General features: G+C 46.4%; 1 protein-coding gene and 1 non-coding gene across 2 annotated transcripts; both read right to left on the bottom strand.

The window, feature by feature from the left end:
* Positions 1-6,467: 6,467 nt before the first annotated feature.
* SELENOW (selenoprotein W) lies at positions 6,468-14,531 on the bottom strand. Its single transcript, XM_083159847.1, has 6 exons — positions 14,362-14,531; positions 10,457-10,481; positions 9,284-9,337; positions 9,112-9,186; positions 7,608-7,726; positions 6,468-6,624 (listed from the first exon to the last, which is right to left on the bottom strand). Exons 1-5 carry the CDS (start codon positions 14,400-14,402, stop codon positions 7,649-7,651), a joined length of 273 nt encoding a protein of 90 aa, XP_083015973.1. The 5' UTR covers positions 14,403-14,531; the 3' UTR covers positions 6,468-6,624; positions 7,608-7,648.
* A 9,907-nt stretch (positions 14,532-24,438) lies between these two features.
* LOC146039989 (U2 spliceosomal RNA) lies at positions 24,439-24,631 on the bottom strand. The gene has a single exon (XR_014463180.1). It is a non-coding gene; the product is annotated as a U2 spliceosomal RNA (small nuclear RNA).
* Positions 24,632-62,896: the final 38,265 nt, after the last annotated feature.

The following is a 62,896-nucleotide window of genomic DNA, read 5'->3' as shown; positions in this document are numbered from 1 at the left end:
TAGGGGAGAGCCCCCGCTTTTTGAATATACCCTCAGACAAGCTACTAGTGTCCAATAAAGGGGGAGAGCCCCAGCTTTTCAAATATATCCTCAGAAAAACTCTAAGTCAGACAGAACCTGAAATATCTGACTGGGTAGAGCAATTAACAGGCTTGGATGGGGACCACTGCTTTGAAGTCAGATATCTCCGGTTCCCAAGGGCCGATTTTTTTAATTCTTGTACCCATGGAAAGAGGGGACCCTCAGCTTTCAGCCTTTAGACTCCTGAGGGGGTTTTTGGGTACTCAGAAACCCCCCCTGCGTGCGCTACTGCGTGTGACATACTAGCAATTATACGGGAGTATGTTGGCAAATGACAGTACTCTGGACCTGCTCTCACCAAGGTAACCAATGGATGCTTCTATGCGTATTCTTCTCCTGCAAATCCTCTGAGGTACTGATCTCTCTTGGTTTACTGCCCTATTATTATTAACCTTTATCTATATGGCGCCACAAGGGATCCGCAGCGCCCAAGTACATCAAATGAATGAGCAGGAAGAGGACAGAGTGAAACAGCGACTTACAGCTGAATACAATAGAGGACAAGTACAGGCAACATTATTATAGCTGTATCAGCAGAGGACACAGATACATATCAGGGTGGCAGAAACCACAGGATTTGGTGCCACTGAAGATGGTCTAGGTAAAGCCTCACATACATTACTGTGACTTCTACGCTCTGAAAAGTCGCAGCCAATAGCCCTTGAGCTGCCCGGGAGCCAGGATTGCATTATTATATATCGCACGCTGTATTTTTGCATGTGATATATGGCATGCGACCCCATCGGATCAGATCAGATGTCAAACACATCCGATCCGGCCACTTTCCACATGATTTCTTGGCCTGATCTCTCAGAACCGACCAAATAGGATTAGTGTATAGGCAGCTTAAGAGAAGGAAATGCATCAGGCACACAGAGCTGATCACCCTGGCCCGGTCCCTGCACTCTTACTTTACCTAGGGGCAGAGAATGCTGTGCAAAAGCCAGGATTCGCAGTGAGCCCTGTGATTCGCCAGCTGAAGTTGATGTTATTATCGCTGGGCTCACTGCTTTCTGTATGGGAAATGTAATCTAGTTACATAATGGTTTATATATAATTATCCTCCTATGGATAGACGTACTGTCTATCCATAGGAGGATAATTGTATGTAAACTATTATGTAACTAGATCACATTTCCCATACAGAAATGCAACAAAGCAGTGAGCCCAGCGATAATAACATCAACTTCAGCTGGCGAAGTGCCCGTGCGATGGCATTTGGATACCTAATAAACACACGGTATCTGACAGTCAAGGTGTTGGTGATAATCATTGGTGCTTAACTCAAAATAACTGAGTATGAATTAAGTCACCCGTGCTGAAGTAGGGCTATCCTTAAAACCTGGACTGTTAGTGTACCTTGAGACCCGTGGTTGGGAAACCCTGCATTAGGCATTCCACCCATGGCACGTCACCACAATAAGCAGAGTTGGCCTATTCACCCAGCATATACCTGTTACAGTGCGCGGGGTGGAATCATCCATCTACTTCCTTGTCATACACACAGCTTAAAAGAATCTAGCATGTATATGAGGTGGAATGTGTGACCAGGGTTATTTAGAGTATGAGATTCCTGTGCGTGAACATTCACTGTCCACCACTGATCCTCCTAATCCCGCTGTCTGCTGTGTGTGAGTGTCACGACTGCTTACGTTCGCTTCTATCCCAGTGTCACCCCAGTACCTGTAGAACGTAAGATCTAACGGGCAGGGCCCTCTCTCCTCGTGTGCTTTTCTTAGAATATATCTCTGCCACGGTTATGATTGCATCAGTGTCCGCTGCTGCATCTATCTTCTTTAGTTACCATGTGCTTGTCCTAATTTGCATTTGTATTGTAAATAATAATCTTTCTTGTATTGTTCTTGGTTCATCTATGTATTGTCAGGCGCTGTGGAACCCTTGTGGCGCCATATAACAAAAATAACAATAATAATATGATATCTCTAGTCCACCTTGATCCCTTCCCTTATTCCATGTTAGTGGGGCACCCCATTCCCTCTCCAATTCAATTCAAATTTTTTAATTCTTTTTTTTTTTTTACTAGAATAAAAAAAAAAAAAAGATATCAGCGCTTTACAGAGAATAGTTGAACATTCACATCAGTCCCTGCCCCAGTGGAGCTTACAATCTATATTACCTACCACATGTACATGCACACACAGACATTCTAGGGTTAATTTTGTTGGAAGCCAATTAACCTACCAGTATATTTTTGGATTGTGGGAGGAAACCGGAGTACCCGGAGGAAACCCACGCAAGCACGGAGAGACTATACAAACTCCACACAGCTAGGGCCATGGTGGGAATTGAACCCATGACCTCAGTGCTGTAAAGCAGTAATGCTAACCATTACACCATTCATGCTGCCGAACTTGATTGTGTACATCTCCAATGTGGGGTGGACTCTGAAAGCACACAACGGGTGCTGTGTGATAGCACACAGCCTGAATGACAGGTGGGCGATTGCCAGTCAGGGAGCATTTGGGAGAGGTATCGGGGAGCGGTGGCATGTCATGTGCGACAGATAGTTGCTTGTGTGTTCGCAAGCGGAAATTTAGAGAGACTGATTTTGGGCGTCTGTATAAACACTGACAGCAGCAGCTACTTCAAAACATGCGAATGTCACCGTCACGGTGCACAAATTCCCAGCTGCAAATGCATTTGTATATATCTCCCTTCCTCTTGGGTAGCATTTCTCAAACTTGGTCCGCAGGACCCCACACAGGTCACCGGCAGGTGTGCCACCAGCACATTTTAAAAATTCCCAGGCGAGTTACCCTAGAGGATAAGCCCCCCTCTCAGCTCAAATGGGAAGCTGCACTGGAGTGTTCTTTCTCCCAACACCAATGGGAAAGAATTTATCTTACTTCACATAAAATATCTAAGTGTAGTAATCACCTCGAAATGCATTTTAAACTCCTACATGATTTATACTTCACCCCTGCTAAACTCCATAAAATCTGGCCTTCATCTTCGGACAAATGCTGGCGAGACTGTGGTGAGACTGGAGATATTTATCACATTTTCTGGGCATGCCCCAAACTAAGACGATTATGGGGAGAGGTATTTAATTTTGCCTCCATAGTCATGGGAGCTACGATTGAGGAGTCCCCTCTTTTAGCGCTGTTACATCTATACCCATCGACTCTACCAAAGACTAAATGCTATGTATTAGGACATTTATTTATAGCCTCAAGAGCAGCAATAGCCCAAGAGTGGAAAAAAACGTCTCCCCCGCCTATTAGTAAAATTATCAAGAAATTACATCACTCGTTCCAAATGGAAACTATGGGGTTATCCCCCTCATCTGAATCCTCCGCTCCCCTAGCGATATGGTCTTGTTGGCAAGAATATGTGGCCTCTCCAGATGGGGCAACAATACTGTATGACTTGGCCTAAATCATTACTATATTCAGAAAGCTTACTCCACCTTTATCGCCAGTCAATTCTTGGTATGGTACGACGCCTCTATACTAACATAGTATGGCTTGAATGTACTGTAATTTATCTTTGGAATGATATATATCGTCATATGTTGGAATGTACCCCCTCCCCCCCTTTCCCACCCTTCTTCTTTCTGTACCCCCCCTTCCCCTTCCGCATAATGCGGAACAAAATCTTTAATAAAAATCATATTGGAAAAAAAAAAATTCCCAGGCGACCTGGAAAACATGACCTGTGTGGGATTCAGAGAAGAGTGGGATAAGGTAGTGTTCCTTTCAGATCAAGATAAAGCATGTAACCTAGAGCACAGTAGGTCTGCTGGGTAGCACCTGCCCTACAGCTAGATTAATTTCTCAGAAAGAGACATTGGATATCCTGTGTGCACTTCCTGGCCATGGACAGTAATTACTGTGGATACTAACATTTACCCTGATGACAGCGGAGACCCCAGGGGACACATGGTCTATTCTAATTTCTAAACCAGCTAAAAGAATAGCACATACAGTACATCACTGTTAAATTAACATTTCAACCTCCAAAAGGAAACACTAGTGCTACTTCTCTGCATAATGAGCTCAGAAATTGTGAATAATTCTTTCATTATAAAGGAAATTAAAGTGTATTGCACACCAGTGGCCACTAGATGGCACCACGTCATGTATTGCTCAGTTTGGGTGCACACAGCCAACGGAGCAGACATCATGGTTTTGTTATTGCGTCATTTTGACGGGCTGGTAATTAGTCCATTAATAGTTGGTAAAACTACCAGTCAGTCAATGTCAGCAGATTGTAAATTGCTGACATTACTGTTAAAAGCCATCATGTGTCAATGTTGCTGTGGATAACGGTAAAAAAATATGGATGAGCAGAGTTCTGATTACATAATCACTAAACAGTTGAAATCTACAACTGCTATTTTGTAAAGTAGTTTAAGTGGAAGTTATAACGAACCTTCATTTAAATCTCTTCTTTCCTACTGTACAGCATATTATACATCATAACAAGCAGGTGTGTGACAATACATAAGAAGTTTAAATGCAATAGCGGGAAATGAAGCATTACACAGCATCACCAGTAAAGGTATGCAGGAGGCACAAGAACAGGGGAAAGATTATGATCAGGCAGGAGAGGTGGTCACTTTCCTGAAGAACTTAAACATTAGCAGAGATTACGGGAATAGCCCTCACAACACGTAGCCCCATTACGTTCCACCAATGGCACCCAAACATTACAAGGATTCCACTATCACATCAATACCGCATCATGATTCCCAGATGGGCCATTGCTGCAGCAGGTTTCACAAACGTTCCCAATTACCTATATTTGGAGCAGAAGAGCTGTGAACACACTGGGGAGATGTTGGGCCGATATGCAGTTTCTTAAAAAAAAAAAAAAATATTGCCTACATCGCTTAGTGTGCACGCATGACCGCGCTCTCCCGCTGACAACAGTGACTGGCCATCAGTGCAGCACAGCACACCCAGTGCTAGCTATTTTGTGCTCATCATGTATGGTGTAAGACGAAGGCTGGAGGGCAAATGTCATGTTGGACTCATCCGATGTCACCTTCATGCCACTCCATAGAACGTAGGGTCATGAAGGTTGTTCTAGAGCAGGCATGTCCAACGTTGGTCTTCCACATGTTTTGAAACTACACATCCCAGCATGCTTTGCAATAGTTTTAGCATTCTCTAATAGCAAAACTGTGGCAAAGCATGCTGGGATGTGTAGTTTCAAAACATCTGGAGGGCCAACGTTGGACATGCCTGTTCTAGAGTGTACGGGGGGGGGGGGGGGGGGGAAATCAACAATATATCACTGGTAATCATATGGTGGGTCATTGTTTAGGTGTTAACAAGATTGCAGTGTGGGTGCACTCAGTGTCGCTTGTTCTGGGATCTACATATGACCAGAAGTTGAGACAACTTTTGTAGACCTGGCTCTAAACTGCTCCAATAAGTCACAATATACCTGGAGAACTATATATAATATAATAGACCACTGTTATATTCTAACTGCTTGCATCCCTACCACAGGATACGGTCATTGGGTTACCAGCATGATGGTCGACAGAGTCATTAGGTCGACATGGGGTATTTTTCACAGATTTTTAAGCCAACATGCCCTACCATTTACTCGGGTGTGCCCAAAGCATGGCAAGCGTAGCGAGCCATGCGGTGGTACGTTTCAGTGTCCATGTCTGCACGACATGTGCCAACAGGCGGTACTTCATGCCCTACCATCCACTAGGGCTTGGTGGGAGAATACAGTAGTATGCAGAGAGTAGCGAGGCACCGTGCCCGAAGCATGGCGAGTGCAGCGAGGAGACGCGGTTCTACATTTTAGTGTTTATGTTGACATTCCAGAAAAAAAAACCATGTCGACTTTTTTCAATGTTGACCTTACCCATGTAACCCCTTAACTCATGTCGACCATAATGCTGGTGGCCTAATGATCCATACCCCCTACCACCATATGTATTCCTAAATAAGCACATTGTTAGATAATAAAGCCCAGTCACGCTCCATAGGGCAGACCATGTGGAAGTATGCAGCCACTCCTAGCGACTGGTAGGTCTGCATTCTCCATACTATTACTGCTGCTCAGTAACCCGCAGGGTGCAGCCATCATCACACAGAGCAATCCCAAACTAAATCAGACCAGTCCCAGCAACACTGACAAGTGGGCCAACGCCCACTCCTAAATGCGGTTATATATAGGCTGTAACCCTGTAGCAGCCGCAACGCTCCCTGCACTTGTCGCACTTTGTCAGAGCTGTGTATACAACAAGGCGCGGATGTGTCCCTCATGCCGTAGAACACAAAATCATACAGAGTGACTGAGATCTTGCACTGACTGCAGGAATTCCAGATACAGGAAATATAAAGAACTTTATTACTCAAGTATTGAACACAGTTTGGGTTTGGGGGGGGGGGGGGGGGTGTGTAGGTGTGAGCAGCAGGGGGTGGCGTCCCATCGTTTGGTTCATCTTAGCGTACTACACGACTGCATCTGGGAGCTGCCTCGCTCAGCAGCGTTTTGGCTTTTCCCGTCATTTAGTGCTCGGCTAAGATGAAAGAAGCAAAGAGTCCTCTCCACCTGGGGAATGGAAACACAGGACGTTAGCATCATGGATGGGAACTGCGACAGGCTAGACGCCTACGTACATTGCATTAACAACTATGCTGGAAAACCACAAAATACATTTACTGTACAGGACCCATGTAGAAAGGGCCACAGGACAGCCTCCGCCTATTGGGATGAGTGATCAGGGACTGCAGTATTACTGGACAATAGTCCCAGCACAGCATCAATTACCAATAACCCACTGCAATCAGAACGCGGTGAGCGGATGGCCGCCATAGGACCATGAACAACCGCACGGTTACCTGCAGAAGGACCCACTTCAGTGCTTGAGGGAAGTTACAGCTCCCTTCCACAAGGCCACGGAAGGGCAGGCAGCAGTCCTCAGTTCAACGCTCTGCGAGACCAAGGGCTGTGACTGGTTGGAGCCCAGCAAGCAAGTAAACATCACCCTGCTGAGCAAACAACCCCCACCCCCCTCCGCAGCCGTGTGCATGGGAAAAATAAAATACATCACTCACCATTAAAGCACTTTGGCCCTTTTTCTGGTTCACTTGCAAAGGCAAATTCCTTCTCAAATGGACAAAACCATGTGCACTGCAGGGAGGGGGCTGGGGGAGATGTAACATGTGCAGAGAGATTTAGATTTGGGTGAGTTATTTTGTTTCTGTGCAGGGTAAATACTGGTTGCTTTATTTTTACACTGCAATGTAGATCTCACTTTGAAGTAAAAACCCACCCAAATCTAATTCTCTCTGCACAGGTTACATCTGCCCCAACTGCAGCGCACATGGTTTTGTCCATTTGAGAAGGAATTTGCCTTTGCGAGTGAAACAGAATAAGGGCCATGATGTACACATGCACATCGCCACCAGACGGTTCACCTGCATGCACTACTGCAGCTACACACCCAACACCAGCAACAGCAGTATCCCTCTCTAAGCAAATCACTGCTTCCGTATCACTCCGCTACACCACCCACGGACCAGCACACTCACCTTCACTGCTGACACAGGACATCGTCACATCCCGAATTCCATTATTTTCCTAGGGCAGCTTCTATTGCAGCCACAATTTTCTGCAGCTTCGCTTCTCGGTCCACATATCCGTCTCCATTCTGGTGGGTAAATAGAGAGTCGCTGTACTACTTAAATCAACCATGCACACATTTCAGTGATCAGGGCTTTGGTCATAGCTCTTCTAACTAATGTTTAATACGTCTGGGTTCCTGGTATTGCATCTACTATAGCAACTTTTTCCATTACAAAGAGTCTTGTTTGCATAGCAGAGCTATTGGGACACACAAGCAACTTCTGCTGATTAAAGCAGTAAACACTAACAACATTTAGCTGCAGTCACACAGAACGTAGGTACGCTGCATATCATTTTAATCATCAGAAGCTGTTTTTTTTTTCACCCTATTCTCTCCATAAATCAATAAAACACTTTATAATGGAAAGAGCCACACCCTGATACACTGGTGCTAGTCACACGGAGCTTACATGTTACATGTGTAACGCAGCTTGTATGCAGACACATCTGTCCCAAGGTCAAACTGTAGGTTACTTACAGAGTAAGGACAATGGAGCAGAGAACAGGAGACTGCAGCAACAGTGATGCACACACACTAGGAGAGTGACATAGCAACTAGAGGGTCACTACGGGACTAACAAAGATAATAAGGAACAGGCTCTCCGCTTAGGACCTGCGGCAGGTTTGTGTCAGCTGAATGACCTAGCTTATGAGTGTGCAATATTCAGCAACTACCGATGCACCCTGAGGGTGTGTCATATACCGGTGTTTCCATAGAGACCAGCACTACTCATTGTTCTGGAACAGTGTATTATGAGGTCAGAGCTGACTTACCTGCAGAGGTCTCAAAGCCCATACACACCAGGCGATTTTTTAGCTGAAAGCCACTCAAAACACCAAGTTTGGGCAGGGGGAAAGCGGCTCAGTGTGTATGCACTGAGAGGCTTTCCCCCAGCCATCATCGCTGTCCATACACGCTGGGCATAGTCGCCTTAAGACTCAAATGTCAGGATAGCTCTGGTTAAGCAGAAGAACTGATGGCAGATGCAAAGTCCTTCACACAGGTGGGTGCCAGCGGTGCTTTACTGCTGGCACCCACACATCGTGGGTGCTAAAAAGCACTTGTGATGTGCAGCTGATGGGTCCAATCCGACAGATTGAACCTGCTGCGGGACTGTCGGAATCAGGCACCTTAACACAAGAAATCTAGGTTAGACGTGCAGGCTACCTTCTGCTGCAGTGCACTGGTGCTAGGGGGAATGTACACATCCAGTGGCCCAAACTGTGGCAGACTTACACTGCAAAGTGGTAGTTTACAGTGAGCAACTTCTGGATCATTTCATAGTACATGAACTTCCTTTGCAATATGTGGTGGATTACTGCGCACTATTGTACATCAGCCAAGGGTGGATGAGAGAGATATAGATTATCTATCGTTATGGTTACAGAAGAACAATCTGATCTCATTACCTTCTTACTGTGCACAAGCTGCCCATTTACCGTCACTTCGAACCACCCAGTTGATCCTGGGGTACCTTCTCCATCCTGAAACAGACAAGACCCCGGTATAACATTTACCTTCAAGCCACCAACAGATAAGAGTTAAAGAGCAGGACGGAGGTGGGGTGGATGGGACACTTACAATTTTCAGCAGGCCGGGGAAGCATTGCTCCAGCTCCCTCTTCAACTGCTGAAACTAGAAGAGATTGACATAGGTGATATCATTCCAGCATCAGGGAGGAACATTAGAGACAAGTCTATCATGTATCATCCGCTTACAACACAAGTAGAATTGTGCAGGTGAGCGAGGGCCACAAATTAAACACTTCAGCCAGTTTGCATATGATCATTGTGGGATTTCCATAATGCAACAGCCAAACAAGTCTCACCTATTAAGTGTAATAGGATTTTAAGCCTACAGTAGGTAGACCACTAAATCAGTTTGAAAAGGCTTTTCTAGGTGTGCAATATGCAGGTGTGAGTGGGAAGTCCAACCACAAGCTGCAATTTCGGGATTACGGATATCCTTAAGAATGTTTAAGTGTTTAAGGATCAGTTTGTGGACTCCTGGGGAAAATAAACTGCTTTGCAGAGTACCCCGGGGGTTTAGTGTGGGGGTAAGAGCATTAGTAATTATTCAGTAATGCAGGTAACTAAAGAGAGAAGCTAGGGGGGTTATTCAGACCGGACCTCACTGTTGAGAGAAACTACGATCAGATAGTTGTCACCTAGACAGAACGAGAACCTGCTCAGTACGAATATGAGAATGACTACTGAAAATCACCCACTGCCAGCCATCTGCAAATCCTTACACAACTCCCTATCCAATGATTGTTCCGGCCTGTGCGGGTGTGTATTACTCCAACCCTTACACAACTCCCTATCCAATGATTGTTCCAGCCTGTGCGAGTGTGTATTACTCCGACCCTTACACAACTCCCTATCCAATGATTGTTTAGCCTGTGCGGGTGTGTATTACTCCGACCCTTACACAACTCCCTATCCAATGATTGTTCCAGCCTGTGCGGGTGTGTATTACTCCGAGCCTTACACAACTCCCTATCCAATGATTGTTCCAGCCTGTGCGAGTGTGTATTACTCAGACCCTTACACAACTCCCTATCCAATGATTGTTCCAGCCTGTGCGAGTGTGTATTACTCCGACACTTACACAACTCTGCGGCAGACGGGCTGATCAAGGCCTGGGGACATTTTCATTTTTCCAGACACTCACAGAAAACATCCGATCAGATCTGAAAACCCCATAGGTCTGCTGGCATAGACAGTTAAATGAATAAATAGAGAAGTAACTTACCTTGGGGCGGTACCCTCAAGCACCACTAGAAGGAAAAAAAAAATACAATACCAGATTAGGGACAGCAAATATAAAAGGTTTATTTCCAATGCAACACTCACAACAATCGGACAGATTTCAGTAGAGCAAAAAAGCAAGTAATATTGTGTCTGGACCAAACTGGTTCCGGTTGAGAGATCTATAGACAGTCAATAGAGCGACATGAAAAAGGTTGACACAAATTTCTCACAATGTCTCTTTGAGAACCCGTTTCTTTGCAGAATTAGCTACAGCTTGATTACACTGAAGGTAAATGTGCGGAGCTATAACCTATGATCATCAAGGTAGAACATTTGTAAGAAAGAGCTACAGTAGCTATGGACTACATTAACTACAGTATCAGATTCCCAGAAACCAACAAAGCCACTTCATATCAATTACCACTGATGAGATATGTAGCACGAATTCTAAACGATCAGATTCTAGGATTCTCATTAACAGGTACAACATCTGAAAACAGGGGTCAGGGTACTTTTTTTTTTTTACCTTTTACCCCATTTGAAAGGAAGGAAATCATATCATTGTAATAAACACTGGTCCCCCAGAAATGGAGGATATATCCTGCTAGTACAGTACACAGCCTGGCAGCTATTGATGATGAGGATTACCATGTATGGCTGTTTGTGGTATAGCCATTGATTATGTGACGTCCAGGCAACTATTAGTGTCAGTATTAAAAAATGATATAGTGACAGTCTGGAAATGTTTTCCCTAGACTAGAGATGGGTATACCTTGCCAGGAGCCTAGAACCAGGCAAATAAACTTAGATCCACAGCAGCAGTACAGAGAATTGGTCGACTCTACTGAAGAGGCGTGTGGACTTGGAGGCGGGGCATTGCACAGGGAAGCGTGTTATACACAAGGGCCTGATGCACTGCGTCAGGTCCTTTTACACTACAGTAGTGCGACATGCATGTAGAATATATGTATAGACACACAGTATATATAAATCATATGCATGCCCGGCTGTGTCTCAGCAGCGCGACTGTCCATTACCCCAGGAATTCCATTTTAACCCCATTTGAGGTAATTTACCCGTTTCCTGACCACTGGCTTAAAAAGAACACAGAAGTTAGGTTGCTAGATAGAAACCTGCCAATAACTCCCACCATACATTATAGTTGTGCTACTTCAACTACAGACACGCAGGGGTCTAGTTTTGACAGTGGCCTCAAATTGCCGCAATTGTGACTTGAATCATAGGGAGCAACAACACAGACACTAAAATCCCCATTGAACAGACATGGGGCCTTATTTTGGTTCATTCTTTCTGACAAAATCCTTCATAGATGGACAAAACCATGTGCACTGCAGGGGGGCAGATGTAACATGTGCAGAGAGAATTAGATTTGGGTGAGTAATTTTGTTTCTGTGCAGGGAAAATACTGACTGCTTTATTTTTACACTGCAATATAGATCTCACTTTGAAGTAAAACCCCACCCAAATCTAATTCTCTCTGCACATGTTACATCTGCCCCACCTGCAGTGCACATGGTTTTGCCCATCTAAGAAGGATTTTGTCAGAAAGAATGAACCAAAATAAGGCCCATGGGGAGAAGTGAGTTAGCTTCAAATATTTTTGGAGAAGCAACAGAGCTGAATACAGGGAAGCACAAAATAGGAGAGAAAAGTTCACTACTCTCCAAAAAACATGCACACTCACCGTTATTTACGGCGACATAGAAGCATTGAATACATGCCAGTGACAATCAAGTGTTACCAATAGATTACATTTTGTATCAAAATCAGATGTTTCCTACTCTACAGGGATCTACTCAGGAAAATATTATTTTAGGTATTATGTCATCAAACTGCTTTACTGAATTCATTTGCTAGTCTGAATAAATACCAGGGCCGGCTTCTGTTGTCTCCTAGTGTGCTGCAGTATGCCAGCTAAGGGTTGGCCATCGATGCTATCCCCATCGATGGTTGCATACTATACGATGTATTACCAATGCTGGTTTTACCTATTAATGGAAAATCACTTTTGACTGACTGATCCTTTGGCCAATCAGAACCTGAGGGCAGGGTAAAAAAAAAAAAAAAAAAAACACACACACACACACACACACACACACACACACACACTAGTCAGTTATGCTGAGCCATCGATGGAGGTAAATCATCTGGTTCTCCCCCATCTATGGAAAAACTATTCTTCATCAGTCATAAGACTTTGATGATTACGCATAAACGGGGTATGGTTAACTGTGTCGACTCATATTAGGTCAACATGTGTTGGGTTGACCATTGAAGGTCGACATGGCTTGGAATGTTGACATTTTCCCATATGTCGATATACAGGACCCGACATGGACACCAACACAGTGTACTACGCGTCGGACACCGCAGCACTTGGCACACTATTTTATTCTCCACCGTGTTGTATTACATGGTAGGGCGTGAAATTCCGCCTGTCGGCACAAGAAAACTGTGAAAAACTCATGTCAAATTTTTGACTGTAGATCTTCCCATTGTTCACCTAATACTTGTGTCTACTTGACAACCCTGATGACCTTAGCCACGTCACCCGATTTGTTGTGTCGACCTAAACACCATATACCAATCATTGATGGCCATACCTAATGCTGGCCAACAGAATGATACCCTCAGTATACAGCTGTCCCTCAGCTGCAGGCAGTCTTCCGGTATAGCACATGTGCTAGCAGGACTCACGTGCCTAATTAGCTGCAGCGCTGGTCTCCATAGTGTGTATGCAAGGTTACGTATGCCCAGTAAGAAGGTGCCAGTTAGGATCTGCACACCATTCTCATGGCAAACTCACACAAACTACGTTAGCAAGTCAATCTCAAACATTAAATTAAGTCTTTAAAAAATAAAATAAAGACACACGCAACACATTTAGCAATTTTAAATACCCTCATCCTATATGGGTGTGGTACAGGGGTCAGACAGTCAAGATCCAGACAGTCATTAGCACAACGTTGGGATCCTGACTGGCCGGACCCAGACAGCATGGCGAGTGCTACTAAGCCCCTTGCAGGCACGGTGGCTCGCTATGCGAGCCACCTGTTCTATTCTCCCTCTATGGGGGTCGTGGAACCCCAAGAGGAAAAACAGCAGGTGGCCGTCGGGAACCCGGCTGTCGGTGTTTTGACAGTTGGGATCCCGTCCGGCACCCATCCTATATGGCCCTGCTATCACAGCACTACTACTATCAGTAATACCCCTCGTGGACCCAGGGCAGTGGTGGTGTATAAGGTGTTAACCCGTGTCCCTTTACACGGGACGTCTACTCAGGTCCTGACCAGGGTGTAACACAGGCAGGACCTGGGTACAGGGTAGTGTAAATGGGTACATTTGACATCTGACCCAGCTCCCGTTTACAGCAATGGGGGAAGCCCAACCTCCGGAGCGCAGCGTCCTGCGGTCAACATGGAGGTTGGGCGGGGGGCGCATACAGCCTCCGCTGCTGATTGCTGTACTCTGCAGACAGTAGTGGAGGCAGGGAGGAGGTGAATGGATGCACATGTGCGGACGGGCTGGTATGCACAGGGGCTCAGCCCAGCAGCTTACCTTGGTGCTAGGCTTGCCCCCATCATGACTATCATCGGGCCCCGCCGTTTGGAGATGTGATCTCCAAGCGCTGCCCCAGTTTACACAGCAGGTAGGCACCGCAATGTAAACGGTGCAAATCCCGGATCCGAACCCATGTTCCAAATCTAGGTCGGATACGGGATTTTTGGTGTAAAAGGGTTATCAATTAATACAACTAACCATCTGTGCTCAAACATAGATATCCGTAAAACCTGGCCCGTTTTGGTGCATTGTGGAATCACTGGTATATACCTATATATCACAGATCAGGCATACAGCACACAGAGAGCAGATGATATGTCTCACCAGTACACAATATAGACCTCCACCATCTGTGCTCCAGGCATGGCTCTGACTGCACCTCGGTCTCCTACAAACACCTGAGAATCTGTCCCACGAGTAGAAGCTTGCAGCTGCAGTGTTACGTACACACAGCCGGTGTTGTACAACACATAAACGCCTGCTGTGCTGGCCACGCCCAATTGCCTGGTTCAACGTTCTGACTGTTCCAATAGGAGGGGGGGATATGGACTGTACCACTACTGCTTACTGTACCACTACTGCTTCTCGTCACAGAAGTACCGCAGCGGGCGTGTGTCGCCAGTCTACAGCACCTCATATAATATTATGCCACCAACTCGTCTATTAGTTCTGTAACGTTAATATAAATACTCATTAATATCCCTCCATATCTGTGGCGTGGAATCGCCCATATTCACTAAATAGTGTGTTTACAGGTTGGGGAGTTCCAAAGAATGACGGGGGCGGGCCTGGGGAATCCTCCAGGGTACTAACAGCCATTGCTGTATCATCGTGAGGCAGGGATCCTGTCACTGCCAAAGACCTGTTATGAAAGACTTCTATTTGGAAGCTGCTGTCTCCTTTATTAATGAGCTGCAGCTTACACTGGTCTGGTTTTATTTATTCATTATTCTCAGTTATTTATATAGCACACACATATTCCACAGCGCTGTACAGAGAATATTATTACCAGTTATTTATATAGCGCACACATATTCCGCTGCGCTGTACAGAGAATATTATCACCAGTTATTTATATAGCGCACACATATTCCGCAGCGCTGTACAGAGAATATTATTACCAGTTATTTATATAGCGCTCACATATTCCGCTGCGCTGTACAGAGAATATTATTACCAGTTATTTATATAGCGCTCACATATTCCGCTGCGCTGTACAGAGAATATTATCACCAGTTATTTATATAGCGCACACATATTCCGCAGCGCTGTACAGATAATATTTAAACACTCACATCAGTCCCTGCCCCAGTGGAGCTTACAATCTATATTCCCTACCACATGTACACGCACACACAGACATTGTAGGGTTAATTTTGTTGGGATCCAATTAACCTACCAGTATATTTTTGGATTGTGGGAGGAAACCGGAGTACCCGGAGTAAACCCACGCAAGTATGGGGAGAATATACAAACTCTGCACAGTTAGGGCCATGGTGGGAATCAATCCCATGACCTCAGTGCTGTCAGGCAGTAATGCTAACCATTACACTGTCGGGCATGAAATACTGCCTGTCAGCACATGTTGGCTCAAAAAAACAGTGAAAACCCCCATGTCGACCTAATGCTTGTGTCGACCTAATGACCTGTTAACCTAGACCCATGTAGACCTACAGTAGACACATGTCGACCTTGACCCATTTCGACCTAAACTCATGTCGACCTTGCTGCCTGTCGACCTAGTGGTGTCGACCTAGTTAGTGTAGACCTAATGACCGTATCCCGCATGGAGGAGTTCAAGCGTGATATGCATATGTTCTGATGGACTGATTATTGTGGATGTTCTGTGCATTTGGAAAGTTTATAAATCTTATATATAGATAGATGAGTAAAATGAGAAGCATTCTATCTGCATTCAGTAAACGTGAAAGGAGTGTATTAATATCTATACGGACCGCACCCCTGAGGCATGTGACATTATATATATATATACTTACATAGTGTTCCTGAAGGAAAGTTACAATGATCACTGTGTTGTTGATTTAGTGATTTGTGCTGGTTATGATATAACATGATTAATGGTATTAGGAAATGTTCAGCGGGCATTTCCTATCATGTGTTTTACAAACGGTACCATCTGTTTTTACTTACAGTAAGTCCAAATATTGGATGTTTGTCAGTAAATATAAATAATATACAATTGCTTTAAAATAAAAATTGATTTTGACAACTTTCGTTGAGACATTTTAATCTCTATTTCCCTTTAAATCATGCTCCCTCCAATCACGTTTCACACATGGGGTCTGATTCAGATCTGATCGCAGCTGTGCACATTTGCAGAGGTCTGCAATCAGATAGAGTGAAATTCCAACATTTGCGAGACTCATTTACCATCGAATGATTTCTTTTTAAAAGTCAGTGTAAACCAGTGGTGTCAAACTCATGTCCCTCCAGCTGTTATGGAACTACACATCCCAGCATGCCCTGCCACAGTTTTAGCAATCCATTTTATAAAAATACACAAAGAAAAGAAGACTTTTGTTGGGGGCACTAAATGGGTGAAAATGGATGTGTTGAAGTATCTGAAAATATAACCTTTAATTATTCAATTAGAAAAAAATCCTATGTTATCCATAAAGTATTAAACTTTACTGGGTGTAGGAACAAAAATGAGGGGGAGATACAAGTAGGGTATATTCACAAATACATATATCACAAGACAAAACTCACATACATTAAACCCACACTGAAAGTAATGGAACGAACCCTTAAGCCCCTTTCACATTGCAGTTTTAACACGGCATAGTGCTGATTTTTAACTGCTTTAAAACGGTACCAGCTGCAATATGAAAGTTCCACAATCAATTTACCGTTTACAAAATACCGGTATTTTGAAACGTGTTAAAAGCAGGATCCTACACGTTTCAGAGCCGTTTTTCCTGCAGTCTGAACAGCTCAGAAACGGTATTTCCTACAAATGATCATCACACTTGATCCCCGCCCACAAACAGGAAAGATTTTTTTTTTTAATGACATTGTATGGCTTTCTATGGGTGAAACGGGTTGAATCTGAAGGTACAAAAATGATATTGAAACTGCAATATACCTTTACAACATGCAATATGAAAGGGGTTTAACTGGCTTTTGACCCATTTAAAAAAAAACATTTACAAAAACGAGTTGAAAGCAGGTTTTTGCAATGTGAAACCAGCTTTAGTAATGGCAATTAGCTTAAATAATTAAGAGAACAATTTAACCTTATTAATAGCTTAGCTCAATCCAAAATATTGCGCAATATTCTTGAGGCAGTGTATCTCCAAACCAAAGTGCTCAATAGTGCGGGCATTCAATTTTTGATGATAATGCCATTTAATAGACACTTAACAAGCGTATGTGGCCCCCCCTCTCCCCACACCACACTAGCCAAACCCCGGCAGCTCAATCCTATAGCCGGAGTCTGCCGTACATCAGATACCACTGATGCAGCGTTTGCAGCGGTAGGACACGGACTGTCAGAGTGTAAGCCCCGCCAAGCACTCCAGTTATCTTGCTGGAAGTGCAGCCGTAATACAGAGCCGGGACCCGCTTGATACAGCCGCAGCACTGACAGCGGGACTTAGCCACACAGACCAACAGTGTGCACTTCTCCCCGCCAAGTGGCACCTGCAGAGGCTCCCCCAGGCACTTAGATTTGGCGAGTGTATCTCCAAAGGATCATAGAATCCAAGACCCAACCAGATTGAGGCAATATCGTAGCAATTTGCAGCAAGCTAACTCCAAAAAGGTATTTTTCAGAACCTCTCTCACTCCCGGGATCGGTGGTGGGTGCCTTGCAATGCTCTACAGCAGTGGTTCCCAACCCTGGTCCTCAAGTACCCCCAACAGTGCACGTTTTCCAGGTCACCCAGCAGGTGCACTCATTATTCAGACACATTTTAAAAGATCCACAGGTGGAGCTAATAATGTCACCTGTGATTCTGTGTGACCTGGAAAACATGCACTGTTGGGGGTACTTGAGGACCAGGGTTGGGAACCACTGCTCTACAGCATCAAGGTACAGTCCACATGTTAAACGCAGAGAAGCAGAAGGTTCAAACTATTTCTTTCTCTTCTCAGATTGACAGGTATTCAGCAAAAATCTCTCATCCCTCATCCGCTTTCTGAATGATGAGAGGACAGCAGAATTTTGAAAGTGAATAAATACCTTGGAGATCTCTGTGTTTTCAGATAAATTAGGAGTGTAACCTTGCAGAGAGGCTAAAAACTCTACACAGAATTATCCTATAGAGAATGTCAAAATGATTTACCCTAAACAGCACTAAGTCTAAGGGCAGTATTCAATGAGAATTTTCTCCTTGCATGGCGAGAGGTTTTTTTCTCTCGCCATGCACTCGCCGCGTTTTTATGGAGATTCTCCATGTTTGGAGATTCTCCGTCACGGGTCTTTAGACACTATTCAATGAGTTTGAAGAAACTCAGGGAGCCCGAGGTGTGCTCCCACCACCAGTGCTGTGCCTAAACACGTGCATAGGGGTCGTGCGATCGAATGGACCCTCTCCCAAAGGAGAAGGGCCCCGTTTTTCCCCTAACCCCTCTCAACCATAAGGCTGAGAAGGGGAAAATAGGGATCGGTGGGTCCTCTTCACCGGAGCTCAGAGAGACCCTCTTTCCTCAACCCTCGGAAGGGTCAGGATGGTGGGTCCTCCGCACCCGAAGTTTTGGAGAGACCCGCATTAGACTTCCGTCCGCCTTGCGGCTCGTGGTCGTCCTCGAGGGGACCCCAGGGATTGAGTACTGGCCTGGGCTTTTCGCTGTCTCCCTGGCCGGGGGGGACATGTTTCCCCCGGACCAGAGAGCAATCTACTCGGCCCCAGCTTTTCCCGTCTTCCTGAGAGTGGATACTAGACCGGGCTTTTCGAGTGACTCTCCCAAAGAGGCAAAGACCCCTGAACAAGAGCCCCATCTCAAAGCCTGATGCTTCTCCCCTCCCTACCAGTGGAAAGAATGGTATTCCCTCCCCCAGCAGGGCATCGATACTCAGTCATTCCTAGCACCCGCCCAGAACATGAGGTGGCTAATATCCTCAGCTCAGTAGCATGGTGATACGGTCCGGCTTTTCTCTATTCTCTGCCAGGGGGCCGTCCAGACCCAACTGATAAGAACAGATGAGTTTAAAAAACTCAGGAGCCCGAGGTGTGCTCCCTACCACCAGTGCTGTGCCTAAACACGTGCAAAGGGGGCCGTGCGATCAAATTGAGCCATCTCCCGAAGGAGACGGGCCCCGTTTTTCCCCTAACCCCTCTCAACCATAAGGCCGAAGAGGGGAAAATAGGGAACGGTGGGTCCTCTTCGCCGAAGAGGGAACGGTGGGTCCTCATTCCTCAACCCCCGGAAGGGTTAGGACGGTGGGTCCTCCGCACCCGAAGGTTTGGAGAGACCCTCAGTAGACTTCCCTCCACCTTGCGGCTCGGGGTCGTCCTCGGGGGACCGAAGCTCTCCCCAAAAGGCGAGAGCTTCGGCACATTGGGGAAATGGAAGGCCCGAAAGGGTCGACCACACTACCCAAAAAAAGTGACAAAACTACAAAAAACAAGGAACATGAAAAGTGACGAACATGAGAGGGGAAGAGAAATAAATAATAAAGATACCCTAGCCAGAAGGCCGGGGTGGGGGTGTGAAAAATTGTCCTACCCCATCCAAAAGGATGAGGTAAGGATGTGAAGCGCTACCTGAAGGGAAGTGCGCAGTGCAAGTGCTTACTAGTGCATGGTGATTTTGGGATCACCCGTACATGTTCGGCACCCCCGAGTTTCCCCGGGGGGCACAGTGCAGCCTCGGACTCCAAGCAACCGACCGATCAGCGTCCGACCAAGGTTTCTCTGCTCCCATCATAGGGCACTTTCCAGCCCCTGGCATGGGAATGGGTACTCCACTGGGCTTTTCGACTGACCCCCTTAGGGGCTGCGACCCCCTGGGAAGAGCAATCTACTCAGTCTCAGTGTTTCTCCGATCCCAAGGTTAAGGTACTAAGCTGGGCCTTTCGCGGTCTCCCCATCAGAGGCTACGAACCTCTGGAACAGGAGCCATCTACTGTCCCAGCCTTTCTCCGCTCCTTGGGAATGGATACTAGACTGAGCCTTTCGCTGTCTTATCCTTCGGGGGCTACGAACCCCATCAAGAGAGCCAGACTTTTCACCACTCCCAGGCAAAAAAGAGGGGTCCCACACCCTCCGCCCATCAGAGCCAGGGCTGCCAAGAGAAATCCTGGGCCCCGGTACAACAGTTCCACGGGGCCCCCCTGGAGTGGCGAGCTACAGAAAAGAGGTGTGGCCATTAAAAGGATATAGGGGTGTGTACCACACCATATACCCTTTATGCAACACAATAGTAGACTCCTTATACTTGCCCCTTACACATTATGCTACACAGAATGAGCCAAAATTCACATGGAATGTCGTAAAATTCACATTATGCCACATGGAATGACACAAAATTCAAATTATTCCACATTGATTGTGCCAAAATTCACATTATGCTACACAGATTGTGGCAAAATTCAGCGACAGTGAGAGGAATGGTGGGGATGCAGGGAGAGAGATGGCGGGGACAATGGTGCATAGAGCGGGATGGCGGGATGCAGGGACAGAGACGGTAGAGACAAAGGGCCAGAGGGTGGGGACAGAGATGGTGGGGACGCAGGTACAGAGACAAATTAGGTCTAGAAGGTCTTTTCTATGTAAGGGATGGCAACAGAAATCTTGGGGCCGGTACACCAATATCACTGGGATTGAAAAATGCTCAATCCCGGGATTGGCATCCCTAAAAGAAAATTGCCCCCTGTGCCCCCACACTGACTTACTTTTTCTGAACTGCGGAGGGGGGCAGGCGGCCGCAGTGCAGAGGCAGGCGTCGGGTAGACATGTGCGACGTGGGAGGCCCGGCGGTAAGCAGGTTCCGGCGTAGGGTATGATGTGGGAGGATGTGGGAGGCCCGGCGGCGAGCAGGTTCCGGCGTCGGGTATGATGTGGGAGGATGTGGGAGGCCCGGCGGCAAGCAGGTTCCGGCGCTGGTGGTCAGCGCTGCGGCCTGCGCAGTGTGACCTATGATCGAGACCCGCAGCGCAGGCCGAACGCCGGGTTGGGAACAGCCGGGCAGTGTCTGAGCGAGCGATACATTATGCCACACACCGCCATTTCTCTGAAACATGATGCAGCTCACCACAATGCCTATGATACTATGCTGCACACTGTAATGCCCCTGACACATTATGCCACACATTGCAATGCCCCTCACACCTAATGCATACCTCCCAACTTTGGCAGTGGAGAAAGGAATATATTTGCGTGCCAGAGGCAACATTTTTGGGCGCCGTTTTGTCGCTGTGAGGGCATGGCCAGTGCTGTGTGAACTGCTGGCCATGCCCTCAGCCTCCCTGCCTGCCTGCCTCATTAGACGCATGCAGTGTCTAATTCCCGCAGGACCGTCCCCAAAAAATAGGATGTCACACAAAAGTCGATACACACTGACTATGCCACACCACATTGCCCCCCACAGTAAGGCTTCTAATAAATTATAACTTACCTGCTTGTTGCCAAGGGGGTTAATGGTCGTTGCCAAGGGGGTTAATGTCCGTTGCTAAGGTGGGTAATGTCCGTTGCCAAGGGGGGTTAATGTCCGTTGCCAGGGGTTCTTGCTCGTTGCCAGGGAGGGGGTTAATGTGCGTTGCCAGGGGTTCTTGCTCGTTGCCAAGGGGGGGTTAATGTGCGTTGCCAGGGGTTCTTGCTCGTTGCCAAGGGGAGGTTAATGTGCATTGCCAGGGGTTCTTGCTCGTTGCCAAGGGATTAATATGCATTGCCAGGGGTTATTGCTTGTTGCCAATGGGTTTATATTTGTTCCCAGGGGTTAATGCTCATTGCCAAGGGGGGTTAATGTCCGTTTCCAGGGGTTCTTGCTCATTGCCACGGGGGGTTTATTGTCCATTGCCAGGGGTTCTTGCTCATTGCCAAGGGGTTAATATGCGTTGCCAGGGGTTATTGGATGTTGACAAGGGGTTAATATTTTTTGCCATGGGTTAATACTTGTTGCCAAGGGGGATTTCCGTTGCCAGGGGTTCTAGCTCGTTGCCAAGGGGTTAATATGTGCCCGTGTGTCCGGCCACCCGCCCATCAGCTGCAGCTGCCCCTGCTTTACCCTGCCTTCCCCTGCGCACAGAGAGACAGACGCTAGAAGTCATGTTTCACTTCCAGCGTCTCTGACAGGGAGCACAGCCCGGCAGCGTGACCAGGAAGTGCAGAGCTGTGCTTCCTGTCAGACGCTAGAGGTGAACTATGACTACTAGCGTCTGTCTCTCCGTGTGCAGGGGAAGGAATAGACAGGGGAAGGCAGGGGCAGCCGACGGGCGGGTGGCCGGACACATGGGCGGGCGGGTGGCCGGACACATGGGCGTGCGGGTCCTTGTCATCCCGGCGCACCCGCAGCCCAATAAATATTTTTTTTTAAAGTGTGTGTCCGCCGGACCCGGGCCCCCCTGGCAGGCCCGGGCCCAGGTAAAATGTACCCGCCCCCCCTGCCTCTCGGCGGCCCTGATCAGAGCAGCTACTCAGTCCAGCCTTTCTCTGGCCCTTATTCTGATCTGTGCGGCCGGAGCCGCATACGTTGCTCCGGCCGCACAAACCAATCCCCGCCTACAATACGGATCGCCACGGCCGTCCGTACGCGGACGGCTGGCGATCCGCATGAAAATGGTGGGGCGTACGCCTCCACCATGGTGGGAGCTGCCCCCTGCATTCGATGGTCGGCGACCATCGAATGCAGGGCCGCACGCTCCACCAGCTCCCGCAAGCTTAGACCACACGGACAATCGTCCGTGTGAAAGCTTGTATGGGGGCGGAGAGCTGACATCCGGCGATGTCAGCTTTCTGCCCCCATCACTGGCGTCATAGCCTCATTACCATGCATACGCCCCGCGTTTGCATGGGAACGCCCATGAAACGCTGGGCGTATGCATAGGGTAATGAGGCTATTAAGCCCCTCACGCCCCTATACGCCCCCTTTGCGGCGTATACATTTTTTGTGCGGCGATTTCGCCTGCACATGCGCAGAGTGAAAACATCGGCGGTACGGCCGCACGCGGGCCGTACCGCCGAGATCAGAATAAGGGCCTCTATTCTCTTTTTGAGGGGAGAGGGAAGGGGTTTTGGGGGGTCCGCACACAGATTAATTGTACCCTTAATTCGTTTGTATAGGGTTTTATTTTATTGGAAGAAAAGAGCCGCCGTGTTATTCAGATATTTAAAAAAAAAAAAAAGGAGAATATTAATGATAAACGGTGACCTTGAACAAAGACATATGTAGAGAGAGTGGTGGAATACAGCTTAACTAAAGCAGGATACAACCTGTAATTAAAAAACAACAGCTACAAATTATTCACAGGGTAACATAACCCAGGAGAGTCACATTCATAAGAACCAGAGTGACCAGGTGTATGTAACATGATGTATTAACAACCTATACAAGAAAATTACTTAAATAAATTTACTGACCACCAGATGGCAGAGGACTCTTGAAAAAGGTTACTAACATGTTATACCACCAAATATAACTGTATCCGACCACCCACCCTCTACCCAAGGCCAGATAAGAGAAAGGTGTCGAAGTGCACACAGCACAAACAAAAGGTATAATTAAGATACCAAGTGACACCACCGTGATATAAGTGTGAAAAAGAGAGACACACAAAAGTGAAAAACAAAACATAGGTATATCTGATGCCAACACTCCAATAACAACAATAAACCATCCTATACCCAAATTCCAGTGTCCGATAGAAAAAAGCATAATAACTGCCAACTAATAAAAGAAGATATCACCCCTACAGCAACAACTAGAACATAATGGGCCTTATTTTGGTTCATTCTTTCTGACAAAATCCTTCTTAGATGGGCAAAACCATGTGCACTGCAGGTGGGCCAGGTGTTACTTGTGCAGAGATAATTAGATTTGGGTGGGGTTTTACTTCAAAGTGAGATCTATATTGCAGTGTAAAAATAAAGCAGTCAGTATTTTCCCTGCACAGAAACAAAATTACTCACCCAAATCTAATTCTCTCTGCACATGTTACATCTGCCCCCCTGCAGTGCACATGGTTTTGTCCATCTAAGAAGGATTTTGTCAGAAAGAATGAACCAAAATAAGGCCCATAGTAACAAGTCTAGCGAACACTTTTAATCTTTAACCACACACTATTTCATTTCAATAGTGCGTAAGCACTTCACCCTATATGTATGTGTGACCTGTATGTCAAATTTTAACTTCTTACCAATTTCACATATAAGCGGAGTGGACCCAGACCCGTAGTTCCGTATATAAGAACACGGATACTTGGCTCCCCTCTAAACATTTTAAGAATACCAATAATAAAGGTTAAGTTTTAAATGATTACATAAATCATCCCCTTTGGTGTGCATCCACCGCGCAATTTTCTTTTCTCTTTCCTTCAAACCAGTCTTTCTCTATTCTCTGCCAGAGGCCAGTCCATACTCACTGATAAGAACAGATACTACACTTGATCTTAGCCAAAAGGCAGAGAAGACACTATTCAATGTCACAGGGGCTCTTTGCCCCTTGCGGCGAATCTTAACCCCTGCAGCGGACGAGCATCAGCTGCAGGGAGCCATGGAACGGTGGCAGGCAGGGAGATTGAAGTCTCCCTGCCTGCCCCAGAACGTATGTGGAGGGGAGGAGGGCTCCCTGGGACCCAGGCAGCACAAGCTGCCCCCCCCCCCAACCCTAGAGCCAGCAGGGGACCGGGTATATTAACTGCTCCCGATCGTGCATATGTAATGATCGGGTGCAGTGAATATATGAATATCTAATGAGCGGCTCTCGTCTCTGGCCCCCTGCTGGCTGTTATGTGTAAAAAAAATTTTTTTTATTAAATATATATTCATTTGCTATAAGCACATGAATAAAAATAGCATGCCCCTTCACAGAATAAAATTCCTGATTTTTTTACACCAAAGTAAAAAAAAAATAAAAAAAACTTTTATTTTAAAAGTTCACATTCCACTTCTCCATGAAAAGATGGAGAATTGCTACATGGAGAGACACGGCGAAAATCACTTAGAAAGACGGTGAAAATATCACATTGAATAGGGTGGTTCACTTTTTGCGACCAAAATTCTCCGTCCAACGCGAAAAAAGCATAAATTCGCCATAAAACACTGCAAATTTTTCTCATTGAATCCTGGCATAAGAAATGTTTATATTCTCAGCATAGCACTCCCGATTGGAAACTGTTGCATATCGTTTGAATACACTGTTGCAATTTTAGTGTTGTTTCTGTACTCCATACTTAAAACTGCTACACACTGTGTGTATATACTCTGTTTCAATTTAATTTCCTCTCTCACTCTGCTGACGGCTGACCAGGGATGCTGCAATGTTGTTAATTTAATAAATTTCTGAGTGAAGCATTATTTACACCTAGAGAATACTTGGTTGGGATAAGTGATATTGCCTTAATTAGATGATCCACATATGCTTGTTAAGTGTCTATTTAATGGCATTATCATAAAAAATTGAATGCCCGAACTATTGAGCACTTTAGTTTGGAGATACACTGCCTCAAGAATATTGTGCAATATTTTGGATTGAGCTAAGCTATTAATAAAGCTAAATTGTCCTCTTAATTATTTAAGCTAATTGCCATTACTAAGGGTTCGTTCCAGTACTTTCAGTGTGGGTTTAATGTATGTGAGTTTTGTCTTGTGATATATGTATTTGTGAATATACCCCCTCATTTTTGTTCCTACACCCAGTAAAAGTTTAATACTTTATGGATAATATAGGATTTTTTTCTAATTGAATAATTAAAGGTTATATTTTAAGATACTTCAACTAATCCATTTTCACCCATTTAGTGCCCCCAACAAAAGTCTTCTTTTCTTTGTGTATTTTTATGTTTCTTCTGACTTAGGGGAGCACCTCCAACTCATAAAAGTTATACAAGCTACAAGCAGCTATTAACCTTGGGTACTGGAGCTAATTATTGCCATCTCCTATATATTTGGCTACATCTGTCACTCAAAGTGGGTGTCTGTGTCTATAACGCTCTGTTCCTGGACTTTCCTCTTAATGTGTGATTGCCTTCATCTGTGCTGAACACCTTTCTGAGAAATTAACCTGTTTAAAACAGGTGATGGCAATCATACATTAAGGGGAAGTCTAGAAACAGAGCATTGTGTCCCTCCTGGAGAGGGTCATGTTGGGAGGTATGTGACAGAGAACCAGCCCAGTGAGCCCACAGACAGTGCCAGACACCCACTGCCTTCCCATGTTGCCCAGCACTGCTACTCCACAGCCACCAGGTGAGCGCCCCCCTCCCGCGATTTGCGGCAAAACCTCCCGCCCCCGCGCGCCCCCCCCCTCCCGCGATTCGCGGCAAAAACACCCGCTCCCCCGCGACCCCCCCTACCGCGATTCGCAGCAAAAACACCCCCGCGACCCCCCCTCCCGCGATTCGCTGCAAAAAGAACCCCCCCACGACCCCTCCCGCAATTCGCGGCATAACCACCACCCCGCGACCCCCCCCTCCCGCGAATCGCGGCAAACCCTCCCCCGTGACCCCCCCCCCGATTAGCGGAAAAAACACCCCCCGCGACCTCCCTCCCGCGATTCGCGGCAAAAAGAACCCCCCCGCGACCCCCCCCTTGCACGATTGGCGGCACCCCCCCTGCGACCCCCCTCCCGCGATTCGCGGCACCCCCCCCCCGCAATTCGCAGCAGCCCCAGGATTAAATGGCACATGCAAAACACTGACATGGCTATGGTCGACAATGAAAAAGGTTGACATGAGTTTTTGAAGATTTATTTTTAATTTTTTTTATTTTTTTATATTCATTGTCATGTGTCGACATGGACACCAATGAAGTGGCACACTTATGTCAACATTTACATGTGTTGACCTTTCTGTGTTGATTTTTTCTTGTGGCGATTCGCGTCACACCCCCCCGCAACCCCCCCTCCCGCGATTCGCGGCACCCCGGCACCCCCCTGCGACCCCCCCCCCCTCCCGCAATTCGCGGCAACCCCCCACCGGAACCCCCATGAACCCCGCTCTCCCGCGATTCGCGGAACCCACCACCCGCAACCCCCCCCCCTCCCGCAAATCGCGGCAGCCCCAGGATTAAATGGCACATGCAAAACACTGGCACGGCTATGGTCGACAATGAAAAAGGTTGACATGAGTTTTTGAAGATTTATTTCATTTTTTGAATGTTTTCATATTCATTGTCATGTGTCAACATGGACACCAATGAAGTGGCACACTTATGTCAACATTTACATGTGTTGACCTTTCTGTGTTGATTTTTTCTTGTGGCGATTTGCGTCACACCCCCCCACCCCCCACAACCCCCACTCCCGCGATTCACGGCACACACACACACACCTCCCCCGCGATTCTCGGCACCCCACCCCGTGACCCCCCCTCCCGTGATTCACGGCACACCCCCACGACCCCCCCTCCCATGATTCGCCGCAACCCCCGCCCCGTAACCCCCCCTCCCGCGATTCGCGGCACCCACCCCCGCGACCCCCCCTCCCGCAATTCGCGGCACCCCCCCCCGCGATTCGCGGCAGCTCCAGAATTAAATTGCACATGGAAAACACTGACATGGCTATGGTCGACAATGAAAAAGGTTGACATGAGTTTTTGAAGTTTTTTTTTTTCATTTTTTGAATGTTTTCATATTCATTCTCATGTGTCGACATGGACACCAATGAAGTGCCACACTTATGTCAACATTTACATGTGTTGACCTTTCTGTGTTGATTTTTTCTTGTGGCGATTCGCGTCACACCCCCCACCCCCCCCGCAACCCCCACTCCCGCGATTCACGGCACACACACACCCCCCCGCGATTCTCGGCACCCCACCCCGTGACCCCCCCTCCCGTGATTCACGGCACACCCCCCGCGACCCCCCCTACCATGATTCGCCGCAACCCCCGCCCCCGTAACCCCCCTCCCGCGATTTGCGGCAACCCACCCCGCGACCCCCCTCCCGCGATTCTCTGCAATCCCTCCCCTCCCGCGATTCGCAGCATCCACCCCCCACAACCCCCCTTCCTGCAATTCGCAGCACCCCCGCGACACCCCCTCCTGCAATTCGCGGCACCCTCGGCGACCCCCCCTCCCGCGATTCGCGGACACCTAAGTTGCAATACAGGGCATCTTTCATACAATTCTAACCATATTTCTCATATACAAACGTTCACAAATTAAGGGGGCGCAGCCCCTTACGACGGTGTGAAGAGCGCCCGTAGGGCGCGATGAATCACCTAGTAAATGTAATAACTGTATAAATATACTACATGGCAATTTCCAGTGTGAAATCGTAAACTCTATATTCGCAATCCATTTTATGCAATCTGTGGCAGGGCATGCTGGGATGTGTAGTTCCATAACAGCTGTTGGCCTGTGAGTTTGACACCACTGGTCTAAACTGACTTTTATCCTGCCCACAAATGGCCAAATTTGACGCAGGCGCTGGACGTCGTGTGACCTCAGTCACCCTCCTCAAGCTGACATCAACTCGCCTGCGTATGCAGGGGTACGGCCAGCATTTTAATGGGCACAGACCCCCACCGTCAGCTAGGGATGCGCATCGACCATCAATGATTAGAAATCATTGATGGTTTATGGCCGATGTCGAATAGTTTTGCCATCGATGGGGGAGAACCAGATGGTTTCCCACCATCGATGTAAAGCTTAAACAAATAGTTTAGTTTTTGCTTTTTTCCTACAGTGCCAGGACACGGAGCATAGCTCTGCCCTGACACCCACGAAGCCCTGCACCCGCATTTTGATTGGCCCACAGGCCACTCAATCAGAGAAAATGGATGACCATCAATATGCAAAAATATCGATGGTCATCCATAGAATGGTTAAACACTATCGATGGGTGTCGGTGTTTTAACAGTCGGGATCCCGACGTCGGGTAAATGACTGTCAGGATCCTGATTGTATATATTACAGTTTGGTTCACAGGATGGCACTCTACAATTAAACGATATATCCGGTGCCAGGAACATAAGGTTTGGAATATAGAAAGCACTTACCCCCCTTGGTTGCAGAAGGATAGGAACCGGCACACGAATGGATGGTGAAGAAAAAGTTGAGTTTATTGTACAAACATAATTGCACAATCAGACAGCTGTACTTACTATGTTTTTTTTTATACTTAAGTCTAATAGCGTATTGTTTTATATATATATATATAAACCGAATTGCCCTCTGTTCCCCATACCCACCCACCCTTTGTCTGTATCAATTGTAGTTATATCTGTTTTTATGTAAAATCTCTATGTCTTTATATTTATAAAATCTTCTTGATATATGTACAAAGTCATTGTATAATTCTAGGTAGGTGCCTGGTTTCTCCCCATACCCGATATATATATATATATATATATATATATATATATATATATATCTCCTATATATTTGGCTACATCTGTCACTCAAAGTGGGTGTCTGTGTCTATAACGCTCTGTTCCTGGACTTTCCTCTTAATGTGTGATTGCCTTCATCTGTGCTGAACACCTTTCTGAGAAATTAACCTGTTTAAAACAGGTGATGGCAATCATACATTAAGGGGAAGTCTAGAAACAGAGCATTGTGTCCCTCCTGGAGAGGGTCATGTTGGGAGGTATGTGACAGAGAACCAGCCCAGTGAGCCCACAGACAGTGCCAGACACCCACTGCCTTCCCATGTTGCCCAGCACTGCTACTCCACAGCCACCAGGTGAGCGCCCCCCTCCCGCGATTTGCGGCAAAACCTCCCGCCCCCGCGCGCCCCCCCCCTCCCGCGATTCGCGGCAAAAACACCCGCTCCCCCGCGACCCCCCCTACCGCGATTCGCAGCAAAAACACCCCCGCGACCCCCCCTCCCGCGATTCGCTGCAAAAAGAACCCCCCCACGACCCCTCCCGCAATTCGCGGCATAACCACCACCCCGCGACCCCCCCCTCCCGCGAATCGCGGCAAACCCTCCCCCGTGACCCCCCCCCCGATTAGCGGAAAAAACACCCCCCGCGACCTCCCTCCCGCGATTCGCGGCAAAAAGAACCCCCCCGCGACCCCCCCCTTGCACGATTGGCGGCACCCCCCCTGCGACCCCCCTCCCGCGATTCGCGGCACCCCCCCCCCGCAATTCGCAGCAGCCCCAGGATTAAATGGCACATGCAAAACACTGACATGGCTATGGTCGACAATGAAAAAGGTTGACATGAGTTTTTGAAGATTTATTTTTAATTTTTTTTATTTTTTTATATTCATTGTCATGTGTCGACATGGACACCAATGAAGTGGCACACTTATGTCAACATTTACATGTGTTGACCTTTCTGTGTTGATTTTTTCTTGTGGCGATTCGCGTCACACCCCCCCGCAACCCCCCCTCCCGCGATTCGCGGCACCCCGGCACCCCCCTGCGACCCCCCCCCCTCCCGCAATTCGCGGCAACCCCCCACCGGAACCCCCATGAACCCCGCTCTCCCGCGATTCGCGGAACCCACCACCCGCAACCCCCCCCCCTCCCGCAAATCGCGGCAGCCCCAGGATTAAATGGCACATGCAAAACACTGGCACGGCTATGGTCGACAATGAAAAAGGTTGACATGAGTTTTTGAAGATTTATTTCATTTTTTGAATGTTTTCATATTCATTGTCATGTGTCAACATGGACACCAATGAAGTGGCACACTTATGTCAACATTTACATGTGTTGACCTTTCTGTGTTGATTTTTTCTTGTGGCGATTTGCGTCACACCCCCCCACCCCCCACAACCCCCACTCCCGCGATTCACGGCACACACACACACACCTCCCCCGCGATTCTCGGCACCCCACCCCGTGACCCCCCCTCCCGTGATTCACGGCACACCCCCACGACCCCCCCTCCCATGATTCGCCGCAACCCCCGCCCCGTAACCCCCCCTCCCGCGATTCGCGGCACCCACCCCCGCGACCCCCCCTCCCGCAATTCGCGGCACCCCCCCCCCGCGATTCGCGGCAGCTCCAGAATTAAATTGCACATGGAAAACACTGACATGGCTATGGTCGACAATGAAAAAGGTTGACATGAGTTTTTGAAGTTTTTTTTTTCATTTTTTGAATGTTTTCATATTCATTCTCATGTGTCGACATGGACACCAATGAAGTGCCACACTTATGTCAACATTTACATGTGTTGACCTTTCTGTGTTGATTTTTTCTTGTGGCGATTCGCGTCACACCCCCCACCCCCCCCGCAACCCCCACTCCCGCGATTCACGGCACACACACACCCCCCCGCGATTCTCGGCACCCCACCCCGTGACCCCCCCTCCCGTGATTCACGGCACACCCCCCGCGACCCCCCCTACCATGATTCGCCGCAACCCCCGCCCCCGTAACCCCCCTCCCGCGATTTGCGGCAACCCACCCCGCGACCCCCCTCCCGCGATTCTCTGCAATCCCTCCCCTCCCGCGATTCGCAGCATCCACCCCCCACAACCCCCCTTCCTGCAATTCGCAGCACCCCCGCGACACCCCCTCCTGCAATTCGCGGCACCCTCGGCGACCCCCCCTCCCGCGATTCGCGGACACCTAAGTTGCAATACAGGGCATCTTTCATACAATTCTAACCATATTTCTCATATACAAACGTTCACAAATTAAGGGGGCGCAGCCCCTTACGACGGTGTGAAGAGCGCCCGTAGGGCGCGATGAATCACCTAGTATATATATATATATATATATATATATATATATATATATATACTAGGTGATTCATCGCGCCCTACGGGCGCTCTTCACACCGTCGTAAGGGGCTGCGCCCCCTTAATTTGTGAACGTTTGTATATGAGAAATATGGTTAGAATTGTATGAAAGATGCCCTGTATTGCAACTTAGGTGTCCGCGAATCGCGGGAGGGGGGGTCGCGGAGGGTGCCGCGAATTGCAGGAGGGGGGGTCGCGGGGGGTGCCGCGAATTGTAGGAGGGGGGGTTGTGGGGGGGGTGGATGCTGCGAATCGCCGGAGGGGAGGGATTGCAGAGAATCGCGGGAGGGGGGTCGCGGGGTGGGTTGCCGCAAATCGCGGGAGGGGGGTTACGGGGGCGGGGGTTGCGGCGAATCATGGTAGGGGGGGTCACGGGGGGTGTGCCGTGAATCACGGGAGGGGGGGTCACGGGGTGGGGTGCCGAGAATCGCGGGGGGGTGTGTGTGTGCCGTGAATCGCGGGAGTGGGGGTTGCGGGGGGGTGTGGGGGGGGTGTGACGCGAATCGCCACAAGAAAAAATCAACACAGAAAGGTCAACACATGTAAATGTTGACATAAGTGTGGCACTTCATTGGTGTCCATGTCGACACATGAGAATGAATATGAAAACATTCAAAAAATGAAAAAAAAAAACTTCAAAAACTCATGTCAACCTTTTTCATTGTCGACCATAGCCATTTCAGTGTTTTCCATGTGCAATTTAATTCTGGAGCTGCCGCGAATCGTGGGGGGGTGCCGCGAATTGCGGGAGGGTGGGTCGCGGGGGTGGGTGCCGCGAATCGCGGGAGGGGGGGTTACGGCGAATCATGGGAGGGGGGGTCGCGGGGGTGTGCCGTGAATCACGGGAGGGGGGGGTCACGGGGTGGGGTGCCGAGAATCGCGGGGGAGGTGTGTGTGTGTGTGCCGTGAATCGCGGGAGTGGGGGTTGGGGGGGGGGGGTGGGGGGGGGGGGTGTGACGCAAATCGCCACAAGAAAAAATCAACACAGAAAGGTCAACACATGTAAATGTTGACATAAGTGTGGCACTTCATTGGTGTCCATGTCGACACATGAGAATGAATATGAAAATATTCAAAAAATGAAAAAGAAAACTTCAAAAACTCATGTCAACCTTTTTCATTGTCGACCATAGCCATGTCAGTGTTTTCCATGTGCAATTTAATTCTGGAGCTGCCGCGAATCACGGGGGGGTGCCGCGAATTGCGGGAGGGGGGGTCGCGGGGTTGGGTGCCGCGAATCACGGGAGGGCGGGGTTCACAGGGGTTCCGGTGGGGGTTTGCCGCGAATTGCGGGAGGTGGGGGGTCACGGGGGGTGCCGCGAATCGCGGGAGGGGGGGTTGCGGGGGGTGTGACGCGAATCGCCACAAGAAAAAATCAACACAGAAAGGTCAACACATGTAAATGTTGACATAAGTGTGCCACTTCATTGGTGTCCATGTTGACACATGACAATGAATATGAAAACATTCAAAAAATGAAATAAATCTTAAAAAACTCATGTCAACCTTTTTCATTGTCGACCATAGCCGTGCCAGTGTTTTGCATGTGCCATTTAATCCTCGGGCTGCCGCGAATCGCAGGGGGTGCCGGGATTTGCGGGAGGGGGGGGGTTGCGGGGGGTGGGTGCCGCGAATCGCGGGAGAGCGGGGTTCATGGGGGTTCCGGTGGGGGGTTGCCGCGAATTGCGGGAGGGGGGGGTGTCGCGGGGGGGGGGTGCCGCGAATCGCCACAAGAAAAAAATCAACACAGAAAGGTCAACACATGTAAATGTTGACATAAGTGTGGCACTTCATTGGTGTCCATGTCGACACATGAGAATGAATATGAAAATATTAAAAAAATGACAAAAAAACTTCAAAAACTCATGTCAACCTTTTTCATTGTCGACCATAGCCATGTCAGTGTTTTCCATGTGCAATTTAATTCTGGAGCTGCCGCGAATCACGGGGGGGGGGTGCCGCGAATTGCGGGAGGGGGGGTCGCGGGGGTGGGTGCCGCGAATCGCGGGAGGGCGGGGTTCACAGGGGTTCCGGTGGGGGGTTGCCGCGAATTGCGGGAGGTGGGGGGTCACGGGGGGTGCCGCAAATCGCGGGAGGGGGGGTTGCGGGGGGGGTGTGACGCGAATCGCCACAAGAAAAAATCAACACAGAAAGGTCAACACATGTAAATGTTGACATAAGTGTGCCACTTCATTGGTGTCCATGTCGACACATGACAATGAATATGAAAAAATAAAAAAATTAAAAATAAATCTTCAAAAACTCATGTCAACCTTTTTCATTGTCGACCATAGCCATGTCAGTGTTTTGCATGTGCCATTTAATCCTGGTGCTGCTGTGAATTGCGGGGGGGGGGGGTGCCGCGAATCGCGGGAGGGGGGTCGCAGGGGGGGTGCCGGCAATCGTGCAAGGGTGGGTCGCGGGGGGGTTCTTTTTGCCGCGAATCGCGGGAGGGAGGTCGTGGGGGGGGGGGGTGTTTTTTCCGCGATTCGCGGGAGGGGGGGGGTCGCGGGGTGGTGGTTATGCCGCGAATTGCGGGAGGGGTCGTGGGGGGGTTCTTTTTGCAGCGAATCGCGGGAGGGGGGGTCGCGGGGGTGTTTTTGCTGCGAATCGCGGTAGGGGGGGTCACGGGGGAGCGGGTGTTTTTGCCGCGAATCGCGGGAGGGGGGGGGCGCGCGGGGGGGGAGGTTTTGCCGCAAATCGCGGGAGGGGGGCGCTCACCTGGTGGCTGTGGAGTAGCAGTGCTGGGCAACATGGGAAGGCAGAGGGTGTCTGGCACTGTCTGTGGGCTCACTGGGCTGGTTCTCTGTCACATACCTCCCAACATGACCCTCTCCAGGAGGGACACAATGCTCTGTTTCTAGACTTCCCCTTAATGTATGATTGCCATCACCTGTTTTAAACAGGTTAATTTCTCAGAAAGGTGTTCAGCACAGATGAAGGCAATCACACATTAAGAGGAAAGTCCAGGAACAGAGCGTTATAGACACAGACACCCACTTTGAGTGACAGATGTAGCCAAATATATAGGAGATATATATATACTTCCCAAATGGTGGTATAGCGCCTAGATTAAATGTCCATGTGTCACATCAATGTTCATAAAACCAAAAACGTTAGATTTCCAAGAGGTTCTTTATTCAACTCTTATATAGTTCAAACAATGTCCCAACGCGTTTTGTCTAATATAGACTTCATCAGGGGAAATGGTTCAAATTCTTCCAATGAATATCCAGACGTGTTATACCTCGTCCTTAGAAGGCTATAGTAAATCTTCCTGGAACTGGATCTGCTAACCGCCCTAATTCTCTAAGGGAATCCCGAGGTAGCTTTCCTTAGTGGGGATTAGAGTTGTAATATATCAGCCCAATTCTCTGAAAAAATATATCCTATGCATTCAGTGCTGGACCAATTCTTTTAGTGTAGACTTATATTGAATTACTAGGTGATTCATCGCGCCCTACGGGCGCTCTTCACACCGTCGTAAGGGGCTGCGCCCCCTTAATTTGTGAACGTTTGTATATGAGAAATATGGTTAGAATTGTATGAAAGATGCCCTGTATTGCAACTTAGGTGTCCGCGAATCGCGGGAGGGGGGGTCGCCGAGGGTGCCGCGAATTGCAGGAGGGGGTGTCGCGGGGGTGCTGCGAATTGCAGGAGGGGGGGTTGTGGGGGGTGGATGCTGCGAATCGCGGGAGGGGAGGGATTGCAGAGAATCGCGGGAGGGGGGTCGCGGGGTGGGTTGCCGCAAATCGCGGGAGGGGGGTTACGGGGGCGGGGGTTGCGGCGAATCATGGTAGGGGGGGTCGCGGGGGGTGTGCCGTGAATCACGGGAGGGGGGGTCACGGGGTGGGGTGCCGAGAATCGCGGGGGGGTGTGTGTGTGCCGTGAATCGCGGGAGTGGGGGTTGCGGGGGGGGTGGGGGGTGTGACGCGAATCGCCACAAGAAAAAATCAACACAGAAAGGTCAACACATGTAAATGTTGACATAAGTGTGGCACTTCATTGGTGTCCATGTCGACACATGAGAATGAATATGAAAACATTCAAAAAATGAAAAAAAAAACTTCAAAAACTCATGTCAACCTTTTTCATTGTCGACCATAGCCATGTCAGTGTTTTCCATGTGCAATTTAATTCTGGAGCTGCCGCGAATCGCGGGGGGGGGTGCCGCGAATTGCGGGAGGGGGGGTCGCGGGGGTGGGTGCCGCGAATCGCGGGAGGGGGGGTTACGGGGCGGGGGTTGCGGCGAATCATGGGAGGGGGGGTCGTGGGGGTGTGCCGTGAATCACGGGAGGGGGGGTCACGGGGTGGGGTGCCGAGAATCGCGGGGGAGGTGTGTGTGTGTGTGCCGTGAATCGCGGGAGTGGGGGTTGTGGGGGGTGGGGGGGTGTGACGCAAATCGCCACAAGAAAAAATCAACACAGAAAGGTCAACACATGTAAATGTTGACATAAGTGTGCCACTTCATTGGTGTCCATGTTGACACATGACAATGAATATGAAAACATTCAAAAAATGAAATAAATCTTCAAAAACTCATGTCAACCTTTTTCATTGTCGACCATAGCCGTGCCAGTGTTTTGCATGTGCCATTTAATCCTGGGGCTGCCGCGATTTGCGGGAGGGGGGGGGGTTGCGGGTGGTGGGTTCCGCGAATCGCGGGAGAGCGGGGTTCATGGGGGTTCCGGTGGGGGGTTGCCGCGAATTGCGGGAGGGGGGGGGGGTCGCAGGGGGGTGCCGGGGTGCCGCGAATCGCGGGAGGGGGGGTTGCGGGGGGGTGTGACGCGAATCGCCACAAGAAAAAATCAACACAGAAAGGTCAACACATGTAAATGTTGACATAAGTGTGCCACTTCATTGGTGTCCATGTCGACACATGACAATGAATATAAAAAAATAAAAAAAATTAAAAATAAATCTTCAAAAACTCATGTCAACCTTTTTCATTGTCGACCATAGCCATGTCAGTGTTTTGCATGTGCCATTTAATCCTGGGGCTGCTGCGAATTGCGGGGGGGGGGTGCCGCGAATCGCGGGAGGGGGGTCGCAGGGGGGGTGCCGCCAATCGTGCAAGGGGGGGGTCGCGGGGGGGTTCTTTTTGCCGCGAATCGCGGGAGGGAGGTCGCGGGGGGTGTTTTTTCCGCTAATCGGGGGGGGGGTCACGGGGGAGGGTTTGCCGCGATTCGCGGGAGGGGGGGGTCGCGGGGTGGTGGTTATGCCGCGAATTGCGGGAGGGGTCGTGGGGGGGTTCTTTTTGCAGCGAATCGCGGGAGGGGGGGTCGCGGGGGTGTTTTTGCTGCGAATCGCGGTAGGGGGGGTCGCGGGGGAGCGGGTGTTTTTGCCGCGAATCGCGGGAGGGGGGGGGGCGCGCGGGGGCGGGAGGTTTTGCCGCAAATCGCGGGAGGGGGGCGCTCACCTGGTGGCTGTGGAGTAGCAGTGCTGGGCAACATGGGAAGGCAGTGGGTGTCTGGCACTGTCTGTGGGCTCACTGGGCTGGTTCTCTGTCACATACCTCCCAACATGACCCTCTCCAGGAGGGACACAATGCTCTGTTTCTAGACTTCCCCTTAATGTATGATTGCCATCACCTGTTTTAAACAGGTTAATTTCTCAGAAAGGTGTTCAGCACAGATGAAGGCAATCACACATTAAGAGAAAAGTCCAGGAACAGAGCGTTATAGACACAGACACCCACTTTGAGTGACAGATGTAGCCAAATATATAGGAGATTATCCAATAATAACACCAGATGAGTCCTCCTAAATGAGCTCCTTCTCCTACAGGAAAATTTTCTGCGGTGTCTAATACCGCTTTGTCCGGTACGTCATTTTATGCCATCTGTAAACCTGTGTGTACCTGAAATAAATATTTTTAAACAGATTCATGCACTATAGAGCGCTCGCTCTCCTTATTTCTTCGTATATATATATATATATATATATATATATATATATATATTGTAAGTGTAATGGATGGACAAAAAGGTTCTTTTAGATTTTTTGAATGTTTAAAAATATGTATTGTGTAAATGTGTATTGTATTGTGTATTTTTATAAACAAAATCACAAAGGCAATATTGTGAATGTTAAAAATTAGACTGTATTTTCAGAAATATCTGTGTCACAATCCTGCCAGAACTCAGTGTGTTTGTCCTGTCTTACCTGCCTGTCAGTCTTGTTTCTCAGCCTGCTGCAGCAAGATCTGAGTATTTGCTTGTAATGAGCACCTGGGTGATTCTGATTCAGCCATTAACTCTGTGGTTACCACTTGAAAGGATTTATACAAGTTCCCTGTTGGCCTCATCCAGAGACTGTTCCAGGTGTGGCCATTCCCAATCACCCGGATGGCCAATCAGTGCTGCTCTGAGGGGTTATCCTCCCAGCCCTGCATAGACGCTTTGCTTTTGCATTGTTGTCAATAACTTGGGAGGAAGCTTCAGCTTGTGTTCCTGCTTAAGCTCTGTGGTATTCCAGTTACCCAGCATTGTATCCTGCTTCCAAGACCCTGCACCAGCATTTCTACACCTGTGTGTCTCCAAGTACCTGCACCAGCATTCCTACACCTGTGAGCTTCCAAGACCCTGCACCAGCATTCCTACACGTGTGTGTCTCCAAGTACCTGCACCAGCATTCCTACACCTGTGTGCTTCCAAGACCCTGCACCAGCGTTCCTACACCTGTGTGCCTCCAATACCCTGCACCAGCGTTCCTACACCTGTGTGCCTCCAACACCCTGCACCGGCGTTCCTACACCTGTGTGCCTCCAACACCCTGCACCAGCGCTCCTACACCTGTGTGCCTCCAACACCCTGCACCAGCGTTCCTACACCTGTGTGCCTCCAACACCCTGCACCAGCGTTCCTACACCTGTGTGCCTCCAACACCCTGCACCAGCGTTCCTACACCTGTGTGCCTCCAAAACCCTGCACCAGCGTTCCTACACCTGTGTGCCTTCAAGACCCTGCACCAGTGTTACCCTGTACCTGTATCCAGTACCTGCTTCCTGTCCCAGCACCTGTGTTCCCGAGTCGCCTGCACCTGTGTTCCCGAGTCGCCTGCACCTGTGTTCCCGAGTCACCTGCACCTGTGTTCCTGAGTCGCCTGCACCTGTGTTCATCTGTGCCAGTGTTCATCCGTTCCTGCCTTCCGAAGTTACCTGCACCTGTGCTTCCGACTTACCTGTACCTGTGTTCATCTGCACCAGTGTTCATCCGTTCCTGCATTTCGAGTTACCTGCACCTGTGCTTCCGAGTTTCCTGCACCTGTTCTTCCGAGTTACCTGCACCTGTGACCACTTGCACCCGCACGCTCCAGCATCTGCACCTGTGTCCACCTGCCTCTGCGTGCCTCAGTACCTGCACCCGCAACCACCTTCACCACTGCCTACCGTGCTTCCGGCACCTGCTCTCCAGTGGTCCAACTCCGTGCTTCCGGCACCTGCTCTCCAGTGGTCCAACTCCGTGCTTCCGGCACCTGCTCTCCAGTGGTCCAACTCCGTGCTTCCGGAACCTGCTCTTCAGTGGTCCAACTCTGTGCTTTCCAGCTCCTGTGCTCCTGTGCCTCTACTACGTGCCTCCAAGTAACTGTTATCAGTTCACAGCTTTCCAAAGACTTTTACAGACTTTCAAATGTCCCCTGTACCAGTTCATTCTATGCAATAAACTTTACTCATTTGTATCCACTTGCCTCCGTCCTGTTTCCATTGGGTTGTCAGCTAGCCACCAAGGTCACTCCCGGGTCCCAAATCCTCAGTCGTGACAATCTGATTGTACCACATATTATAGAGGCCACACCCACTTTTAGGAATAGGTCACACCCATTTTATGAAGCCACGTCCACTTTCCCGCGAGTGGGAAGAAGTGGGGGGGAATCTCCAGGAATCAATGATGAAAGAACCCTACTTCTCATTCACTTCTCTGTCTCAGCTGTATTGTGTACTAAAAATTGTACTGTTAATTGTGCTCTGTTTTTGTTCTTCTGTTGCTGTTATGTCTTGTTCTGTGTACCCTGTACTGTTCTACTGGCTGCCTAGGATCTCTGCCGCTAGCCAAATATGTACCCTGTGTCACCCCCGCAGTGTCCTATATCTGTACTGTTTTACCTGTCTACCTATCTGGCTGGTGCAATCACCATGTGGCGCCGCTGAATGGCTGCCTGGGTGCTGTACAGCTCAGTAAATATGTTCCCCATGTCCCTCATTAGAGTACATCTAGTATATATCTGTACATGTCCTATATCCGTACTGTTTTACCTGTCTACCTATCTGGCTGGTGCAATCACCATGTGGCGCCGCTGAATGGCTGCCTTGGTGCCGCACAGTTCGGTAAATATATGTTCCCCATGTCCGTGTCTCATTAGAATGCATCTAGTGCATATCTGTATGTGTGATGTATATCTGTACTGCAGTGGCATAACTATAAATTTTGCTCCCCCCTCCCCAGTGTGTGACGTGATGACGTCACACACATAACGGAGAAGCTGAAGCAGGAGAGAGGAAGAGAGACCAGCAGACACTGCTGCATCCCTTGGCTCCAACACATCCCCGGCCACCCTAGCACGCCCATCCGCCCGCCCATCCTGTACACAGTAGCCAATAGCTGGCTCTATGTATAGTCAATTGAATCAGTGGGGGAATATGTCGTCTCTGCCATGGCCGCACCCACGCTGCGGCTGACTTGCCTCCAGGGCTCAGTCAGTGGGCAGTTTCAGGCAGCAGCATGTCAGTGCGTTAAGCGGGTGCCGGCGCCCACACAGACCCTGCTGCTGCTTGCTCCCCCAAGCGGCTGCTGGGGCTGCCTTACAGTAGTTACACCACTGCTGTACTGCCATTGTTGCTCGTTCTGATAACCCTTTGTATTACAGTATGTGCATTGTTATTTTTAATGTCTGTAAAGCGCCTTCAGTCCTGTTGGAGAAAGTGCACTAAATAAATAAAACTTACTTACTTACTATATCATATTAAAAAAAAAAAAATTTAAATGGGGGAAAGTACAACCTTGTGAGACACAGCTGGCTGTAGCTGTCATTTGCTTGGGTCACATGGCACTTCCTTAGTATTTCCATGGTACAGTATCTTGGTGTCAATCCTGTGTAGTATTCTGCATTGCTGTCTGCACAGACTTAGGGCCTTATTCTGATCGGAGCGGCCAAACGTGTGTACGTTCGCCATTAACGTACGCTAGCCGTACGCGGCCGTTAGGGTTAGGTCCACCCACAAATCAGCCGCTTACGTACGGGCAGAAATACCGTAGAAGGGGAGTGGCGTACAAATGAGCGTACTGCAACGTACGCGGACGGCCCAGCCCTTGCACTCCGACAACAGGCGTACAACTGAGCGTACGCCGCCGTTTACGGACGTCTCTCGTCCGTCTTCCCACCGCCTTCTTGCGGAGATCTGAGCGTACGCCAGCTTGCACGGACGGGTCCCTATTGTTTTCAATAGAAAAGTCAGCTTATGTCACCGCTCGTGAGAGTGAGCGTACGTCCGTGTACGCTGACATACCCTTCATATATATGGACCTGCAAATCTTGCCTTTCAACTATAATTATGAAAATTAATTGATTGAATTAATTAATGTGCAAAATAGTGGTCATGGGCTTAAAACATTGCTGAAACATCCTTTGTAGGTGTTAGATGTGGTTTATGTTATTGTATCCTAAATACAAAACCTATGTTTGTATTAGAGTGAACACGTTGACACATGTCGACTTGTGTAGATTGAGTGTGCTACTGTGTAAAGTCTATGAAAGCACGTAGTGAATGTGTCTAACTGTTTAGCAAATACCTACCTTAGCATATATAAGCAGGTCTTAAAAAGATTCTTACCTTAAATTAAACAAACCTTTAAATGTCGAGAAGTATAGAAAGATAAGCTACCAATGTGTTTGAGTGCTGTGTGTGGCTTGCAGGTAGTGAAATCATGGTTTGGACTTAATAGACTGCAGCATTGGTTATTACATTCAGGTGTATGTGTTTGAGTAGGAATCAGCGTTAATTAGCAAACTCAGGCGCACGCTGGCATGCGGTATCTGTAGGGGTGGTTTGAGATGGCGGTTGGCGGCCGTCTGTTTTGTGTCCGAAATGAACGGTGCCTTAGTCGATCGTGCGGTAGTAGCACCGCTTATTTTTGGTGCACACCCCCGTGTACGCCCAGACCCGTCCGTAAGCGTTGGTGAGTGGTCGCGCCTGCGCATTAGCGAATGTAAGCATGCGCAGATCATAAAAAAACCCGGGACGTACGCGTACGGCCCGGCCGCACCAACCAGAATAAGGCCCTTAATGTACATGATCTGCAGCAACTATTGGATTTAACACACTCGAGACTGGGTGACACGTGACACAAATCAATTCAGAAACTTTATGCTCGAATGGCTAAACACTGACTTAGTGATAAAATAACATTTGTCACAGACACAATTATTCTCCTGTAGCCCAGAATTGGCCACGCCGTGACACATACTGTATCCTCTATGAGCGTACAAACTCTAGACCTCTGGGTCTTCGCTAGGATTCGATAATACCGGATGTCTCCCTGTTTTATTTTATCCCTCAATCAATTAACTTCCCAAGTGAAGTACTGCCTAAGCCTCGTCCAAGAGGAAGAACTATTATGACTTTGGGTGGCCAGAAGATTAACAATAGTGGGTATAGTGTGTACGCACAATGTCGCACTTCTAGCGCCGCACTACTGGGAATTTCCAATTTTTTTTTTACTTGGAGCCCGAGCTAGTGCTCCAAACACCCAGTGCGTGACCTAAATCACGCATAGGTGGCGTACGTATGTATGGAATCTCTCCCAAAGGAGAAGGGTCCCGTTACTTCCACTAACCCCTGACAGCCAAAAGGCAGAGAGAAAATAGGAACGGTGGGTCCTCCTCAAAAAGAGCTTGGAGAGACCCACTTCCCTTCCGAATTCCGAATGGGTGATGGTTTGGCCACAGAGCGTGCGCATTGTGGGTAATGCGCATGTGCAGGGCACGACTGTGAGCATCTTTGGCCAATTTTGTCCTTGGCAAGGCGCTCGCAGCCTAATTTACAGGTGGAGGTATGCTAGGGTGGCCCCCTGACGATTCATAGGCACGCCCCCGATTTCGCTGTGGGATTAAACGGTAAGGGATACTGGCCACAGGACAGGCTGTGAATGGCATGAGGGGAGGGGGGGGGGCTGGAGTGACACATAAGGAGTTGGAGTGCATAGGCGAATCTAGGGGGTGGTCCGGGGGTGCACCGGACCACCCATTAGCAAAGCTGGAATGTTTTCCCTATAGGATAACATGGGACCCGTTAATTCCGACCCCCACCCAGTTCAACGGCTGCCAGTTCCCCCTTCTGCATCACTGAAGCACGAGGTTGATCTCAGTCTAACCCAAATCGCTGGGCCTTCAATCTGATACCAGGCTGGATCCATATGGGTTAATTGGTTCCAGGGATATTGAGGTTAAACCTTTTTTTTTATTTCTTAAATGTAATTTCATGACTGTTTATGTTCTTTGAGGGCAGATTTCTCTGGACCCAAATAGCCCAGTTTCACGGGACAAAAATCATTTGAAGCCAACTCAAAGGTTCTTCAATATGATACTGGTCTCATGTAAATGGGTCAGTTGGTTCCGTAGATATAGCTGGTTGGTTAAAGGGTGGTAGGGAGAGGGGAGTGGTTGTCTCTCCCCCTCACACCAGAAAATGCAGGGACTAGGCTGGTGGATAAGGGGTCAGCCTGGGAATGTCCCTGCATGATCCTGGGACCATATTCCCAGGTAAATCCCTGCATTTTCTGTTGTGAAAGGGGTATTATTTCAAAGAGTCGTGACCTGCAGTGCTCTGAATACAGCCGGGCAGCCCCCTGCTCTCTTCCCAGCTGTCAATGACTGTCACCCCTGCAGCTTCCGCTGCAATTCTTCTCTCCGCTTTCACCTCAGCCCGCCCCCCTTTAATCATGTGGTGCCGGCCCCCGCCATGCTCCCCCGACGTCACACACAACAACAGCGCGCACAATATTTCAAATGTCCACTCGGCTAGAGGGGACACCAGGAGGGGAGTGGGAGCGTGCTCTGCGCTGTGCTCTGCTCCTCTCCCCATAGAAGCAGCTGCACCGCTCTCCATTTCTCCCTGCAGCAGCAGCGAAGGCTCATATAAAAATTTACAGTAAGTGGCACTTTTGGGGGCATTGCTTAAGGGACACTACAAGTGGCGGTATGTGGGGGCATTATGCATAATGTGTGGCTTAATGTGTAAGGGGCATTATGTGTGAGAGCATCATGTGTAAGGGACATTACGGTGTGCAGCATCATGTGTAAGGGGCATTATGTGTGCAGCATCATGTGTAAGGGACATTATGTGTGCAGCATCATGTGTAATGGGTACTATGGTGCGCGGCATCATGTGTAATGGGTACTATGGTGCGCAGCATCATGTGTAATGGGTACTATGGTGTGCGGCATCATGTGTAATGGGTACTATGGTGTGCAGCATCATGTGTAAGGGACATTATGTGTGCAGCATCATGTGTAATGGGTACTATGGTGCGCGGCATCATGTGTAATGGGTACTATGGTGCGTGGCATCATGTGTAATGGGTACTATGGTGTGCGGCATCATGTGTAATGGGTACTATGGTGCCATCAAACAAGAACCCCATAGCAATGAGCAGGTAAGGTAGGTAAGCAGCACTTATGTGGCAAATATGTAATGGGCATTACGGTTTGTTATATAGTATGTAATGGGCATCATGATGTGTATCACAATGTGTAATGGGCATTATGGTGTGTGGACCAAACAAACTGACTTTTCAAAGTGAACCATGTATGTTCATCGTAGCACACGTCATCAACACATTGATACAGTATTTTCTTTAGACACTTTAGGTGATATTGAAATTGTAGATGATACGTTAGAAAATGTGATGTCCAAACTAGAGGCCACTTTATTAAAAGAAAGTCGTCTCTGGTGGGAAGTTACTACACTCGAGAAATATCTCTCAGTTAAACTTATCCCCAGGGGACTCCAAATAATTAAGAAAGCGTCATTTAATAAACCGTCAGAAATGTTTTTGGAAAGATGGGAACAAATCCTCAACACATGCTCCATATCATTAATGGAGCTAATTATCCAAGAAAGAAAAAGGGATATGGAGGAGGTGGAATCCACTTTAAAAAAATTAGAAACCCTTACTGATCCTTTTAAGGACCAAATGGAGTATAAGGAATTTGAAAATAAAATCAAATCAAAACTCCAAAAAAACGAAAGAGAACTTATGAGGAGAAAACAAAAAAAGTTTCAGCGAGACAGGACCTCCGCTGACGGGGTTAAAGAGGTTGCATTACCTGGGAGACCCGGTCCAGGGCCACCAGGTGCACGCAGCCGTCCCGTCTCCGGAATCACTGTCCCTAAGAAGGAACTCAGGAGGAAACCCCAGAGTTTCCAATCACCCTTAAGACCCAAACCTCTATATAGCGAAATGTTGAGGTCTAATCCTAACCATTTGAGAATACCACTACCCCCTAGGACCCCCAAAAATCGCAATCAAAGAGAATGGAAAAGGGTACCCTTTAAAAAGAGTTTCAGGACTTGGGATGAGAGAAAGATTGATCCAGTCTTTCCAGATCAACCACCTAATAGGGGAAGGATGAACGAAAGAGAAGGCCCGTCCAATTGGGTTGATCATTTCGCATCTCAAAATAGATTTGAGAATTTGGAGCATCCACCTAATAGATCTCCCATGCGCCATAATAATTTTTTAGACAGGAACCATCAAACATGGAGAATCAATTAGTTGTTACACCCACCCCTGAAAACCCTATTTCATACAGGAGGATCAGAAGGGGTAAAAGAGGTGGTACACGCAAAAGGATTAGAAAGAAAAGGGGTTCTATTAAAATCTCTCCCCCTAATTCAGAGGACCATGTTACTAAAATTTATAATTTAAGTGACCACATTTTATCTGAGGGGGAAACCAAAGTATTACAAAAAGGCTTAAAATATGCACCCAGTAACTCTGGGTAATTTTTTTGATCTTTATTTGGATGTAAATAAGTTTATTAGGAAGATTACCCTCAAAAAATTCTTCCTAGACAAAAATCTGGAGACTACTGATCGGACTATTAATCCCTTCAAAAAACCTTCCACGTTCAACCCTCAATACGTTAAAGGTTGCTTTATTGAGTCATTTCAGAAGATGGTCAATAATGAGTTAAAAATATTAAAAGATAACCTCCTGTCACTTAAACATAATCTGACTGCTGAAGAAAGGGATGCTATAGAGAGCTTGAAAGGGAATCTGAACATAATTATAAAGCCCGCCGATAAAGGCGGGGCAGTAGTTGTTTTAAATAAATCAATGTATACGGCTGAAGTAGCCCGACAACTAAATGATGGGATCACTTACAAAAAATTAAAAACAGACCCCTCCCACAAAATTCTTGCTAGTCTAAAAAGCTTGATTGATGGTTTTGTTAACTCTGGAACCTTAAATAGTGAAACTGCTGAATTTTTGGTAAGGGAAGACTACTCCATCCCTGTGCTATATCTTTTACCAAAGATTCATAAAAATGCTCAGAATCCCCCAGGTCGACCAATTGTCGCGGGTACTAATAGTATCACTGCAAATTTATCATATTTTATAGATCATCATCTCCAACCAGTGGTTCTGACCAATAGGTCCCATTTAAAAGATACAAAAGATGTACTCAATAAAATCGAAGCGGTAAAATGGGATGAAGAATGTTTTTTAATTAGCGCAGACGTCACATCCTTATACACCATCATTAGGCATGCTGATGGAATACAAGCGGTAAAACTGTCCCTCCAAGAAACCAATATCAATCTTGATTTACAAAACCTACTTATACAAGGTATAGAATTTATCCTTACAAATAATTATTTTAATTTCAACGGCACCTTTTATAATCAGGAGGTTGGTACAGCCATGGGGACCAGATTTGCCCCCAGTTATGCCAATATGTTCATGGCCAGATGGGAAAACCTAATGGTGTGGCATGGGCATGACTGGGAGGCAAATCTGGTCCAGTGGTGGAGGTATATAGACGATGTATTGTTTATATGGAGGGGTCCTGAGACAGAACTTAAGAAGTTCTGTGAATACTTCAATTTGAACTCGTTTAATATCCATTTGACCTTCAATATTAGTAAAAATGAGGTGAAATTCCTTGATCTCAGGATATTTATAGAAAACAGTAAGATAGAAACATCAGTCTATTATAAACCCTCTGATTCTAATTCATACATTAACCCTTCTAGCAATCATCACAAGAAATGGATTTCAAACATTCCTAAGGGACAGTTCGTACGTTTGAAGCGTAATTGTTCCAATTACGGAGAGTGCCGTTAAAATGAAGGACAAATTCATTAATAAAGGGTATAGCACCACACTTGTTGAGGGGGCTCTAGAGGAGACCAGACTGCTTCCTAGAGAAGATCTTCTGAAAAATAAATCCACCTCTACAACTGATACCAATAACTACACTATAGCATTTAGCACACAATGCAATGCTTATCATAGATCTATTGAGCATATTATTAGAAAAAATTGGAGAGTGTTGTTAGAAGATCCGGCCCTCACCGGCATTTTACCACAGAATCCAAAATTCATTTATAGAAGGGCGGCCAGCCTTAAAGATCAACTGGTTAGTAGTGCATTCATGGAAAGGGGGACCATGTCTACACGCAACAATGGGTTCCACAGATGTGGAGATTGCGCTATGTGCAAATCCCACCCCTCTGTAGTTAGAAAATTTACAGAGATTAAACTCAATAACACTACTATTAAACCCAAACAGTTTATCACATGTAACTCGAATTACGTAATTTACGCGATCCGGTGTTCATGTGATAAACTGTATGTCGGCAAGACGAAAATAAATGTAAAAGTTCGACTTGCCGAACATGTGCGAAACATTAAAAGAGGTTTTAAAGATCACCCCTTTTCCTTGCACTTTTCGGAAATCCATGACAGCTCTGTGAAATCCATCACAGGTTTTTGGGGGTTGGAGGCCGTTAAGGGTAATTGGAGAAACAATAACAGAGACGTCAGACTGGCACAAACGGAGATGAGGTGGATATTTAATTTATCCACCCTAGCTCCATTAGGGTTAAACCATGAGTTTGAATTAAAATGGTTTTTATGATATATTTTATGCCTTTCTCTGTTGCCTTATCGCTGTGATATTCTTCTTTTATAAAAAATGTTTTTTAAAGAAATGTTTTTTAATATAAAGAAATGTTTTTTATAATGTTTTTTTTTTAATTATGGTTTTATTATATTTTGATGTTATGTATGCATATGAAGTATATTGTTAATGGAGGAACCTGTTCACCTATAGCTTTATTATCATTGCACATGCACACTTTATAGTAATTAATTGCACTTATATGGCACTTTCTATCTCTCAGTGAAACGCACGCGTTAGCTTTGCGTTCCACTCACGCAAATCCACTATGTCACTTCACTTCCTATATAATGAAACGCATATGTCATCTTTTGCGTTTCACCTAGTTCACTGGAACAGTTTAAGCCGGCGGCGCGTCAGAGCCCCGGCATTTGCCATCCGGATATGCGTCTCAACTACCGGATGCCGGCATTTCACGTCCTGATCTGCGCTCCACATGACGGAAGGCATTTTGCGACGTCATTGACGTGCGGACGCTCAACCCAGCGCATTAGCCGGATATGCGTTCCAAACACTTCGTTGCACTTCCGGGGATGCGTTCCACCTGCCGGAAACCATCGCCCGTGGACTTATTTATCCTTTTTTAACTGTCTAGACGCATTAATATGGCACTCACAGAGGGCCTTATTCTGGTTGGTGCGGCCGGGCCGTACGCGTACGTTCCGGGGTTTTTCATGATCTGCGCATGCGTACAATCGCCAATGCGCAGGCGCAAACACTCCACAACGCTTACGGACGGGTCTCTCCGTGCGAAAAAACCTGTACGCGAGAGTACGGGCATTGGGGGCGGCATAGGGGCGTGATGAGGGGAGCGGCCGAAATAATGAGGGAAAATGGGTGTAAATATGGGCGTACACGGGGGTGTGCACCAAAAATGAACGGTGCTACTACCGCACGATCGCCTAAAGCACCGTTCATTTCGGACACAAAACAGGCGGCCGCCAACCGCCACCTCAGACCACCCCTACAGATACCGCATGCCAGCGTGCGCCTGGGTTTGCTAATTTACGCTGATTACTACTCAAACACATACACCTGAATGTAATAAGCAATGCTGCAGTCTATTAAGTCAAAACCATGATTTCACTACCTGCAAGCCACACACAGCACTCAAACACATTGGAAGCTTATCTTTCTATACTTCTCTACATTTAAAGGTTTGTTTAATTTAAGGTAAGAATCTTTTTAAGACCTGCTTATATATGCTAAGGTAGGTATTTGTTAAACAGTTATACACATTCACTACGTGCTTTCATAGACTTTACACAGTAGCACACTCAATCTACACAAGTCGACATGTGTCAACGTGTTCACTCTAATACAAACATAGGTTTTGTATTTATGATAACATAAACCACATCTAAGACCTACAAAGGATGTTTCAGCAATGTTTTAAGCCCATGCCCACTATTTTGCACACAATCTTCAATTGAGTTAATAGAAAACAATAATTGAATAACAATTAGAATAATTAATTAATTGTCAGAATTGTAGTTGAAAGGCAGGATTTGCAGGTCCATATATGTGAAGGGTATGCCAGCGTGCACGGACGTACGCTCACTCTCACGAGCGGTGACATAAGCTGAGTTTTCTATTGAAAACAATAGGGACCCGTCCGTGCAAGCTGGCGTACGCTCAGATAGCCGCAAGAAGTCGGTGGGAAGACGGACGAGAGACGTCCGTAAACGGTGGCGTACGCTCTGTTGTACGCTAGTTGTCGGAGTGTAAGGGCTGGTCCGTCCGTGTACGTTGGCGTACACTCAATTGTACGCCACTCCCCTTCGACGTTGTTTCTGGCCGTACGTATGCGGCTGATTTGTGGGTGGACTTAACCCCAACGGCCGCGTACGGAGAGCGTACGTTAATAGCGAACGTACGCACGTTTGGCCGCTCCGATCAGAATAACCTCCAATTTGGGATTTCACTGTCCGGCCAGCTAGTATATGCTGCAGGCCGCGTATGGCACTCTAAAGGTGTCATTTATACAATTTTAGACACATGCACTTTGACCCGGAAACGGTTCCTCCATACTGCTACAAAAACTCTGGAAGTCTCACTCACTGACTATCCTTGAAAAAGGTGGCAGAGCCCGCCGAAACATGTTGGATGTCAAGTGAGTTTTTGTGATTTTAATGTTCATTTGGTTGTACATTTACCTTTTAATCTGTACCGTACCCTTGGCCAATGGGTCACGATTACAGCTTTTTTTAAAAATAAATCTTGTTACTGAGATCGGTCATCCCTTTATTTTTGGGTACACTTGCTGTCACGTGGGGACCTCACCAGTGGAAACTCGCCACCCACCAGTCCCCCAACAAGATACCTTTATGTGTTTATGGTACCAGTACTTCTTGTGAGTATGGTACGAAGTGCCTGCATTGTTTCATAATTATGTGAATGGGATCCTTGGTAAAAAGAAACCTTTATATGTTTCAAACTCCTGTTTAATCAGTTGAGTACGGTATGCACCTGTGATTTCATCTTTCTCTCGGTATTACCTTCCTGTTTATCACGTTGGTGGACCTTAAAGAAACCGTTACACATCTGTAACCGCACACAAAGTGTGAGTCGTGGTACGACTTCATTTTTTTGGGTCAACCCTACCCCACTTATTTGTTTTATTAAAATTGTGTTATTTATACACACTTTTTTTCTCTTGTTTCTATATTCACATGAGAAAAATTATCGATATTTGAACATACAAGTCCAGCGCCAGGAATTCCTATTTGTTTTGGAAGATTATGGTGTGTGGCCTTATGTGTAATTGGCATTACGGCGTATGGCTTTATGTGTAATGGGAATTACGGAGTTTGCTAAAATGTGTAATGGGCATTACTGTGTATGGTCTAAAGTGTAACACCACACCCCTTTTTGTGATGCCATGCCTTCTTCCCATGAGGCCACACCCCATTTTGCCGCGCGCCTACGCCGCGCAAAGGTCCCCCTGCTTTTATGCAGGACCATCCATTGCCATAATTCTAGATTCGCCTATGTGAGTGTCAAAGAAGGGGGGGTGGAGTGACAAATGAGTGGGTCGGGTGATACATGGCGGAGGACTGAAAAATGAGGGGGGCCAGTGTGACACATGTGACAGTTTCAATTGATATAGGAGATGCCTCACCTGGTCTCTATCTTTTGGGGCTGAAGCTTGTGCTAGGGACACACCAGAACGGTCCTGATCGTTAGCAGATCATGAGCAGATTGTGCGATGATCTGTTGGAGCACACGATCTGCTAACAATCTGCATCCGATCCCAATCCGATCTGGATCTGTACCCAGTTGAATGGATCTTTTACAGATCCTACCTGCAGCAGGTGGGATCTGCAAAACGACCAGTGAAGATGTGGCATCGGATTGGAATCGACATACAATTGGTCGGAATTGGATTGAAACTGGGGGAATTGAGGCCAAATCGTTCCGGTGTGTACCCTACATAAGGGTATGGGTCATAGGATCCACAATATGTAGGGCAACATACATTAGGTTGACACATGGAATAAGTTCACATGGCTAAGGTCGACAGGGTCGGAAGCATTAGGTCAGCAATGGGAAGGTCAACAGTAAAAAGGTTGACATGAAGAGACTCTTACCAATGGAATACAGTATCGTAGTGACTCATTTAGTTGTCGTCCCCCCCCCCCCCAACAAACACCCCCCCCCCCCCCCCGTGAATTAGTTTCCTGGGAGCCAACTTGATTTCTCCCCCCCCCCCCCTTCCCGGATTTGTTTGGCCGGGAGCCCGGCGTGCTGGTACTGCTGCAACCTACCTTGTCTTCCTGCAGCAGTCCAGCACAGTGTCAGTTCTCGGCTCCCCCCAGGCCATGTGCGCTGTGGTAGGGCCGCTCATCACAAGAGTGAGCGGCTGAGTCCCCTGCAGGGCACCTTGGGAGCTGTAGTCTCACAGCTCATGCTGCTGGAAGAGCAGCCAGCGGTGTGGGAAACTACACTGTCCGGAAAGGACACTATAAGGGAGGGTTTGCACCCAGACCCCACCGCCCAGATCCCTGCTGTCTTTCCTATTGGGTTGGGCCCCTAGGTCCTAGGGCCCCTGGGCAAGTGCCCAGGGTGCCCAACTGGAAAGACGGCCCTGTTAGGATTTAACCCATTAGTTTCTTTCCATTCTGGCAATAGACAAAATGGTTTATTGGTGAGTTAAACACGAACTATTCATATTGCAACATGCAGTTTGGTGAGAGACCACTGGATGGCAGCACAGGACATAATCTTTACTTTGCAGGTGAATGTATTTTTCAGAATTTTGTGATCTTAAGGGGAAATTTACTAAGAATGCCAATCACGGCCGATCCCGAGTACGAAAGGGTACGACCAGGAACAGCCATGATTGTGCCAAAAAATACAGCATGAGAATTTGACTAATTTACCATGCTGCCGAGTTCTGAGGATTCGTATTTGCTGATGTCATTCATATTTGGCTGCCGAGTTTCCTGTATTGCACGGATCAGTCAGATCTGTGCAATGCAACAAAATCTCCACACAGTGATACTGAGCACTGATTGTATATTCAGTGTTGCTGCTGCGCCAGTAGGGGGATTACCACAAACCTAGTTATAGTATAGAACCAAAAAGAAAAATAGGAACAGCGCTGTACTGAATATATGAATTATTTAATAAAATTTTACACAATAAAATACAATATTACGATCAATTGGACACACAAGACACACAAACATTAAACATGAACTTCCCCCTATGTGTAATGCAGCCCACACACGCACCGATTCCGGCGTGCGTTGTGGGCTTAACTAACACACATAGCATCGCATCGTATGCCTTGTGCATATGATGTGCATGCGATGCGATGCTGTGCTAGAAAAAGCTAGTACAAAAAGTATGTGCAGCACATACTTTTTGTACTGTGCGATGGGGTGCAGCGGGAGCGCGCACCCCATCGTACAGCATCGCACCGCCGTGTGTGGGCTGCATTAGAACTGGTTAGTATTGTTAAGCCTGCAATTGCATATATTCATTACTCCATTTCAGAGCCAGTTAGTAGGTTTAAATAGGTCAGAGTTCAAGTCCCCACAAAATGTGCACATTGAATCTGTGGTAATACTTATTGTAATCCAGGGGTATTGGTGGCTTGTAGCTTCAGCGACGAATTTCTCAGACCGCCCACACTGCGGTCATATCCGAGATAGATTCGATTTGCTGGGTATAATATCAGCCTGGTAGTCCCCTCAACGCGTTTCTCCGCCTACGTCCTTCAGCGGCTTCCTCAGGAGAAGTGTTCGTAATATTGTATTTTATTGTATTTTATTGTGTAAAATTTTATAAAATATTTCATATATTCAGTACAGCGCTGTTCCTATTTTTCTTTTTAGATCTGTGCAATGCTTATCTGTGCCTTGGTAGCCCCCCGTTTTGAATCCGCGAAGGCTTAACACTATATTTAGCCTTTTGGTTTTTGAGACCCAAGTGCACGATCTTGCTTTCTATTTTTATTTATTGCATTAAACTGTAATTGCTATATATAATGTTTACTGTTTATGGTAACAAATTATACTTTGTCATGTTCTGATAACGTTTTATAATGTAACATTTGGTGGTTAGCGACCAAATTCTTTTTGTACACGGACATAGTTATCTTTATACTTTTTATATATATAAACTCCAAGTATTATTGATTTGTTACAATGAGACTGTACAAAGACTGTACAAAGAAAATGTTTACCTATAACGTAATTGTCCACATAGATCAGTGATTTTAAAAAATTTTCAACTCACGGCCCACCAAACAAGAATTTTAGATTGCCACGACCCACCATCAAACCCCCACAGGGGAAAAATACATTGCCCCACACATGAAAAAAAAACAAACCCCTTGGCCTCCATATAAAAAAAAAAAGTGCCCGGCTCAGCTGTAAGTAATTGCCGCCTCTGTGTCCCCCGCAGCTTCCGTCCCCCGCAGCGTCCGTCCCCCCAGCCGCCTCGCAGCGTCCCCCCCACCTGCATTGACGGCTACCTGGGGGAGCGGCAGGCGGCGCAGATGGAGACCGGGGGCGCGGCGGGAGAATATAAAGAAATCTTATTCAAAAGACCGGGCGGCCGCTGATTGGCTGAGAGCTCAATGCCCCCCTGCCCCCTGCTCCCTTCACATTGCAGCTAACGTAACTATAGCACTGCAGCCCTCTGGCGCCCGCACATGCATAGCGCCCCCCCCCCCCCCCCGCGGTCGCGGGGGCTGCGGTGCTATAGTTGCGCCCCTGACCAGCCCCCTGCCTTTTGCAGGCATATATAATTAGTTGGAAGTATTTACACAAATAGAGACCCATGAGCAGACCACCCAACCAGATCACGGGTCACGACCCCCACATTATTAGGTGCTGGCCGCAACCCCTATTATTGCACATAATAGGCCCTTGATCATTTTCAGCTCCAGGCCCATTTAGACCTTAATCTGGCACTGGATATAGGACAGCGTCAAAAGCCTTACTAAAGTGCAGATCATGTCAATTAATGACAAAGGCAAATATCCTCTATGACCTAATTATACATTTTGCTCCCCCTTGCCAAAACTGTTCTGCCCCCCAGTTAAAAATGTTCCCCTGCCCCCCATAGCACTAGCACAGACTCTACTGAGCACCGCTACTCCTGCCCATTACACATTATACCACACAATGTAATGCTCATTACACATTATACAACAAACCGTAATGCCCATTACACAAATTGCCGCACACCATAATGCCCATTGCACATTATACCACACAATATAATGCTCACTACACATTATTCCACACATTATAATGTCCATTACACATTATTAAATGTGTTTCTTGGCTCTTAAATATATCATCCTCTCCGTCAAATATTTATTTACAAAAATCCCTTTTACAACACCTTTATACAGCTAAAGCAGTTTTTCCCATCGATTGGAAATCAACCTCACCCAGAGGAGTAGCTAGGTGACATGGTGCCCGAAGCAATGGTACTGTATGTTTCGGCACCCACCCCTCCAAGTCCTTTTTCCTCTTAAAGTAATGCCCCTTGCACATTATGCCACACAATCTGTCATGCTCATTACACTTTATGCCGCACACTGTAATGCTCATAAGACATTATGACATACACCATAATGCCCAATAGATATTATGCAACATGCAATGCTTATTTAACTTTATGCCACACACTGTAATGCCCATTCCACATTATGCCACACACTGTAATGCCCAATAGATATTATGCCACGCCATAATGCTTATTTAACTTTATGCCACACACTGTAATGCCCATTGCACATTATACCACACACTGTAATGCCTATTTTACAATATGCCACACACTGTAATTCCGATTACATATGATTACATATGATACCACACACTGTTATGTCTATTGCATATTATGCCACACAGTTATGCCACTGACACGATTTTGTGTCCCAAATGATGCCCCACAGCAAGGCCTCTAATTACTCGTTGGTAGGTGTTTCATGGCAAAATATGCAGCTTTCTGCATTTTCTCTTGCTGGTGTCAGCGTTCCCGGCACTTTCAGGAAGCGCTATACACGCAATGGTGTAATTATACATTTTGCAAACACCCCCTATGGCATTTTATGACATAATGCCCCCTGTAGTGCTGCTTACACGCATAATGCCCCTGTAGTGCAGCTTACACATAATGCCCCCTGTAGCGCCACTTACACTCATAATGCCCCCACTAGTTCAACTTACACATATAGGGGGAAATTTACTAAGAAGAAAGTTCTATTTCACACGGGATGTTGCTAAGGGAAACCAATCAGATACTATCTATTATATTTTAGAAGGTGCTAAATACATTTTAGGTAGCTGCTGATTGGTTGGGTATCCGGACAACGGGTAGACAACAAAAAGGTCGACACCATTAGGTCGACAAAACAAGAAGGTCGACATGCAAAGAGGTCGACATGCAAAAAGGTCAACATGTAAAAAGGTCAACATGCTAAAAAGTCAACATTCAAATTGGTCGACACGAGCATTATGTCGACATGGGAAGGTCGACAGTCAAAAGGTCGACATGGGGTTTTTCACTTTTTATGGAGCCTACATGTACCGATAGGCGGTATTTCATGCCCTACCATCCTCTAGGGCAGAGGTGGGGAACCTCAGGACCGGGGGCCGTATGCGGCCCCCGTAGCCGGTCTGAGTGGCCCTCCTACCCACCCGGCAGCTTTGCTGGGAGTCAAGTACAGGGAACTTCTTGCGAGAGGTCGGTAGTTCTTGCGAGATTCCTCTTAATTAACAGCAACCAGAGACTGTCAGTCCTAGTCAGCGGCAGCCGCCGGAGCATAAGGTGGCTGCAGCAGGACAATTTGTAAGAGAAATTTTTACATATGGCCCCTGAAGGATTTTTCCACCATACAATTGGCCTTTGGCACAAAAAAGGTTCCCCACCCCTGCTCTAGGGCATGGTGGGAGAATAAAATAGTGTGCCGAGCGTATCGAGGCGCAGTGCCCGAAGCATGGCAAGAGCAGTGAGCCATGCAAGGGGACCTGGTGCACTTTAACCTGTGTCCATGTCGACTGTGTTGACATTCGGGTCAAAAACAGTGAAAACCTCATGTCGACCTTTTGACTGTCGACCTTCCCCATGTCAACCTAATGCTTGTGTCGCCATTCCCCATGTCGACCTAATGCTTGCGTCGACCTATTTGAATGTCGACTTTTAACCATGTCGACCTTTTTACATGTCAACTGTTTTGCATGTCAAACTTCTTGTTTGTCGACCTAATGGTTGTCGACCTTTTTGTTGTCTTCCCCTTGTCCCACACCCGACTGGTTGCCCATAGCAACATCCCATATGAAATAGAACTCCCATCTTAGTAAATTTCCCCCACAATGCCCCCCTGTAGCGCCACTTACACTGATAATGCCCCCCCTAGTTCCGCTTAAACACATAATGCCCCCTGAAGGGCTGCTTACCTACATCTTGTCAGGGCAACACACTCAATGCAAGGGAGGGTTACATGCTTGCTGCCAGTTACGGTTACATGCTCCTTTCCAGGGGGTTACAAGCTTGTTGCTTGGAGGTGTTACATGCTCTTTGCTAGGGGAAGTTATATGTTCATTGCTAAAGGGGGTTAAATGTTTGTTGCCAGGGGGATACATGCTTGTTGCTAGGGGAAGTTACATGCTCATTGCCAGGGGTTGCAGGCAGAGGGAATGGTAGCTTCATGGTGCAAGTTGCAGGGGTAATTAGGACAGCGCTACTTCCAAGTATCACTGAGCACCCTGCGCTTCCCTGACAGGCGGTAGAGGTGCAGGAAGTCCTCTAGCACCTTTCTCCTTTATGACGGAGGACATTTTTAGAGGGGTGAAGGGTCTCTGTCTGCATGTGGACAGAGACTCTGCACCCATGTGGCGATGCTTCCCCAAACAGAGTGCCCTGTCTTCTGGCACAGTGGAGGAGGGAGGAGAGGGGGCTGGCAGTGCCCTTTGTTTTACATTTTTGGACCAATAGTAATTCTCTTGTTTTTCTCTTGTATTTTTTGTCATACCAAGGCTAAAGGGGCCTACACACAGGGAAATGTTGCTGAGTGATCTGAGCACTGCAGATCCCTCAAAAAGACTGCTCAGCACCCAGCATTGCATAGTGATGTGTCAGGGGTGTGCTGAGCGATCTGTCAGGGCCAGTGTTCTCCGCTGAGAACACTGGCCCTGACTGGAGATTAATTAGATTTATCCAACATGCTGGATCTTAATCGCTTAGAAAGTGGCCTGAAATCATCCTGTGTGTAGGCCCCTGCAGTTCTTATTTTTACCTTATCTTAAGCCCTGTACACACGGTGAGATGTTGGCTAATGGACAATTTTGAATAAGCGATTTTGGCTAGATGTACTGGAGATTTAATTAGGTGATTTTGTCTAAGCAATGAAAATCTATGATCTAGTCAAAATGACCTTGCCTGCACAGTCAATGTATGCTAAGCAATCTCTGCTAGACAATATTGACTATGGCTTCAGAAACTTCTAGGAGATTTCGACTATCTAGTCATATCTCCTGCCAAAATCTCTCAGTGTGTACACCCCTTTACCCTTCCCCTTCCTTTTTTTCCCTGTCTTTTTTATTGGTATTATAATTGTTTTTATTTATTTTTTTAATGTATATTTTATTACGGGATTGAAATGTATGTAACATACAGTACTACTTTATTTTGTAAACCACAGATATCCCTGTTGTGTGAATTATAACATTTTCAATAAAAACAAGATAAATAAAAACTATTTAACAGCTATAATTCATATTTTTTTAATAGATTTTTATTTACTCTATTTTAAAATCTATTCGCTTTTTTTTACAGGATTCTTACCCAATAGTAGCTATATTAGATGTTGCATAATCCTATTTCGTTTACCACCTTACCTGGTGTGTAACGTGAGTCACATAGTTACCTGTACAAGTTGGTTATATTGATGTGAGCTGTTATTTGTGCCAAAATAGCATACAGCTATCATACAGACTGGCCGCCCAGGACAAAGGTATGAGACAACAGTATATACAGACATCCCTAATCTCTGACAGAAAAGCATTATGCCCCTTCTATGACAACATACTATTAATACCATTGTTCTGGAGCCGGCTCCTCCCTTCTGCCACTTGTTCCTTTTCTCTCTAGTGTTCTCTGGACCTCAAGGTCTTGATAAGATTTGTGTAGAGGAGGAGAGTTAGTATTTGGGATTAGCCCCTACACCAGAAGACATCTATCACACGGGCAGACCACAGCTACAAGCCCAAAGTACTCCCTTCTCACTTGGATTTTGGGGAACAGCCCAACCAGCAGTTTGCATGGAGGACCTGAAAGCTTTCTCTTTGGACTCTTGCCTAGAAGGATATGGTCCTCTGGTGCAGGTGTCTCACCAGCCCTGCCTTCAACCACCTATGGGGTCACCTGGATTCTCCATGACCCACTGTCTCCCTCAAAACCCAATCAGAACTTGTTGTCCTGGAGGATACACCAATCCTGGGGAGCTACCTATGTACCAAGACAACATCGGGGGTGCAGACTGGTATGGAAATAGTCAGGAAATGCATTACCCTTCGTGTAAGTATATAACACGCCAGGACTAGAACATAGCATATATGCCTAACCTTTTTTATACACCAAAATTGTCCTTTTTGTAAGAAGAACATCTTTATTTCTTAGTTCCACTGAGTTATCAACACTATATTTACACATTCTATTGTACTACACAATCACACATCCTGTAACTATATTTTTTTTTACATTTTATTTTCTATTATATTTGTTATTATAGGATTTATACTTTTTTTTTACTACTTCTTTTTACTTTTTAGTTGAAACCTATTCACAGATATTGTTGTTAAATGCACAATTCACTTTCGGTCTTGAGATCTAGTAATAATTATCTTTAGATAGCCTGAAAAGTGACAAGTATACACTGTGAATATCTATTAGGTTATCACCAGTCATGGCACCAACTGCTCTTGTAATCAGAGGACTGCTGTCAGAGGAACCTACAGGTGATAACATTTTAAAGTCCAGGGCGAGTCCTGAGTTGTAAAATGAGGATTTAAATTTTTTGTTATAATTAGAATAAATGTTTTTTGTTTTTTTGTCCACATTTTTATTTAAATAGTGAGCCCTTATTGGGTTTAAAAAAACCTTCTATAAATTAAAACCATGTTCCTAAAAAAATCCATAGAATAGACTCATTTTTAAAGCAATTATTCTCTTATCTCGGTGTATTTTTTTACTGTTTTTCTAGAATCTATTGTAGCAGACAGACATCTATTTACCCATAGAATAGGGTTATTGTAGATCTTATCTCTAGCCTTAATCCAATATTTGAATTAGAATATCGGTGACCTCATCAGACAGACAAGTCTATACTATAGTCTTGTAATTCTTAGTAATAGATACATATGTTATGTATAATTATATATAATTATATGGAATAATCTGTAATAGAAAACATTATGTTTTCACGGCAATTATGTTCCAATATATTTCGTTATAATTCAGAAAAAAATACTACAAAGAATTTAACGTGACCCCTATTTGCCTTGGCCTGTACAAAAATTTTGCATGCGCATAAAATACATTTAATTTTATAGCGCGGTTGGTGGTTTGTAGTAGGATGAAAGAAGAACCGGTTAATTTGTAGCCATTTCGAGTATCGATACATCCAGGGAAAGAACTGTAGGGACAATTTTATCAGAAGCGGAGAACTTAATCTTTAAAATGGTACTTCATTTATCGATTTTGGTTAAGTGTGAAGGGAGAAAAAGGGATCGTCAGCAAAAATCATCTTCTAGAAATAATATATATAACTAAAGCAATTGGCATCACAGTGAGAATTTTTTTCTATTGAAAAAAAAAAATCCAAAGATGATGTATTTGTAATTGTAATTGTATTACATTTATTGGAAATTCTTAGATATTTTCCAAAAAAAGGAGAATGCATTCATTTCATAAATTTCTGCTGTTAGAATATAATAATAACAATGACTTTCATATAAAATCTGAAATAACTTAATACATGTCATATACTCCATTATTTCCTTTTTAGTCTCTAGATTAATTACTCCGGGATTTAATGTGTCGGCTTCTGGCTGCCTTGGATATATCGGAGATGGAGCAAAAACTTCCCTTTACTTTCAGCATACATCTAAAAGAAAAAGGAGGGTCCTCTTCTCCCAGGCCCAAGTGTATGAACTAGAAAAGAGATTCGAGCAGCAGAAGTATCTCACGGCCCCTGAGAGAGAGCAGCTGGCTAAGAACATCCATCTTACACCTAACCAGGTCAAGATCTGGTTCCAGAACCATCGGTACAAAATGAAAAGGCAAGCTAAGAACAGGGAGGATCTGGGTGAAGAAGATTCCAAACCCTACAATGTGGAGTCTGATGAGGTCAAGGTGGCTTGTCGAAGCCCCTGCACTTCCCTAGAGGATTATGGTGATATGAAGCTGGAATACAAGGGTTCCATGCAAGACCAGCACCTCCATGGCCAAGGTCTGCTGATAGCACAAGACTTCCTCAGCTCTGCCTCAGACATCCATGAATTTGACAAATCTGCTCGAAATATGGTCTTCAAACCTTGGTGACTGGTGGTGGTAAATTCACTCCTGTATATACATATATTGTATACTAAAAGAATTGCTGGCTCATAGGATACATGCCTCAACTGCCCTCCACTTCCCTGTTTGCCAATGTATATGCGAGTTTCACAATAAGGATATATATTTGCAGTAGGTTACACAGAAAATGTTCCAAAGCCATGTTTGAGAAGTTACAGAGGATTTTATTTACAGTATATGCAAAGTGTCTACTTATTGAAATCATAATGCTTTAAGACTTAACATTTTCCAACTAATAAAATATAATGACTAATAACTGCCATTTAGTATGTACAAGCACAAAGCACGATTAGTCTTGTGATTGTGGAGGTGACCTAGGTGGAGGTGGAGGTGGTTGTGGAGGTCACGTTAAGTTGAACGTAAAGAGATTTTTGCTGCATAAAGTACACATTTTACTTCTTCGTTTGGTGGCTATAGGAATAGTAGGTTGCATCTTGCTCTAATAATTGCTTGCAGCTCTTTACAGGGTGGATGAGGGGGAAATTAGGGGGCAGATAAGTGTCTCCAAAGTACAATATGGGTGTGTGGAGCAAATATGAGCTATGGAGACTGGTGCACAGATAAATATTAATTTGTCAGTAGCCGGGAAACATGAAGCGTGATCGACCACCGGTGCGAACTACACAATGATGGTGATGATACAAATGATGTCATTTCCTGATGCATTTGAAGCTTATAATTTACATTCAAATCAACGGAACCCCCGGTATCTTCAGACACACTATGCTATTGTTCATCACCTTCAGATAATGTACAATACTGGGCTTTTAGAGACTATTGTACCTTATAAACTCACATCTTGGGGTCTAAGGGTTTTCTAATACAAATACCAAAAGCATAAGAAAAATGACTGTGTTTATATTAATGTATAGACAAATAGAACAAATCAGTTTGGTAAGAGAACAATAGACTATTCTGTCAACAGAAGCACCTTTCAAATATCATTAAAGGGAACTGGAAGTGATGCGAAAATAACAACAGACCCTATAATGCGAAGGTGTTATAATAATCGTTTTTCAGAACTAAAAACAAGCATTTAAAACTTCAGAAAAATATTTGTGAGAAAGTATAATAAATAGTATATAAAAATAATAAAAATAATTCTGTATGTTGGTATATTCATTATTTTGATTGATAACCCTGTTGACCCATCCTGTAAAACAATCTGATATTTTCATAAATATTACTTATGAGATATATATATATATATATATATATATATATATATATATATATACACTATCAAAAAAATCTATTAACTTTATTGCCATAAAAAGGAAGGTTTTTAATTTTATTTACACCTTACATTTGTAATCCAATTTATTTTTTATATATTTTGAATTGCTCATACAATTAACAGTAAAACATTTTTTCAAAATATACAAAACTATGCATACAGTATGTTCATAAGCATTTTTCATAAGAAAGCACTTTGGATAAGGGAAAACAAAAATTCTGGCTTCATGTTTAGAAATAATATTTTTTTAGAGACATAAGTCTATTCATTGATGATAATAATAATAATAATAATAATAATAATAATAATAATAATAATAATAATAATAATAAAAACATTAAAATAAAAATGCAAGCATAAAACAAAAAGGGAAAAATTTCTTTAATGGTTTAAAAACTCTTAAAATTGATTAACATTCTATCAGAATATGTTACTTTTAAAATGTAAATTTTTGCTATTTAGTTGCAATATACATTAAATCAAAACTACTTTCTCGTAGCAATGAAAAGAG

This window comes from Crinia signifera, chromosome 9, assembly GCF_055691185.1.
Source record: "Crinia signifera chromosome 9, ASM5569118v1, whole genome shotgun sequence".
In the NCBI taxonomy this organism is placed as follows: Eukaryota; Metazoa; Chordata; class Amphibia; order Anura; family Myobatrachidae; genus Crinia; species Crinia signifera.
Note: the sequence above shows the minus strand (reverse complement) of the source record. Positions and strands in the feature narration are given on the sequence as shown.